This window comes from Miscanthus floridulus, chromosome 10 (assembly GCF_019320115.1).
Source record: "Miscanthus floridulus cultivar M001 chromosome 10, ASM1932011v1, whole genome shotgun sequence".
Taxonomy (NCBI): domain Eukaryota; kingdom Viridiplantae; phylum Streptophyta; class Magnoliopsida; order Poales; family Poaceae; genus Miscanthus; species Miscanthus floridulus.
In genome coordinates this window covers 57444443-57516531 of record NC_089589.1, presented here as the reverse complement: position 1 = coordinate 57516531, position 72089 = coordinate 57444443, and the positions used below count along the sequence as shown (strand labels likewise).

At 43.9% G+C, this 72089-nt stretch overlaps 1 protein-coding gene, 1 non-coding gene and 1 pseudogene across 3 annotated transcripts; 2 read left to right on the top strand and 1 right to left on the bottom strand.

The window, feature by feature from the left end:
- The first annotated feature begins 44829 nt into the window (after positions 1 to 44829).
- Positions 44830 to 47855, top strand: LOC136484711 (glutathione S-transferase zeta class-like). Of its 2 annotated transcripts, XM_066481651.1 has the most exons (10): positions 44831 to 45063; positions 45160 to 45286; positions 45384 to 45440; positions 45563 to 45648; positions 45776 to 45847; positions 46049 to 46102; positions 46228 to 46303; positions 46521 to 46582; positions 46912 to 46971; positions 47316 to 47848. In XM_066481651.1, the coding sequence occupies exons 1-10, from the start codon at positions 45028 to 45030 to the stop codon at positions 47415 to 47417; spliced, it is 732 nt and encodes a 243-aa protein (XP_066337748.1). In that variant the 5' UTR covers positions 44831 to 45027; the 3' UTR covers positions 47418 to 47848. The 2 variants fall into 2 exon arrangements, with proteins under 2 accessions (XP_066337749.1, XP_066337748.1); XM_066481652.1 differs by lacking the exon at positions 46912 to 46971 and having other exon boundaries at positions 44830 to 45063; positions 47316 to 47855.
- Positions 47856 to 49042: 1187 nt separating this feature from the next.
- On the bottom strand, positions 49043 to 57661 carry LOC136484709 (probable apyrase 3; annotated as a pseudogene).
- LOC136490468 (small nucleolar RNA Z247) lies at positions 52792 to 52930 on the top strand. Its single transcript, XR_010767747.1, has one exon. It is a non-coding gene; the product is annotated as a small nucleolar RNA Z247 (small nucleolar RNA).
- Positions 57662 to 72089: the final 14428 nt, after the last annotated feature.

Below are 72089 nucleotides of genomic sequence, written 5' to 3'. Positions count from 1 at the left end.
AGGGAGGACACCTCGGCGTTGAGGGTCTTCAGCGCAGCGAGCAAGTCGGCAAGGGTGGGTTCGGCCATGGCTGTGGTGGAGCGTGGCGGTGATGGCGGCGGCGGCGGGTGTGGGGCTGCGGTGGACAAGTGATCGGGGCGCGTGGACGAGGATCGACGAGACCGTGATACCAGGTTGTCAAGGGCCTCGTACCCCTGACTGGCCGGACCTCGGCTACGTAGCTCGTAGCCGCCGTCCGTCACGCCGGCGAGGTTATGCCCCTCAGCCGTCGGCTTGTAGAGAGATAGGGAGATTAGGGATAACTTTCTGCTTAATCTCAATTGGTTCCCCCGTACAGAATATATGGCCCTTGGCCTAACAGATGGAGAAGGCTCTCCTTAATTCTAGGATTAGCCTAACAAGGAAACAACTAACTATCTTTCCTCCTAGCCACTCGCCTGCCCCTCCTGGGTCCTGACCGCGCGCTCGGCGTCCCTGCGGACGTCGCGGGCCCTCCTGCGCCGGCCGTATGTGCGCCCGCACATGACATACTATTATAGCCAGTTGTCCTGGTGATAGTTATCTCTAAAACAAATAATTATTCAACCACATTATTAGATTGAAGAGTATAGTTATATTGTAGATCTTACAATGTATTATGTCTTTTATTATCGAACCTTCGCGGGGCCGTTGAGCTCGGCAACGATGACCTGCTGCAGCCTACTGCTTCGGGCCCGTTGGTCTGACATCTTATGATGGGTTGTCGGTGTTTTGCCATGGGAAGTCAGAGCTGCGAGCTGCTTTGCAACTATGCTCGGCAACGATGACTCATGGTAGTGTGTACTCTGTCGCGTTGCGTGGGTGGGTAACCTTTCGTGGTGTTTGGCGCCACGCTTGGCTACCTTTTGCTTGTATATAAACTTCATTCGTCTTAATTGAAAGGCAGAGCTCTTGCCATTATTTCAAAAAAAAAATTATCGAAGTTGAGTTGAAAGCAGGATACTACATAACCTTTTTTTAAAGATGGAGCACATGAGGGAATGTATCTTCGGAGTTATAGTGGAAGGTATAGAAATTCAGTAGATGCTTATTTCACTTACCTTCAATAGGCCTCCTCTTTGAATGAGAAATTTTTCCTCACAAATCATCAGATATCCACTTCCAATCTTATTATAGCTATAATTTTGAAGGTTGCAAACTGGTACTGCAGTGAAGATATAATTTAGTATTAGTAATTGTGTGCTTGACCTATCATAATAGCTTTGATCAATAGAAATTAAGCACTGAAAATGCTAGCAAGAAGAAAACAAAAAACATCAAATTCAAAATCTGCATATTGATATTGCAATAATATTACCTGTAAAGTGATTGGAAATAAAAGGATAAGAACATGCTGTCTGTTGAACTTTCCTTTGCCTCATTTGGCACCTACTAACAACACAGTAATCATCCAGCCTATCAGAAAATACTTAAACAAATTGGAACAAAGGTCACAGAAATGAAAAGGGAGAGCTGAAAATACTCTATATTGGCCAAATTTAATTCTACCTCTAGCATAGGGAAAAACAAACTCTGCAATAACTCCATTTTCATTTAATGTAAGGAACAGTCCATGTATTATTCTTTCTAACGGATACTCTGTTTACACCAGATCTTACTACACCTTCCCTATGAATTCTTGGTACAAAATCCATAAATTCATTATGCCTTTGGACAAGCCTCATCCCCTTTCCCGCCTTTAATATGTCGACAGTGAGCTATCTCCATCAGCATAAACCTGTGTAAACAAAATATTTTAATGCCTGAAACCAGGCCACCTGTATAGAGAAACAAATATAAGAGGTCCAAAGCCCGAACTCTACACTGCAATTTTACCTTGCATATAAGAATGTGAAAGAGTCCTAAATAACTGGGAAGAGCATAACTGCCCCTGGCTCATTCATGACCTTTCTCTTTGTGCTTATGCCAGCTATATGCCTTATGCAACAAGTATATGTGCTAATGAATTATATAAACCATTTAGAGCTTCTCCCACTGCGCTTGATTAGAGACCAACTACATGAACAACAGGCTGTATAATAATCAAACTGAAGTTGCTACACAACATTGACTTGTTAGTTGCCCATCAGACTGCAAGAAGAAATCAATTTTTGTCTGAAAACATTCTGATAACAAAAATGGAACGTAGCAAGCAAAAAACAAATTATGATGGATTGCAATGATCAGTCTGAACTTGCTCCTTGGTCAGTTGAAGGCTAGTCAGCAGTCTGCACCCTTGTTGGCTTGAGTCACGGGGACAGAAAAAGGAAATCATTCCTGCCTACCATTGCTGAGTCACGTTTGGACATGAATCCATGATTGATGCACAACATAAATCTCAAGCTCCAATCTGCCATTCTGCCCTTCAAACACAATAAGAAGAATAAATTTGTAAGATGGCTGGACGCACAGGAAACATAAATTGGATAAGAATCAAAATTTTCTATCAAGATGCAACAAATCAAAGAGGAAGATGTTAGATTAATCCCACCAGTTGGCCCAATGACCAATTGGGCCTTGATCCGCGTCTTGATCGGGGGCGCCCAACCCTAACTATGGTTGGTGGGCCCTCGTCGCACAACGCCACAAAAAGGGAGGTGGGGGCCGGGGCACAAGGCACGAGGTTCACCTGAGCCGCCAGACACCCCACCTACATCCCAAACCCTAACCGATCTAGAGAGGGGCGCCGCCAGCAACGGGAAGCACCGCCACCGGCTTCACCCCGCCTTTGCACCACCGCCCTGCGACTGCGCCTTCACTGAGTCACCACCGCACCTCCACCGCGCACCAGCGATGGCCAGCTTGTCTTCGTCGAAGGCAGCCGATGGTTTGCATCTCCGCACTCCTCTCTCTCTGTTTTCCTATTACTGGTATATGTTCTAGGGTTAACTATTTATCCCAAATGTCAGTTAGACCCGGCTGATCTACACCTAGCCGATCCTATGTAACTAACAATGGTATCAGTCGCCTGGTCTAGATGTAGATCTAGTCCTTTGGGTAGAAATCACAAAGAAATTCAGAAGGAGGGGACTCGATCTGTCAATCGGATTGAAACCCCAAACCCAAAACCCTAACCCTAACCCTAGATGGATGGACGGAGAAAGGGGAGGACCTACCCGGTTTCTCACCACCGTCGCCACCGTTGCGCGTAGGAATATGCACCCGCCGTCGCCTCGCCGGCACGCGGGGAGAAGCCGAGCCGCGCTCATCACCGTGCACGCGAGCTCGGCACCATCATAGGACTGCTCGATGTCGACGCGCTCACCCACTGGGGAGCGCGCGCTCCGACGAGGGGACCCACGGCGGCACTGCACTTCGAGCTAGGGTTTAGGGCAACACCAATGCAGCGCATGTGGGGACGCAAAGAGCACCACCACGGTGCCGCTCGACGGTGCCACACATGGCTCCAAGCACACGCGTGCACCGGCGAAGGGTGCCACGGCGGCGCCACCACCACTCTTCTCTTCGGGCGTGTTTCGGGGTGAGAAAGGGGAAAGAAAACTGGCGCCGCGGCGAAGAGAGAGAAAAGGAAGGGGAAAATGGAATTAGGGTTCGGGTGAAGATGGCCGCGGCGTCATTTTATTCGAGCGACACGCGCGGACGACCGTTCGATCAAGATGAACGACCGATGATTGCTGGACCGAAAATAGCCCATGCGGGCAAGCGAATTCCTGGCCCAGGCCCAGGTTGCGGCCTAGGCACGGGGGAGCGGGCATGCGTGCTGTGTTGGGCCGCCGTTGGGCCGCGCGCGCGGACGCGACATAGACTGGGCCGCGTACTGTTCCACCAGGCCGGGCTGAATGAATAGTCAACACTGAGTTTTTTTTTGTTTTATTATTTTTAGAAGCAAATTTTGATGATTTTTTGTCCAGTTTCAATCTCCGTCAAAATTTTAACCAACGGGAAAATTTTTCAGAGAGTAGATTAGTACGGTAAAATGCTTCTGAAAAGTAGATAAATTATTTTTTCATGTGTCCGCTGCAATGTTAAAGCTTATTATCTTCTAATTAAATTTGAACTAATGGAAGAATTTAATTTGAAGAGCAGTCATTTTTTGTCAGTAAATTATAATATTGCTATTTTTCTGACCAACGTTGATAATAGCAATATTATAATGTTTATTCATAAGTTTTTTTATGCATTAATTCTATTTTGCCCAACGGTGATGTAGAATTAGTGTATAAGAATGTTGTATGTTTTAATTTTGACCAACGTTAAATTAAGGCATGCAATTATTATGTCAACTTTTCTTACTATCTCTGACGGTGTTTTTCAGGACTCAACTCAATGGCTTTTATCTCGCACATACCGCCTCTTGAAGGGGCAACTATAGGGTATGGCGAGAGAAGTATGAACTAGCACTTACGCTGTCTGAAAATGACCTAGCGCTTACCTCCCCGTGTCCTACTGAGCCAGTGGACCCAGTGAGGGAAGAAAATAAGTCTGATGCTGATTTCACTGCTCGACAGCGAGATCATACAGAAGTGCGGATGAAACATGATCTCGAACACAAGAAATGGGGCATTTCAAACCGCAAGTGCTTGATGGTGGCTAAGTCCACTATTTTAGATGCGATAAGGGGGTCTATCCTAGATTGTGACACCGCCACAGAATACCTCAAGAAAGTGGAGAGTCAGTTTACTGGCTCTTCAAAGGCTTGTGCCAGTACTTTGATCAAGAAAATTTTCAATGAGAAATATACTAGTGGCGGGATAAGAGAACACATACTGAAGATGGGCAACACGACTTCTAAGAAGAAATCAATGGATTTGGGGCTCAAGGATGAGTTCCTGATTCATTTGGTTTTTGCTTCCTTGCCTAAGGAATATGAAACCTTTGTTGTTAATTACAACATGCAGTCTGATAAGTGAAATATAGAGAAGCTCATCGCAATGTGTGTTCAAGAAGAGGAAAGGCTGAAAAGCTCACAAGGTGATTCTACTAACCTTGTGAAGGATAACAAAAAGAATTTTAACAAGAATGTCAAACCTCAAGGGAAAGCCCTTCAGAATGATCACCATCCGAAGAACAACAATGCTCAAGTTAAGAATGATCAGTGTAAATGGTGCAAGAAGCATGGACACCAGAGGCACTGTCCAGACTTCATGAAGAGCCTTCTGAAGAGGTGAGGATTTCATTACATTCATAGATGAATCCTTATTTTTAAGTTATGCAAAATCTACTTGGTGGATTGATTCAGGTGCAACTGTTCATATTGCACATTTATTACAAGAATTCCATATGAGGAGGACCCTGTAAAGAGGAGAAATAAGAATTAAAGTAGCAAATGGAGTTGAAGCTGAAGTTGAGGCCATTGGAGATCTCTCTCTAGAATTAGACGATGGTTTTATACTTCAGCTTTCAAATATCATTTATGTACCCTCTTTGCGTAGAAACTTGATAAGTGTCTCACGACTTGACAATGATGGTTATGATTGCCATTTTGGTAATGGTAAATGTCGGATTGTGTATAATAATAAGTGTGTTGGTCTTGCCTTCTGATAAGATAAGCTTTATTTATTATCACTTTCTAAGAATGTGAATACTATGAGCACTGAGAATGAGAATTCTTCCTCATCTATGAATGCAAGTAATAAGCGGAAGAGAGTTCATGATACATCTTTGAAATTATGGCACTATCATTTAGGCCATATGAAAGGTCCTAATATGGCTAGAGGGGGGTGAATAGCCTATTTAAAAATCTACAAATCAACTAGAGCAATTTGATTAGTATGACAAATAGCGAAATGCAAACTTGCTCTAGCTCTACAAGGGTTGTAAGCCACCTATCCAACAATTGTAGTTGCAATGATTACTAGGCACACAACTTGCAAAGTTACTACTCACTAAGAGCTCTCAATCTTGCTACTCTAAAGAGCTCCACTAGATGAACTTAAAATAACAAAGCAAGCTCTCAATTCTAATTACACTAAAGAGCTTGCCACAACTAGTTTGCAAGAATATAAATGAGTGAGTAGGGTGATTATACTGCCGTGTAGAGGAGTGAACCAATTACAAGATGAATACTAAATCAATCACCGGGAGAATACCAAAGGGCAAGAGACAACCAATTTTTCTTTCGAGGTTCACGTGCTTGCCGGCACGCTAGTCCCCGTTGTGTTGACCAACACTTGGTGGTTCGGTGGCTAAGAGGTGTTGCACGAACCTCGTCCACACAATTGGACACCGCAAGAACCTACCCACAAGTGAGGTAACTCAATGACACGAGCAATCCACTAGAGTTACCTTTCGGCTCTCCGCACGGGAAAGGCACAAGACCCCTCACAATCACCACGATTGGAGCCGGAGATAATCACCAACCTCCGCTCAGCGATCCTTGCTGCTCCAAGCCATCTAGGTGGCGGCAACCACCAAGAGTAACAAGTGAATCCCGCAGTGAAACACGAATGCTAAGTGCCACTAGATGCAATCACTCAAGCAATGCGCTTGGATTCTCTCCCAATCTCACAATGATGATGAAACAATGATGGAGATGAGTGGGAGGGCTTTGTCTAAGCTCACAAGGTTGCTATGTCAATGCAAATGGCCAAGAGAGTGAGCTTGAGCCGGCCATGGGGTTTAAATAGAAGCCCCCACGAAATAGAGCCGTTATACCCCTTCACTGGGCACAACACAGGGTGACCGAACACTCCGGTCAGTTCGATCGGACGTAGGACCCCAGCGTCCGGTCGCCCGATGCTTTCCATGTGTCATTGGCTTCAAACGCCGATCGCCCGATCTCAGCGGTCAAGTGATGACCAGACGCGTCAGTTAGGAAGTGATCGGACGTAGGACCCCAGCATCCGGTCATTTCCAGTAAGGTTCCAAACACGAAATTTCATGACCGGACACGTCTGGTCATGCTCGACCGGACTCACCTGGTGTCTGGTCACTCAACGTTTCCTCTGTGTGCCTCACGTCAGTGTACGTTAGCACTGACCGGACGCACCCTGCCAGTGTCCGGTCACTCTTCGCGCCAGCATCCGGTCACAAGACCGAGACGCGTGCTCACAGCTACTACTGATCAGACTCAGGACCCAGTGTCCGGTCACTGCGCTACCAGCGTCCGGTCACTCTGTGAACCTCTGTCTTTTTTGTATAGGGCATCGGTGGCACCATCGGACTGTCCACACTCTATGGGCGGACACTCCGCTGGTGAAGTTTCTAACCCTTGCTCAAATATGCCAACCACCAAGTGTATCACCTTGTGTACATGTGTTAGCATATTGTCACAAACATTTTTAAGGGTGTTAGCACTCCACTAGATCCTAAATGCATATGCAATGAGTTAAAGCATCTAGTGGCACTTTGATAACCGCATTTCAATATGAGTTTCACCCCTCTTAATAGTACGACTATTTAACCTAAATGTGATCACACTCGCTAAGTGTCTTGATCACCGAAACAAAATGGTTCCTACTATTTATACCTTTGCCTTGAGCCTTTTGTTTTTCTCTTCTTTTCAAGTTTAAGCATTTGATCATCACCATGCCATCACCATCGTCATGACCTTCGCCATTGCTTCATCACTTGGAGTAGTGCTACCTATCTCATAATCACTTTGATAAACTAGGTTAGCACTTAGGGTTTCATCAATTAACCAAAACCAAACTAGAGCTTTCACCATATTTTGAGGGGGAGAATAGAGCGATTGATTAAGAAATCAATTCTTCCGCCTTTAGAATTTTTAGATTTAGAACAATGCATTGATTGCATAAAAGGAAAGTACGTTAAGAAAATAAAGAAAGATATCAAACGAAGCGCATGGATTTTAGAAATAGTTCACACAGACATCTGTGGTCCTTTTCCTGTGAAGAGTGTGGATGGTTATGATTCATTTATAACATTCACAGATGATTATTGTCGTTTTAGCTTTATTTATTCAATTAAGGAAAGATCGAAAGCATTGGATAAATTTAAGATATTTAAGGCTGAAGTAGAAAATCAGCATAACTTAAAGATTAAGGTAGTAAGATTCGACCATGGGAGAGAGTACTACAGTCGACACACCCCATATGGCCAAGTTCCTGGACCTTTTGCAAGGTTCTTACAGGAAAATGACATAGTAGCCCAGTATTCTACACTAGGCGAGCCTCAACAGAATGGAGTAGCTAAAAGATGCAACCATACCTTAATGGATATGGTGAGAAGCATGATAAGTTAGTCTTCTTTACCAATAAGTTTATGGATGGAGGCGTTAAAAACCATCATTCATATTCTTAATCGAGTGTTAAGTAAGTCGATGCCCAAAACACCGTATGAGTTGTGGACAGGAAAGGAACCCTCACTGAACTATTTTCATGTGTGGGGTTGTCCAGCTAAGGCTAAAGTCTTTAACCCAAACATATGGAAGCTATACCCAAGACAGTCAGTTGTCATTTCATTGTCTATCCAGAAAAGTCAAAAGGTTATCTCTTCTATTGTCCTGATAGACAAACGAAGTTTCTAGAAATAAGACATGATGTGTTCTTGTAGGATGATATGATAAGGGGGAGCATGGTAGTACGAGAAATTAATTTTGAAGAGAAGTGGGTATACGTGCCCACTTCGATGGTTCAGGAACTATTCTTCACGCTATCTGTTGTTGCTATACCAACAGTGCAAGACACTGTAGTAACATCACCTGTTGTTAGTTCTCATGTGGCAACAATGAATGAACATGAGAAACCTGTCTTTTAGGATCCCTTAGAACCCATTATCACACATGAGGAAGAGCAACAACAGCCTCATATAGAACAAGCATCGTCTAACGAGGCCCCTAGAAGGTCTCAAAGAGTTAGGAGATCAACCATTCCTGATGACTATGGAGTTTATGAATATGAGGAATTTCAAATGGAGGGTGATCCCACCTCATTTGAAGAAGCCATGAGAAGTGCTCACTCATCAAAGTGGCTTGAAGCCATGGAAGATGAAATGAAATCAATAAAAACCAATGGTGATTGGGACTTAGAAACAATTCCTAAAGGAGCCAAGACGGTAGACTGTAAATGGGTCTACAAAACTAAACATGACTCCAAAGGGAATATAGAAAGGTTTAAAGCACGACTTGTGGCGAAAGGTTTCATGCAAAGAGAAGGCATAGATTATGTAGTACCCGGTTTTAAGAATAAAACTAGATACACACCATATATGAGCCCAGGAAGTCAAATCTCACATATAGCTACAAATAAGGGTAATACCGAAAGACAATGCTTAATATATAACATATTAGTATAAAGAATACAACCTTAGTTAGTAGACAGTGGAAAGACAACTCCAATCTTTGGGTGAAGACTCCAATCCCATAGGGACAACTGACTGGTTGATCACAAGCCTAATTCCTTCAAACTCTAGCAATCTGGTACCCATTCGGGATTTTTATCTAAATATTTGAAAAGTAAAACAAGCATAAGTACATGTCGTACTCAACAATATAACATGGGGTTCATGAGGCTCAAAAGGCTTGACATAGGTTTAACAGCATTCAGCTTTTAGTTGTCACAATTTTAGCATAAGAGTAGCATCAAGTTGTTTCAATCCCAAAGTAAAACACATGATCAATGTAAACGTGAATAATGAATAGCATAAATAGTAATCATTAGTGAGCATCTTTATCATCAGTATCATCAGTGTTCATCATCTATTTTATAAGGGTCCAAGGCCGCTCATGACCATGAGCATGGCTGATATACCAGTTTTACACTCTACAAAGATGGTACACTTTCACTATGAGTCATGATTTACCCTTTTACCCGAGGTGATCAGCCTCTTGACCCACTACCTAGGAAGGTCGGCAGGGTTCACTATAAAGCCTTTCAAAGGTTCATCTAACAAGTTAGGGCCATTAGATTCACTCGGCAAACAGATGTAGAGCCCCCCTTCCCGATGGCACAATAACGCGCAGCCTATACATAAGGGGACAGAGGCCGCACTATACCCGATTCGGCAAGCCATTCTTATGCTAATAAAGGTAACCTCTAACAAGCTAGAAAAGGTCCTCATACAGAGCCAAAGCCAGAGCCATGTAGCCCTCACAGCTGTATTGTAAGTCCCAGATGTTCGCTTACAGATAAGTCCTTAGGGAGAGGAATCTAGAGCACCATAAAAATAGCCCAATGCTCTAGCCCTCTTGTTCCATGTTGCTAAAAAGCATCTTTTAGTGTTTATTGCTTATTACATTAGTCAAGTTACAAGATCATGGTTGTAGTTGAGCACTAGCAAAGCAACCCAATGCAATAACCCAAAGGTATCAAGGCACAAGATACAAAGTACTAGGAAATCCTTAGTGGTAGTCAAGGTAGACACATGTAGTATGAATTAAATGATATTAAGGTGTATAGGACAACAAGGAAGATCCCATGCTATACTTGCCTTACAACACTGATCCTTCGGTAAGCTTTGATCTTCAATGTTCTTCTTCTTCTTCTTGATCACCACATATATCTCACCAACTGGACGTAATCGTAGAACACACAAACATCCATACGCATACATGCATAGCATACAATTACATCTACATTAGAACAATACATCAATCATAGAAAAATAAGTAAAAGAGTTTAAAACACGATTCTACACATTGCTACGAACACATAGTCGCGAGAGGCACGCTAACCAGAGCTATGGTTGAAAAGATACAACTATCAAAAAATCTACTCATAAGAGAAAATATAAAACTATAAAAGCTTATATAGATTGAATTAAGTCAAATTTAGATTTGAATTATAAAACTAAAGTAAAACCAATCATATTTTATTTATAAAATCCAGTTGCATAATTATTATTTAAATTAGAGTTTAAACCATGAAATTTTCAGAAATAGTGACACGATAAACATTGTTACTAACGCGTAGATCTCATTGTAATGAATCTAGCACAACTTGAACAGGTCAAATCAGAGCTAAAATATACAAGATATGAATTTAACAAGATTTCCTTTAATAAAATAATAGATTAAATATGACCCTAAATTTTAAAAGTTGAAAACATATCCAACAGTAGTATGAATATGTAGATTATGAAATTATGAACCTAACGCAAGTTGAACGGATCAAATCGGAGTTAAAACGGAGAAAATATGGCCTACAGAAGGTAGTGGTAATTCTGTAAATAGATGAAACTTAATTTTTGAATTAAAATAAATAAAATCTGGTTTTTAAATCTGGCCGAGGACTGCGGATCTTATTTTGAAGAAAGACAGGGGCCCTTTTGAAAGAAACCAGGGATGATAGGTTTATACTTAAAATCTTACGGGGGCTCATCTACAAATTTGCCAGCGAAGAGGTATCTTCTAATCTGGATCGTTGATCATGGATCGGATGGCTATGGTGGCTTCGCACGGTTGACCGAATGGAACAGAAGGAGAAGACGGCGGCGCCATGGCCGAGATTGCGCGAGCTCGCCTGTGATCTTGAAGAAGAGCCTACGGCTTACGATAGCACGAAGCAAGGGCACCGGAAGATAGCGGGGAAGACAACAACCTCACTTATGGTAATCTCGATGGCAGAGGAGGCACGGAGACGACGCGCGGCTTGGCGAGCGGATGACGTTGAGCTCGGTGAGATCCCATTCGGCAGAAGGTGCGGAGCTAGGGCTAAGAGCGGCCTAGAGACAATACCAGGACGTGGCAGGGCCCTCAGGCTTTACAGGGGTGGAAGCAGCATGGCGCACACGGCAAGGAATGAGGCGGGGGCAGCGTGGAGTTAGACGGAGGCGGTGTCGGGTACAACCGGAGGTGAGGGATGGAACTGATAGGGATGGCCCACCTATTGGCGAGACGTGGAAGCGGGCCTAGGCGTCAGCCAGAGAGGGAAAGACAGCAGCACAACATGTGCGATGTCGACGCGGAGTTGGGCCGACGCGCTGGGCCGAGGGAATGGAGGAGAGCGGCAATGCGGCGCTAGGCCTGCGGAGCTAGCTAGGCCACGGGGGGTCAAGGGGAGGGGAGCTGGGCCATCGGATCAGAAGAGGAGGGGAAAAGATTTTCCATTTTCAAATCCTTTCTATTTCCTATTTCAAAACCAATTTCAATTAGGAATCAAATCAAGTTCAAATATTATTTCCAATATACTTTTCAATTCAAAGAAGAATGAGAAATTTTGGTAAGTTTTCAAAAATAAATTTTCACAACTATTTAAATACTCTTATTTTCTGATTTTCTTTTCTCTTATTTCAGAGCCATTTTGAAATTTATTTTCAAAAGCAATTCAACCCATTTTGAAACTTGATTCAAACCACACAATCAATAAATCAATTGCATCGGCATGTATGCACAAACATGTTGCTACCTTATGATAACTTTTAAATTAATGAAAATTTTTATTTTCCTATGTTTTCATGAGCACATAAATTCCAAATTAAATCATTTCAGCTCTATTTCAAAAAAATCAAATTTTAGGGTGTTACAGATTACAATGAGACATTTTCTCCAGTCTCATGTAAGGATTCTTTTAGAATCATAATGGCGCCTGTAGCACATTACGACTTGGAATTACATCAGATGGATGTAAAGACGGTGTTCCTAAACGAGATCTGGAGGAAAATGTTTACATGGCATAACCGAAAGGTTTTGTTGTGGAAGGAAAAGAACGTATGGGATGCCGCCTGAAGAAATCCATTTATGGATTAAAACAAGCTTCAAGATTGTGGTATTTGAAGTTTGATAGTACAATAAGAAAGTTTGGGTTTCAAGAAAATGTAAAGACAATTGTGTTTATGCAAAGTTTAAAAAATGGGAAATACATTTTCCAAGTATTGTATGTGGATGACATCTTGCTCGCTAGCAGTGATGTTAATCTACTACTAGAAACAAAGAAGTTCTTGTCCTTGAAGTTTGATATGAAGGATTTTGGTGAAGCTTCGTTCCTCCTAGGAATAGAGATTCACCGAGATAGAGAAAATGGGGTTTTAGGATTATCACAAAAGGCATACTTAGAAAAAGTTCTAAAGAAATACAGTATGCAAAATTATAAGTCTTCACCTGCTCCCATAGTCAAGGGCGATAGATATGGGGAAATTTAATGTCCCAAAAACCAATATGAGATCGATCAAATGAAAGCGGTTTCATATAGTTTAGCTGTCGGAAGTTTGCAATATGCTCAAGTATGTACTCGCCCTAACTTAGCATTTGTTACCGGGTTACTTGGCAGATATCAGAGTAATCTAGGAATAGAACACTAGAAAGTAGTAAAGAAGGTTTTGCATTACCTACAAGGTACAAAGGGTCTCATGCTAACGTGCAAAAGATCTGATTCCCTGTACATAGAGGGGTATACAGATTCTGATTATGCGGGAGATGACAGAAAGTCCACGTTAGGATACATATTCACTCTCGCAGGAGGAGCTATATCGTGGAAAAGCTCAAAGTAAACCGTCACTACATCGTCCACAATGTATGCCATAGGACAGGGGAATTGGCTAAAGAAATTCATGCCTGGGTTGAAAGTGGTTGACGACATACATAAGCCACTCAAGTTATACTGCGATAATAATCCAGGAGTATGTTATGCTCACAACAATAAGTCAAGTGGTGCTGCCAAGCACATTGACATAAAGTATCATGTTGTGAAAGATAAAGTCCGGGATCATATAATTAGTCTTGAGCATATAAGAATAGAAAAGATGCTTGCGGATCCAGTTACAAAAGGCTTACCACCCAGCATGTTCAGAGAACACTTAGCTGGCATGGGTTTAAGGGAAAGCATATGATTCCTGGACAATAAGGGCCTAGTTAAGAATTTGTTTTAAAACAGAGAGGTGCATTGTAGCTGTTAAATCTAATGGCAACTGATCGTGACGATGAGGCATGCTCTATGCACTGATCTGTGACGGAATGGGAATAAGATAAAGTAAGTAAGTTAAGTTTCAGTTATAAGGTGAGATCAAGGGGGAGAATGTTAAATTGATCCCACCAGTTGGCCCAACGGCCAATTGGGCCTTGATCCGCGCCCTAATCGAGGGCATCCAACCCTAACTATGGTTGGTGGGCCCCTGTCGCACAGCGCCATAAAAAGGGAGGTGGGGGCTGGGGGACAAGTCATGAGGTTCACCTGAGCCGCCAGACACCCCACCTACATCCTAAACCCTAATCGATCTAGAGAGGGGGCGCTGCCAGCGACGGAAAGCACCGCCACCGGCTTCAACCCTCCTCTGCACCGCCGCCCTACGACTGCGCCTTCACCGAGTCACCACCGCACCTCCACCGCGCACGAACGATGGCCAGCTCGTCTTTGTCGAAGGCGGCCGATGGTTTGCATCTCCGCACCCCTCTCTCTCTCTCTCTGTTTTCCCATTACTGGTATATGTTCTAGGGTTCACTATTTATCCCAAATGTTAGTTAGACCCGGCTAATCTACACCTAGCCGATCCTATATAACTATCATAAGATGCCCACATTTGTTCCTAGACTAATTGTGGTACTCAGCTTAGGTCATTGTGTCCCCAATGAAGAACTGTCACTGGAGCAATCGAATCAATGGGTTGAAGAGCAGAGTAGGCACCTGGTGGAAGCATGGGGTGCCAGAGAGCGTGGGCCCATCAAAGAGAAAAGGTAGAAGCACGAGGATGCCGTGCTACCTTCGCGGTATGCCTTAAGGAAAGAGTCGTCCTACGATTCTGTGGCTGCGGCCATGGCTTCGCCGGATGCATCGTCGTAGAAGAGCCCAGCAGACATCGGCGAGGACATGACCAAACGAGAGGAGGAGGGATCCCGGATCGGGATTGCCGGAGGAGCGGGAACGGATGGCCGGTGCGGATTGATAGGGGGCGGCGCAAACAAGGAAAGAGCGGCGGGTAGGGTGCGGAGAGGGAACGCGCGAAAATCTCTGGCGGTTGTAGGCTGTGGATACTACTGCGGCGGTGTTTGGAGATGGGGAAGGAAGCATGGAAACCACCATGGTACACGTGGCCGGGCAAGGAATCGCTCCGTGAAAAAAGAAATATGACGGGAGTGCGCCGCAAGGGACAAACATGCTGTCAATGTAAATAGTTTCTTACCAGTTTCGGACTGGACCGTTCGTCAAATCAGGGTGAAAGATTTAGACATGTTGGATCGGAGTTTAAAGTCTATCTAAGAGATAAGAATTAAGGCGGGTACAAAATATTTAGGTGAGAGGATATTTCTAATTCCTTCGCTCCTTTATAGTAAAAATAGATAGATATAGTATAGATAGATTACTGAAGAAGGGAGGAACTGATGAACTTAAAAATCATCATATTCAGCTGTTGACTCTAAGGAACCATTTTTTCACCTTGCAGTCAGTTTACCCGGTCCTGGCGAGGCTCCATGAAGCGTACCTGGAACATCCTGCCTTCTTGGCTGCATTGCCGGAGAAGCAACCAGATGCACCTTCCCTCTGAACACATCTCTCAGACGTATTTTGACCGGTCTCTTCCACACTCCGTGCCATGAAAAACTTGCAGAAATTACTTCCTGTAAAATTTAGTTGACTTGTGACACGTTATTATACATTTATGTTTTAGAAATAATAGAAACTACACAAATAAATCGTACATAAAAATAACGGCTTGGCTAGCGCCTGGACGGGCGTCCGCGTCCGCCTGCTCACCCTGCCGCCTGCTAGCATCACCCGCCTGGCTGCTGCTCACATCTGCTCGGCCGCTGCCTTGCCTGCTCGCCCGCCTGGCCGGTCTGCTCACTCGCCGCTGCTCGTGTCTGCTCGCCCAGCCGACTGCTTGTCTCTACTGGTCTGCCTGGCTGGTCTGCTCGCCCGGCCGCCAAGCCACGTCTGCTTGCCTGCTGCCCTGTCTGCTCACCTGTCTAGAACAGCTGAAACTTATTTAACGCCAGATCTATTTTTTTGTAACATCAAAATGAAACACTTGCAACATATATCTAAAGCAGCTAAAACACCTGCAACGTACGTCTAAAAACACTTGAAAACAGTGGCGGAGCGTGACTCAACATCAAGGGGGGCTAAATTAATTCAGTGCTAAATATTATCCCAATTTCCTATGGTAAGCACCACGGCATGTGAATTTATGGAGGATAAACGGTGACAGCCTCATATAGAACAAGCATCGTCTAACGAGGCCCCTAGAAGGTCTCAAAGAGTTAGGAGATCAACCATTCCTGATGACTATGGAGTTTATGAATATGAGGAATTTCAAATGGAGGGTGATCCCACCTCATTTGAAGAAGCCATGAGAAGTGCTCACTCATCAAAGTGGCTTGAAGCCATGGAAGATGAAATGAAATCAATAAAAACCAATGGTGATTGGGACTTAGAAACAATTCCTAAAGGAGCCAAGACGGTAGACTGTAAATGGGTCTACAAAACTAAACATGACTCCAAAGGGAATATAGAAAGGTTTAAAGCACGACTTGTGGCGAAAGGTTTCATGCAAAGAGAAGGCATAGATTATGTAGTACCCGGTTTTAAGAATAAAACTAGATACACACCATATATGAGCCCAGGAAGTCAAATCTCACATATAGCTACAAATAAGGGTAATACCGAAAGACAATGCTTAATATATAACATATTAGTATAAAGAATACAACCTTAGTTAGTAGACAGTGGAAAGACAACTCCAATCTTTGGGTGAAGACTCCAATCCCATAGGGACAACTGACTGGTTGATCACAAGCCTAATTCCTTCAAACTCTAGCAATCTGGTACCCATTCGGGATTTTTATCTAAATATTTGAAAAGTAAAACAAGCATAAGTACATGTCGTACTCAACAATATAACATGGGGTTCATGAGGCTCAAAAGGCTTGACATAGGTTTAACAGCATTCAGCTTTTAGTTGTCACAATTTTAGCATAAGAGTAGCATCAAGTTGTTTCAATCCCAAAGTAAAACACATGATCAATGTAAACGTGAATAATGAATAGCATAAATAGTAATCATTAGTGAGCATCTTTATCATCAGTATCATCAGTGTTCATCATCTATTTTATAAGGGTCCAAGGCCGCTCATGACCATGAGCATGGCTGATATACCAGTTTTACACTCTACAAAGATGGTACACTTTCACTATGAGTCATGATTTACCCTTTTACCCGAGGTGATCAGCCTCTTGACCCACTACCTAGGAAGGTCGGCAGGGTTCACTATAAAGCCTTTCAAAGGTTCATCTAACAAGTTAGGGCCATTAGATTCACTCGGCAAACAGATGTAGAGCCCCCCTTCCCGATGGCACAATAACGCGCAGCCTATACATAAGGGGACAGAGGCCGCACTATACCCGATTCGGCAAGCCATTCTTATGCTAATAAAGGTAACCTCTAACAAGCTAGAAAAGGTCCTCATACAGAGCCAAAGCCAGAGCCATGTAGCCCTCACAGCTGTATTGTAAGTCCCAGATGTTCGCTTACAGATAAGTCCTTAGGGAGAGGAATCTAGAGCACCATAAAAATAGCCCAATGCTCTAGCCCTCTTGTTCCATGTTGCTAAAAAGCATCTTTTAGTGTTTATTGCTTATTACATTAGTCAAGTTACAAGATCATGGTTGTAGTTGAGCACTAGCAAAGCAACCCAATGCAATAACCCAAAGGTATCAAGGCACAAGATACAAAGTACTAGGAAATCCTTAGTGGTAGTCAAGGTAGACACATGTAGTATGAATTAAATGATATTAAGGTGTATAGGACAACAAGGAAGATCCCATGCTATACTTGCCTTACAACACTGATCCTTCGGTAAGCTTTGATCTTCAATGTTCTTCTTCTTCTTCTTGATCACCACATATATCTCACCAACTGGACGTAATCGTAGAACACACAAACATCCATACGCATACATGCATAGCATACAATTACATCTACATTAGAACAATACATCAATCATAGAAAAATAAGTAAAAGAGTTTAAAACACGATTCTACACATTGCTACGAACACATAGTCGCGAGAGGCACGCTAACCAGAGCTATGGTTGAAAAGATACAACTATCAAAAAATCTACTCATAAGAGAAAATATAAAACTATAAAAGCTTATATAGATTGAATTAAGTCAAATTTAGATTTGAATTATAAAACTAAAGTAAAACCAATCATATTTTATTTATAAAATCCAGTTGCATAATTATTATTTAAATTAGAGTTTAAACCATGAAATTTTCAGAAATAGTGACACGATAAACATTGTTACTAACGCGTAGATCTCATTGTAATGAATCTAGCACAACTTGAACAGGTCAAATCAGAGCTAAAATATACAAGATATGAATTTAACAAGATTTCCTTTAATAAAATAATAGATTAAATATGACCCTAAATTTTAAAAGTTGAAAACATATCCAACAGTAGTATGAATATGTAGATTATGAAATTATGAACCTAACGCAAGTTGAACGGATCAAATCGGAGTTAAAACGGAGAAAATATGGCCTACAGAAGGTAGTGGTAATTCTGTAAATAGATGAAACTTAATTTTTGAATTAAAATAAATAAAATCTGGTTTTTAAATCTGGCCGAGGACTGCGGATCTTATTTTGAAGAAAGACAGGGGCCCTTTTGAAAGAAACCAGGGATGATAGGTTTATACTTAAAATCTTACGGGGGCTCATCTACAAATTTGCCAGCGAAGAGGTATCTTCTAATCTGGATCGTTGATCATGGATCGGATGGCTATGGTGGCTTCGCACGGTTGACCGAATGGAACAGAAGGAGAAGACGGCGGCGCCATGGCCGAGATTGCGCGAGCTCGCCTGTGATCTTGAAGAAGAGCCTACGGCTTACGATAGCACGAAGCAAGGGCACCGGAAGATAGCGGGGAAGACAACAACCTCACTTATGGTAATCTCGATGGCAGAGGAGGCACGGAGACGACGCGCGGCTTGGCGAGCGGATGACGTTGAGCTCGGTGAGATCCCATTCGGCAGAAGGTGCGGAGCTAGGGCTAAGAGCGGCCTAGAGACAATACCAGGACGTGGCAGGGCCCTCAGGCTTTACAGGGGTGGAAGCAGCATGGCGCACACGGCAAGGAATGAGGCGGGGGCAGCGTGGAGTTAGACGGAGGCGGTGTCGGGTACAACCGGAGGTGAGGGATGGAACTGATAGGGATGGCCCACCTATTGGCGAGACGTGGAAGCGGGCCTAGGCGTCAGCCAGAGAGGGAAAGACAGCAGCACAACATGTGCGATGTCGACGCGGAGTTGGGCCGACGCGCTGGGCCGAGGGAATGGAGGAGAGCGGCAATGCGGCGCTAGGCCTGCGGAGCTAGCTAGGCCACGGGGGGTCAAGGGGAGGGGAGCTGGGCCATCGGATCAGAAGAGGAGGGGAAAAGATTTTCCATTTTCAAATCCTTTCTATTTCCTATTTCAAAACCAATTTCAATTAGGAATCAAATCAAGTTCAAATATTATTTCCAATATACTTTTCAATTCAAAGAAGAATGAGAAATTTTGGTAAGTTTTCAAAAATAAATTTTCACAACTATTTAAATACTCTTATTTTCTGATTTTCTTTTCTCTTATTTCAGAGCCATTTTGAAATTTATTTTCAAAAGCAATTCAACCCATTTTGAAACTTGATTCAAACCACACAATCAATAAATCAATTGCATCGGCATGTATGCACAAACATGTTGCTACCTTATGATAACTTTTAAATTAATGAAAATTTTTATTTTCCTATGTTTTCATGAGCACATAAATTCCAAATTAAATCATTTCAGCTCTATTTCAAAAAAATCAAATTTTAGGGTGTTACAGATTACAATGAGACATTTTCTCCAGTCTCATGTAAGGATTCTTTTAGAATCATAATGGCGCCTGTAGCACATTACGACTTGGAATTACATCAGATGGATGTAAAGACGGTGTTCCTAAACGAGATCTGGAGGAAAATGTTTACATGGCATAACCGAAAGGTTTTGTTGTGGAAGGAAAAGAACGTATGGGATGCCGCCTGAAGAAATCCATTTATGGATTAAAACAAGCTTCAAGATTGTGGTATTTGAAGTTTGATAGTACAATAAGAAAGTTTGGGTTTCAAGAAAATGTAAAGACAATTGTGTTTATGCAAAGTTTAAAAAATGGGAAATACATTTTCCAAGTATTGTATGTGGATGACATCTTGCTCGCTAGCAGTGATGTTAATCTACTACTAGAAACAAAGAAGTTCTTGTCCTTGAAGTTTGATATGAAGGATTTTGGTGAAGCTTCGTTCCTCCTAGGAATAGAGATTCACCGAGATAGAGAAAATGGGGTTTTAGGATTATCACAAAAGGCATACTTAGAAAAAGTTCTAAAGAAATACAGTATGCAAAATTATAAGTCTTCACCTGCTCCCATAGTCAAGGGCGATAGATATGGGGAAATTTAATGTCCCAAAAACCAATATGAGATCGATCAAATGAAAGCGGTTTCATATAGTTTAGCTGTCGGAAGTTTGCAATATGCTCAAGTATGTACTCGCCCTAACTTAGCATTTGTTACCGGGTTACTTGGCAGATATCAGAGTAATCTAGGAATAGAACACTAGAAAGTAGTAAAGAAGGTTTTGCATTACCTACAAGGTACAAAGGGTCTCATGCTAACGTGCAAAAGATCTGATTCCCTGTACATAGAGGGGTATACAGATTCTGATTATGCGGGAGATGACAGAAAGTCCACGTTAGGATACATATTCACTCTCGCAGGAGGAGCTATATCGTGGAAAAGCTCAAAGTAAACCGTCACTACATCGTCCACAATGTATGCCATAGGACAGGGGAATTGGCTAAAGAAATTCATGCCTGGGTTGAAAGTGGTTGACGACATACATAAGCCACTCAAGTTATACTGCGATAATAATCCAGGAGTATGTTATGCTCACAACAATAAGTCAAGTGGTGCTGCCAAGCACATTGACATAAAGTATCATGTTGTGAAAGATAAAGTCCGGGATCATATAATTAGTCTTGAGCATATAAGAATAGAAAAGATGCTTGCGGATCCAGTTACAAAAGGCTTACCACCCAGCATGTTCAGAGAACACTTAGCTGGCATGGGTTTAAGGGAAAGCATATGATTCCTGGACAATAAGGGCCTAGTTAAGAATTTGTTTTAAAACAGAGAGGTGCATTGTAGCTGTTAAATCTAATGGCAACTGATCGTGACGATGAGGCATGCTCTATGCACTGATCTGTGACGGAATGGGAATAAGATAAAGTAAGTAAGTTAAGTTTCAGTTATAAGGTGAGATCAAGGGGGAGAATGTTAAATTGATCCCACCAGTTGGCCCAACGGCCAATTGGGCCTTGATCCGCGCCCTAATCGAGGGCATCCAACCCTAACTATGGTTGGTGGGCCCCTGTCGCACAGCGCCATAAAAAGGGAGGTGGGGGCTGGGGGACAAGTCATGAGGTTCACCTGAGCCGCCAGACACCCCACCTACATCCTAAACCCTAATCGATCTAGAGAGGGGGCGCTGCCAGCGACGGAAAGCACCGCCACCGGCTTCAACCCTCCTCTGCACCGCCGCCCTACGACTGCGCCTTCACCGAGTCACCACCGCACCTCCACCGCGCACGAACGATGGCCAGCTCGTCTTTGTCGAAGGCGGCCGATGGTTTGCATCTCCGCACCCCTCTCTCTCTCTCTCTGTTTTCCCATTACTGGTATATGTTCTAGGGTTCACTATTTATCCCAAATGTTAGTTAGACCCGGCTAATCTACACCTAGCCGATCCTATATAACTATCATAAGATGCCCACATTTGTTCCTAGACTAATTGTGGTACTCAGCTTAGGTCATTGTGTCCCCAATGAAGAACTGTCACTGGAGCAATCGAATCAATGGGTTGAAGAGCAGAGTAGGCACCTGGTGGAAGCATGGGGTGCCAGAGAGCGTGGGCCCATCAAAGAGAAAAGGTAGAAGCACGAGGATGCCGTGCTACCTTCGCGGTATGCCTTAAGGAAAGAGTCGTCCTACGATTCTGTGGCTGCGGCCATGGCTTCGCCGGATGCATCGTCGTAGAAGAGCCCAGCAGACATCGGCGAGGACATGACCAAACGAGAGGAGGAGGGATCCCGGATCGGGATTGCCGGAGGAGCGGGAACGGATGGCCGGTGCGGATTGATAGGGGGCGGCGCAAACAAGGAAAGAGCGGCGGGTAGGGTGCGGAGAGGGAACGCGCGAAAATCTCTGGCGGTTGTAGGCTGTGGATACTACTGCGGCGGTGTTTGGAGATGGGGAAGGAAGCATGGAAACCACCATGGTACACGTGGCCGGGCAAGGAATCGCTCCGTGAAAAAAGAAATATGACGGGAGTGCGCCGCAAGGGACAAACATGCTGTCAATGTAAATAGTTTCTTACCAGTTTCGGACTGGACCGTTCGTCAAATCAGGGTGAAAGATTTAGACATGTTGGATCGGAGTTTAAAGTCTATCTAAGAGATAAGAATTAAGGCGGGTACAAAATATTTAGGTGAGAGGATATTTCTAATTCCTTCGCTCCTTTATAGTAAAAATAGATAGATATAGTATAGATAGATTACTGAAGAAGGGAGGAACTGATGAACTTAAAAATCATCATATTCAGCTGTTGACTCTAAGGAACCATTTTTTCACCTTGCAGTCAGTTTACCCGGTCCTGGCGAGGCTCCATGAAGCGTACCTGGAACATCCTGCCTTCTTGGCTGCATTGCCGGAGAAGCAACCAGATGCACCTTCCCTCTGAACACATCTCTCAGACGTATTTTGACCGGTCTCTTCCACACTCCGTGCCATGAAAAACTTGCAGAAATTACTTCCTGTAAAATTTAGTTGACTTGTGACACGTTATTATACATTTATGTTTTAGAAATAATAGAAACTACACAAATAAATCGTACATAAAAATAACGGCTTGGCTAGCGCCTGGACGGGCGTCCGCGTCCGCCTGCTCACCCTGCCGCCTGCTAGCATCACCCGCCTGGCTGCTGCTCACATCTGCTCGGCCGCTGCCTTGCCTGCTCGCCCGCCTGGCCGGTCTGCTCACTCGCCGCTGCTCGTGTCTGCTCGCCCAGCCGACTGCTTGTCTCTACTGGTCTGCCTGGCTGGTCTGCTCGCCCGGCCGCCAAGCCACGTCTGCTTGCCTGCTGCCCTGTCTGCTCACCTGTCTAGAACAGCTGAAACTTATTTAACGCCAGATCTATTTTTTTGTAACATCAAAATGAAACACTTGCAACATATATCTAAAGCAGCTAAAACACCTGCAACGTACGTCTAAAAACACTTGAAAACAGTGGCGGAGCGTGACTCAACATCAAGGGGGGCTAAATTAATTCAGTGCTAAATATTATCCCAATTTCCTATGGTAAGCACCACGGCATGTGAATTTATGGAGGATAAACGGTGATTAAGAACTACTTCTAGCACCAGTATACGTAGGTCTCAACCTAGTATTGTAGGAGTAGCAACCAGTATACGTAGGTCTCAGCCTAGAACTAAATGCAATAGCTAGCAAGTCATCGTGACAAAATTGTAACGTCCCGCCTCTATGAGGCTGGGCCCGCTTACATCTGGCTGCCTTTCTAGGACATAAACTGCCCTCATAGACCCACACAAGTCTTTTCTGCGCACTTTGTCCTCACTCGTGCGCACCCGGGAAATATTTCCCGATCGGTCACCCATCTTAAAATTGCTCTAGGTCAAGCACGCTTAACCTCGGAGTTCTTTAGAGATGGGCTTCCGGAAAAGAAGTTGCAACTTATTGGTATGAGTATCCTATTAATCCTATTAAGCCTTGGGCCGGAATGTTACATCCTCACCCCTTAAGAGACCGACGTCCTCGTCGGTCAATCCCAAGCCAGGAACGTCCCCTCTTGGCCACATCCGTGTGTCCAGTGCCAGCGCATGTGCCATGCTGTGTGACCACTCTAGGACCACTCCAGCCATGCGCACCATGCCTGCACAACTATGACACAAGCGCCTGTGAAACCGCGAGAGTCGGCTCTGATACCATTCTGTAACGTCCCGCCTCTACGAGACCGGACTCGTTTACATCTGGCTGCTTTTCTAGGACATAGACTGCCCTCACAGACCCACAGAAGTCTTTTCTGCGCACTTTGTCCTCACTCGTGCACACCCGGGAAAGATTTCCTGATCGGTCAACCATCTTGAAATTGCTCTAGGCCAAGCACGCTTAACCTCAGAGTTCTTTAGAGATGGGCTTCCGGAAAAGAAATTGCAACTTGTTGGTATGAGTATCCTATTAATCCTGTTAAGCCCTGGGCCGGGATGTTACAAAAATGGGCAGGTATTATGGGCGTGATTGGTTGCGCCGAGGTCGGTGGTCTGGGATGCTGGCCCTATCCAGGCTCTTCCCAGCCGGCATAAAAGCATTCACCCACATTTGTTTGGTTTGGTTTAGCTTAGCTATCCTGGATGACATTGATTCTATTTGGTTGCCCCCGTTGATCGTTTTGTTGTATGAAGTGGTGGTAGCGTTTGTGTTTGGATGGACGCATGGCCTGGGGTGCGAGCACCCATGTACCGTTTTGGCATGGTTACCACCAGCTATTGCAGAATGGAGAACAATAGAAGGAAACAGAGATAACTTTGCCTCAGTTCAGCAAGCTTGGCATTGACAATGACCTTGGAGCTTCTAATGACATAAGTAAACCTGACAATAGTACTCCCAGCTAATCATGAACAACAAAAGTCACAGTTCCTCACAAGGTCATTGTCTTTACATGTGTTCATGGCATTTTTAAACCATCACAGGCAATATGAAACACCTAAAACAATGCTTAGCAATGAAAAAGACAAGCACCATCAAAACAAACGACTGAACCAAAGCAACAGCCAGTAACCAAGGTATTTTAGGGCTTGATTGGTTGCCCGAAGCACTGCAAGGAGGTTTCACAAACACTTTTGCATCCATGGCATCATCTTCACAACCCCTGTATTCCAGATATGATGCTACTGCCTCTTCTTTGGTTGCAAAACTCTTGTAGCAGCAGTTTGCAAAACTAGATACCTGGGCATGGCATGTAGCCTAGGTTGCATAGACCCTAGGCTCCTTTCCCTGATAGACAACATACCAAGCCATGTGCCCCTTAAAAAACACATAAAACCAAGTATAAGATGTTGATAAGATGAGGGATAATTCAATCGATTTGCCTCATATTTAATTGCCTTTTCATTTGACCTTGAACTTGGAGCTTAAGAAACATAGACAACAACAAACCTCAAACAGATAGTAGAAGATAGAAGAAACAATGCTCCAGTACCTCACAAGTCCAAATAACCCATTACTCAAAATGGCACCGTTATCATCATAGGCATGCAAAGAATCTCACAATTGTATCAACCTCAGTCAAGCTAGAATTTAGAAACATACCATGAGTACGACATTGAAGATCTCCAGTTTGGATGGAACCAAATCGTTGATCCTCCATGCCTCACCGATGAGGTGCTTCAAAATGACAGTAAAGTAAAATGGTTGACATCATAGACACATAAAAATGCAGGCCTAAGCTAACTTCAAACTAACTTCAGATCATATGGAATCATCCCAGGTGGCAAATAAGAACACAAAGTGGTGAGGCAAGTTCATGGCTGCCATGGAAGCGTGGAAAGACGTTCATCCCAGCCAAATGGTGCTCCTCTAGAGCCTAATCTGCCATATGCAGTAAAATCATCGACCTAGGCACTGAGCTCAGTTTCAACATCGAAATAGGCATCATCATCTATAAGGAAAAAGTCTACATAACCCCACACCTATTGCAACTTGACTACTTCACCCCCAACCTATAAAACCAAGTATTTAACCCCCCTCACCTTTGCAAAAACATTCAAATAACACCCTAGGGTGGTTTTGCATAATGGTTTTGCCACGCTGGCACGCTCAGGTGGACTTTGAAGCTGATGTGGATTATTGACAAGTGGGCCTTGATTGTAAGTGTTACCCCTTCTCTCACTGATAGGTGGTCCCCACATGTCATCCCCTACCTCTAGCTCCTACCTCTAGCTCCTTTCCATCCATGGTAGCCACTAGCCTCCTCACCTCACCCCACTGGTCGTTGAACATGTGAGTGACCCCTCCCCACCATTTCTACAGCACATCCATAGCTCACAAGGTCAGCCACTTGAGCACGCTAGTCCAACTTCTCCAAGAGTCGTCGGTGGTGGCACGGCCTACAAGGGTGGCATCAAGGGCTACTGGAAGCGCCACAGCTACGACTAGCTCGACGCGATCGTGGCGCAGCGCCGCCCACGCTTCCCGACTGTGGAGCTCGGTGGCTGCGAGGCGTAGCCTCAGCCGCAGGCAGTGGGATGGCACTGTGGGTGGCGCGTTCACTGGCACACAAGCATCCCCGGTGGCCCGGTGCCTCCTACACATGCTCTCGCCGCTGCAGTTGCTGCCGTGACTCCATAGGCATGAACGCCATGCTCCAACTCGCGTCCTCCGCCGCCGTGGCCACATCCCCATGGCTGAGGTTGCCGCCGCTAGTTCGATCTCCTCACTGGAGCCGTCCCCAGCCTTGATTCCACCTCCATTTGCTTCGTAGTGACACAAAGAGCTCGTCTAGCCACTCCTTAGCACCAATCTATGCCCGCAGCCTCTCCTCCCATCCTCGCTAGATCTCACACCATCCAGTAGGCCTAGCTTGCTCCTGAGCTCGTCCCTGAAGCCACAGTGAGGGATGCGGCGATGGTGCTGGTGGTCCCTGCCGCCGTCGAGCTTGCAGGAGGAGCACGTGGTGGGCTTGGCCGGCGTGGAGTGGTCAACGAGGCCGGCCATGAGCCCCCAGGTAGAAAAAGCTAGAGGTAGGGGATGTCGGGTGGGGACCACTTATCAGTGAGAGAAGGGGCACCACTTACAAGCGGGCCCACTTGTCAGTTGTCCACCTCAGCATGCCAGCATGGCAAAACCGCTATGCAAAACCTCCCTAGGGGTTATTTGAACGGTTTTGTAAAGGTGAAGGGGTGAAATAGCTGGTTTTCAGTTTGGGGATGAAGTAGTCAAGTTGCAATAGGTGAGGGGGTTATGTAGACTTTTTTCTCATCCATAACATCTTAAGCAGACAGCAAAAAAACACGATAGATCCACATCATCACATACAAAAGGCACAGATCTAAGTACGAAACAAGTACAAACAGGTAGATCTGCATAAAAAATGCATGGATCTAGGTGGGTACCAACAAGAACCCTAATACCAGTGCACGGCGCAAACAAAATCATGATACGAATCAGAGGAACAGGAGGTGGGGGAAGGCAAGACATACTGTCCGAAGCACCGGAGGACCAACAAGGGTCCGTCGGAGGTGGTTGACGATGGCGAAGAACCGAGGGCGAGAGGGAGGTAGAAGAGAGGTTGCACTAGAGAAATGGAGGTAGGAGAGGCGAGAAATGGGGCGGTAACCCTAACGCCCACCTGCGTGCGCGCTTTTATTGGTGGGACGGTGCCATCTCCCGCATAGTGTCCCAAGGGTTCCCGCCAAGCATCACTCGGTCCTGGCTCATGAGGGAAGGTCGAGGCAAGAAGATGGAGTCGTTCGGGATGGTGGAGGGGAGGGGAATGAGTGGAGACAGGCAAACCATGCGGGGGGGGGGGGTGGCAACCAAACAAGGCCCAACTGCACCAACTTGTGCTGGATGGGCCTTAGGACCACCTGAAAGCTCTAGTTTGGTTTTGGTTAATTGATGAAACCCTCAGTGCTAACCTAGTTTATCAAAGTAATTATGAGATAGGTAGCACTACTCGAAGTGATGAAGCAATGGCAAAGATCATGACGATGGTGATGGCATGGTGATGATCAAATACTTGAACTTGGAAAAGAAGAAAGAGAAAAACAAAAGGCTCAAGGCAAAGGTATAAATAGTAGAAGCCATTTTTTCGGTGATCAAGACACTTAGCGAGTGTGATCACATTTAGGTTAGATAGCCATACTATTAAGAGGGGTGAAACTCGTATTGAAATGCGGTTATCAAAGTGCCACTAGATGCTCTAACTCATTGCATATGCATTTAGGATCTAGTGGAGAGCTAACACCCTTGAAAGTATTTGTAAAAATATGCTAACACATGTGCACAAGGTGATACTCTTGGTGGTTGGCACATTTGAGCAAGGGTTAGAAACTTCACCGACGGAGTGTCCGCCCGTAGAGTGCGGACAGTCCGATGGTGCCACTGGCGCCCTATACAGAAAAGACAGGGGTTCATAGAGTGATCGAACACTGGTGGCGCAGTGATCAGACACTGGGGTCCTACGTCCGGTCAGTAGCAGCAATGAGCACGCGTCTTGGTCTTGTGACCAGATGCTGGCGTGAAGAGTGACCGGACGCTGGCAAGGTGCGTCTGATCAATGCTAACGTACGCTGACGTGTGGTGCACAGTGGAGACATTCAGTGACCGGACGCTGGGTAAGTCCGGTCGAGCATGACTGGACGCGTTCGGTCGTGATTTTGCGCGAATAGAACCTTACTAGAAACGACCGGACGCTGAGGTCCAGCGTCCGGTCACTTCGTAGCAGCGCATTCAATCATCACTTGACCATTGGGATCGGGCTCTCTATATTTGAAGAGAGGGGACACGTGGCGTGTATCGCGTGACCGGACGCTGGGGTCCAGCGTCCGATCGGCCCGTGTTCAGTGCAGTGAGTAGCCCAACGGCTCTATTTCGTGGGGGCTTCTATTTAAGCCCCATGGCCGGCTTAAGCTCACTCTCTTGGCCATTTGTATTGACATAGCAACCTTGTGAGCTTAGCCAAAGCCCTCCCACTCATCTCCATCATTGTTTCATCATCATTGTGAGATTGGGAGAGAATCCAAGTGCATTGCTTGAGTGATTGCATCTAGAGGCACTTGGCATTCGTGTTTCACTGTGAGATTCACTTGTTACTCTTGGTGGTTGCTGCCACCTAGATGGCTTGGAGCAGCGAGGATCGTTGAGCAGAGGTTGGTGATTGTCTCTGGCTCCAATCGTGGTGATTGTGAGGGGTCTTGTGCCTTCCCCGGCGGAGAGCCGAAAGGTAACTCTAGTGGATTGCTCGTGTCATTGAGTTACCTCACTAGTGGGTAGGTTCTTGCGGTGTCGAATTGTGTGGACGAGGTTCGTGCAACACCTCTTAGCCACCAAACCACCAAGTGTTGGTCGACACAATGAGGACTAGCTTGCTGGCAAGCACGTGAACCTCGGAAGAAAAATTGGTTATCTCTTGCCCTTTGGTATTCTCCTGGTGTTTCATCTAGTATTCATCTTGTGATTGGTTCACTCCTCTACACAGCGGTATAATCACCCTACTCACTCATTTATATTCTTACAAACTAGTTGTGGCAAGCTCTTTAGTGTAATTAGAATTGAGAGCTTGCTTTGTTATTTTAAGTTCATCTAGTGGAGCTCTTTAGAATAGCAAGATCAAGAGCTCTTAGTGAGTAGTAACATTGCAAGTTGTGTGCCTAGTAATCATTGCAACTAGAATTGTTGGATAGGTGGCTTGCAACCTTTGTAGAGCTACAACAAGTTTGCATTTCGCTATTTGTCATACTAATCAAATTGCTCTAGTTGATTTGTAGATTTTTAAATAGGCTATTCACCCCCCTCTAGCCATATTAGGACCTTTCAAGTGGTATTAGAGCCATGATCACCATTTGATTGAAGGCTTAACAACCTCGGTGTCAAATTATGGCTCAAGTTGTGTTCAACCATGTGGGGGGCAAACCACCGTTCTTTGATGGCACGTGCTATGATTATTGGAAGAGAAAGATGAGGATGTATCTTGGTTCAATCAATGATCAAATATGGGAGGTGATCGAGAATGACTATGCTATCATTGATCCTGATGACCCCACCAACCAAGACAAGACCAACAAGCAATGCAATACAATGGCTCTCAACACCATATACAATGCCATTAATTCCAAGGTGTTTGAGAAAATCAAGGATTGTGAAAGAGGAAATGAGGTGTGGAGGAGATTGGAGGAAACATATGAGGGCACACCGGCGGTGAAGAGTGCTAAGTTGTACATTCTCAAGGATAAGTTGACAAGCTTCAAGATGAAGGAAGATGAGAGCATTCCGAAAATGTTCCATCGGTTGCAAGTGATTGTAAATGACTTGAAGGCCTTGGGAGAGAAGATCAAGGATGATGATGTCTCTCATCGGTTCTTGATGTGCTTACCTCCAAGATTTGAGATGTTGAGATTACTTATCATAAGTGGATGATTGAAAGAGATTACCCCTAACCAAGTACTAGGTGATGTCATGACCCAAGAGACATACCGTGTGGAAAGGGAGGGGGATGACAAGGATGACAAGAAGGAAGAAGAAGAAAAGAAGAAGAAGAAGAGTATAGCATTCAAGGCTAGCTCATCATCATCCAAGAACAAGGGTAAGTCCAAGAAAGAATCTAGTGATGATGATGATCTTAGTGATATTGATGATGAAGCTATGGCCCTCTTTGTACGCAAGATGGGAAAATTCATGAAGAAGAAGGGCTATGGTGCAAGAAAGAGAAGAGATCACACTAAAAGCAAAGAATATGTGAGAAGATGTTACAATTGCAAGAGTCTCGATCACGTTGTAGCAAATTGTCCCTACAATAGTGACAATGATGAGGATGAGAAGAAGAAGCACAAGAAGGAAAAGAAAGAAAAGAAGGAGAAGAGAATGACCTTCCAAAAGAAGAAGAAGGGTGGAGGCTATGTGGTCACTTGGGATAGTGATGGCTCTTCGGATAGTGATGACTCTAGTGATGATGGCAAGAAATCTATCAAGAAAGCACTAGCAAGCATTGCCATCAACAACAAGCCCTCCATCTTCGACACTCCTTCGACATGCCTCATGGCAAAACCTACCAAGGTAAAATATGATGTGAGTGATGATGATGAATGTGAAAGTGATGCTTTTAGGAGTGATGATGATGATGAGTTGTACTCCAAGGAGGAGCTCATGGACATGTGTGAGCAAGTGCATACTTGCTTTGAGATGAAGAGAAAGGAGTGCAAGTAATTGAACAAGAAAGTCAAATTTCTTGAGCAATCCCTTGATGAGGTCAATGCCACTCATGAGAGGCTAATGGAAGCCCATGAGAAGCTTGGCAAAGCTCACTCTAAGCTTGAGAAAGCTCACTCCTCTCTCATCGAGCAAGTCAAAGAGGAAGCCAAGAAGGAGCAAGTGATTGTATCATGTGATGTGGGACTAACATGTGATCTTATTGATGAATCTTTTTATAAGTCCATTATAGTTGCTCTCACTAACACTTCTTGTAGCACTACTACTTCTACTTCACCTTTGAGTGATGGTCTCACTTGTGAGGCCTCATTAATGGTGGAAAATGAGACCCTCAAGAAGGAGGTGAATAAGCTCACTCGTGCTTTAGGCAATGGCTATGGTGGAGATGCCCGCTTGCTAAAGTGCTTGGGTAGCCAAAGGTTTTCTCTCAACAAAGAGGGATTAGGCTATACCCCCAAGAAAGGCAAGGTGGCCTTTGTCACTCCCAAAGTTAACTTTGCAAAGGGCAATGGTCGGTTTTGCAATAGATGCAAGCAAGTTGGGCATGTAGAGCAATATTGCAAGATTAACAAGAACAAGCTACCTATTGTATCCTCAATTAAATTTGATTCTTGTTACATGCTTGTTAAGGGTGCCAATGGTGTGAAGGCTAAGTTCATTGGTACATCAATTGTGGGCCCAAAGAAGAAGGCCATTTGGGTATCAAAGATCTTGGTAACTAACCTTCAAGGACCCAAGCAAGTTTGGGTACCTAAAAAGAATTAATCTTCTTTTGTAGGTCAGTTATAAAACCGGAGGAAGGCATTGGGTGCTTGATAGTGGGTGCACACAACACATGACCGGTGATCCAAGAATGTTCAATTCAATCAATGAAAACAAGAGCAATGGGATTGATAGTATCACATTTGGTGATAATGGCAAAGGCAAGATCAAAGGGCTTGGTAAGATTGCAATATCCAATGACTTGAGCATTTCCAATGTGCTACTAGTAGAGAGCTTGAACTTCAACCTTTTGTCGGTAGCTCAATTATGTGATCTTGGCTTCAAGTGCATATTTGGTGTGGATGATGTAGAGATTATAAGTGTAGATGGCTCTAACTTGATATTCAAAGGATTTAGATATGAAAATCTATACTTGGTTGATTTCAATGCTAGAGAAGCTCAAGTGACAACATGTTTGATCACTAAGTTTAGCATGGGTTGGTTATGGCATAGAAGGCTTGGTCATGTTGGAATGAAACAATTGAACAAGTTGATTAAGCATGACTTAGTTAGAGGCTTGAAAGATACCACATTTGAGAAAGATAAGCTATGTAGTGCATGTCAAGCCAGAAAACAAGTTGGTAACACACATCCTAAGAAGAGCATGATGAGCACATCTAAGGCATTTGAGTTGATGCACATGGACTTCTTTGGACCAACCACATACACAAGCATTGGTGGAAACTGATATGGATTTGAGATTGTGGATGATTTCACTAGATACACATGGGTATTCTTTCTTGTTGACAAGAGTGATGTATTTGCAACATTCAAATCATTTGTCAAGAGCATTCACAATGAGTTTGAAACAACTATCAAGAAAGTTAGAAGTGACAATGGTAGTGAATTCAAGAACACTAGAATTGATGAGTTGTGTGATAAATTTGGAATTAGACATCAATTCTCGCCCAAGTACACTCCACAATCAAATGGCCTAGTTGAAAGAAAGAATAGAACTTTGATTGACATGGCAAGATTAATGTTGAGTGAGTACAATGTGAGTCATTCATTTTGGGCTGAAGCAATAAACATGGCTTGCTATTATAGCAACCGACTCTATTGTCACCCCACGATGGAGAAGACACCATATGAGCTATTGAATGGAAGAAAGCCCAACATAGCATACTTTTGGTTTTTTGGTTGTAAATGCTACATATTGAAGAAAGGCACTAGATTGAGCAAGTTTGAAAAGAAATGTGATGAAGGTTTCTTGCTTGGTTACTCCACTACTAGCAAGGCATATAGAGTTTGGAATTTAGCTAGTGGTACTCTTGAGGAGGTTCAAGATGTGGAGTTTGATGAAACAAATGGTTCCCAAGAGGAAGACGAGAATCTAGATGATGTAAGAGGCACTCAATTGGTCAATGCAATGAAGAACATGAACAGTGGTGATATAAGGCCTAAAGAGGTGATTGATGTTGAAGATGGTAAGAGTCAAGTGCTCTCTAACTCAAATGTGCAAGCTAGTGGTTCTCATGATCAAGTTCAAGCAAGAACTAGTAATGACAAAGCGCAAGATCAACAACAAGTGGCTAGTTCATCATCTCAACCAAGTGATCTATCAAATGCAAGCAATCAAATGCAAGTGCTTCAACCAACCAATGTTGCAAGAGATCATCCCTTGGACACTATCATTGGTGATATTTCAAGAGGTGTGCAAACTAGATCAAGATTGGCTTTATTTTGTGAGCATTTCTCATTTGTGTCATCCATTGAACCTAAGAGGATAGATGAAGCTTTGAAGGATGTTGATTGGGTCAATGCTATGCATGAAGAGCTAAACAACTTTACAAGAAACCAAGTATGGGAGTTAGTTGAGAGGCCTAAGGATCATAATGTGATTGGAACCAAGTGGGTCTTTCGGAACAAGCAAGATCAAGATGGGATAGTAATAAGGAACAAAGCAAGATTAGTGGCTCAAGGTTACACTCAAGTTGAAGGTCTTGACTTTGGAGAAACATATGCCCCGGTTGCAAGATTGGAAGCAATTAGGATCTTGTTAGCCTATGCTTGTGCCCACAACATCAAGTTGTACTAAATGGATGTGAAGAGTGCATTTCTCAATGGGTACATCAATGAACTTGTGTATGTTGAGCAACCTCCTAGTTTTGAAGATGAGAAGAAACCCAATCATGTTTACAAGTTGAGAAAGGCTTTGTATGGATTAAAACAAGCACCTAGAGCATGGTATGAGAGATTGAGAGATTTTCTACTCTCTAAGGGATTCAAGATGGGAAAGGTTGACACCACTCTCTTCACTAAGAAGCTTGGAAATGACTTGTTTGTAATGCAAATCTATGTTGATGATATCATTTTTGGGTCAACAAATTAAGATTTTTGTGAGGAGTTTGGCAAGATGATGGCAAGTGAGTTTGAGATATCTATGATTGGAGAGATTAGTTACTTCCTTGGTCTTCAAATCAAGCAAATGAAGAATGTCACATTTGTGAGTCAAGGCAAGTATATCAAGGACATGCTCAAGAAGTTTAGAATGGATGATAGTAAAGCTATTAGTACACCAATGGGGACAAGTGGAAGCTTGGATAGTGATGCTAGTGGCAACATGGTAAATCAAATGATGTATCGGTCTATGATTGGAAGCCTACTCTATGTGACCGCATCAAGATCGGATGTGATGTTTAGTGTATGCATGTGTGCTAGATTTCAAGCCTCACCAAGAGAAAGTCATTTGAAAGCAACAAAGAGAGTATTGAGGTACTTGAAGCATACACAACATGTTGGATTGTGGTATCCCAAAGGAGCAAGATTTGAGTTGATTGGATATTCGGACTTCGATTATGCGGGATGCAAAGTTGAGAGAAAGAGCACATCGGGCACATGTCAACTATTGGGAAGATCACTTGTGTTTTGGTCATCAAAGAAGCAAAATAGTGTGGCACTTTCAACCGCCGAAGCGGAGTACCTTTCGGCCGGTAGTTGTTGTGCTCAATTACTTTGGAGGAAGGCTACCTTGAGTGATTTTGGAATCAAATTCAAGCAAGTGCCATTGCTATGTGACAATGAGAGTGCCGTAAAGCTCACCAATAACCCGGTTCAATATTCAAGAACAAAGCATATTGATGTCCGCCATCATTTTATAAGAGATCACCAACAAAAAGGAGACATTTGCATTGAGAGTGTGGGCACCGAAGATCAACTTGCTGATATCTTCACCAAGCCAATTGATGAAAAGAGGTTTTGCAAGCTAAGGAATGAATTGAACATACTTTACTTCTCCAATATGTGTTGATGCACCCCTAATTTATATGACATGCCTCTCCTTCGAGCAATTCAAGGTAAAAGTTGATTGGCATGGCGTACATCCTTGCTAAGGACATGTTTAGTGCATCTAGACATATTTCACATTTGAATAGGCTCATTCATGAAAACAAATGAATTTGATGCTTGTATGGTACCACTATTGCTTGTACGCTTGAAATGATCTAGTGGTAGCATATGACATGTTTGTGGACTTGTAAACCTAGTGTTTGATCTAGAAAATAAGCTACAAGTGTTTAACTCAACATGGTACAAGATAACCCTTATTTGGAGGTGTGAAGAAGCTTGTCCTTGGATCAAACCGAGTTAAATATCTTTTGCAAGTGATCTAGATTGAACCAAATTGGGAAAATGATCGTCATTTCACATGGTTTCACCTCAACCTATCTATAATTTGAGCTCACCTTTTGTGCTAATTGTTGACAAAGGGGGAGAGAAATTCACAAAGATAGGAGAAGCAAACAAATGAAATAACATTGTAAAAAAAATAAAAAAATGCACACAAGTAGGGGGAGCAAGCTCATAAACTTGTATGTTGCATTTAAATGTGCACTTCAAATATTTGCTTGCATGGCACAAGTTCTAAATTTCAATATCTATGCTTGTGTGGTGTATGCTAGTTATATGCTTGAATGGTGAAATGAAAAACTAGCATGCATAGGGTAAAGTAACTAGACTTATGTTCATTTTATGGAAACTAGACCCTTGCTTGTAATGTTGATCTCATGGGGCATTCTAGTTTTTTTGTGTATGTATAGTTACTAATGGTGCTAAGGATGGTATATTGGTGCACTCCGATTGGTATCATGCTTCAAAGGTCCATCTCTTATACCTTAGCATCATACGATAGAAATTGTCTCCTATATTCCCTATCTAAGCATATGTGCAAGCTACAATCCAAACTCTTAGCACATATGTAGGGGGAGCAATTGCTACCATTTGGGATTCATGAAACTTGTCCATATCCTTTACACATGGTAAATATGCTTGGACAAGCAACATGGATTCAATTAAATTTCAACTCATATCTTTGTGAAAGGGTTGTCATCAATTACCAAAAAGGAGGAGATTAAAAGCTCTAGTTTGGTTTTGGTTAATTGATGAAACCCTCAGTGCTAACCTAGTTTATCAAAGTAATTATGAGATAGGTAGCACTACTCCAAGTGATGAAGCAAATGGTGAAGATCATGACGATGGTGATGGCATGGTGATGATCAAATGCTTGAACTTGGAAAAGAAGAAAGAGAAAAACAAAAGGCTCAAGGCAAAGGTATAAATAGTAGGAGCCATTTTTTCGGTGATCAAGACACTTAGCGAGTGTGATCACATTTAGGTTAGATAGCCGTACTATTAAGAGGGGTGAAACTCGTATTGAAATGCGGTTATCAAAGTGCCACTAGATGCTCTAACTCATTGCATATGCATTTAGGATCTAGTGGAGAGCTAACACCCTTGAAAGTATTTGTGAAAATATGCTAACACATGTGCACAAGGTGATACACTTGATGGTTGGCACATTTAAGCAAGGGTTGGAAACTTCACCGGTGGAGTGTCCGACCGTAGAGCGCGGACAGTCTGACGGTGCCACCGGCACCCTATATAGAAAAGATAGGGGTTCACAGAGTGACCGGACGCTGGTGGCGCAGTGACCGGACGCTGGGGTCCTGCGTCCGGTCAGCAGCAGTAGTGAGCATGCGTTTTGGTCTTGTGACCGGATGCTGGCGTGAAGAGTGACCGGACGCTGGCAGGGTGCGTCCGATCAATGCTGACGTACGCTGACGTGTGGTGCACAGTGGAGACATTGAGTGACCGGACGCTGGGTAAGTCCGGTCGAGCATGACCAGACACGTCCGGTCGTGATTTTGCACGAATGGAACCTTACTAGAAATGATCGGACACTGAGGTCCAGCGTCCGGTCACTTCGCAGCAACACGTGCGGTCATCACTTGACCGTTGGGATCGGGCACTCAGTATTTGAAGAGAGGGGACACGTGGCGTGTATCGCGTGACCGGACACTGGGGTCCAGCATCCGGTCAATCTGATCGGAGCGTCCGGTCAGCCGTGTTCAGTGCAGTGAGTAGCCCAACGGCTCTATTTCATGGGGGCTTCTATTTAAGCCCCATGGCCGACTCAAGCTCACTCTCTTGGCCATTTGTATTGACATAGCAACCTTGTGAGCTTAGCCAAAGCCCTCCCACTCATCTTCATCATTGTTTCATCATCATTGTGAGATTGTGAGAGAATTCAAGTGCATTGCTTGAGTGATTGCATCTAGAGGCACTTGGCATTCGTGTTTCGCTGCGGGATTCACTTGTTAGTCTTGGTGGTTGCCGCCACCTAGACGGCTTGGAGCAGTGAGGATCGTTGAGCGGAGGTTGGTGATTGTCTCCGGCTCCGATCGTGGTGATTGTGAGGGGTCTTGTGCCTTCTCCGGCGAAGAGCCAAAAGGTAACTCTAGTGGATTGCTCGTGTCATTGAGTTACCTCACTAGTGGGTAGGTTCTTGCAGTGTCCAATTGTTTGGACGAGGTTCGTGCAACACCTCTTAGCCGCCGAACCACCAAGTGTTGGTCGACACAACGGGGACTAGCGTGCCGGCAAGCATGTGAACCTCAGAAGAAAAATTGGTTGTCTCTTGCCCTTTGGTATTCTCCTGGTGTTTGATCTAGTATTCATCTTGTGATTGGTTCACTCCTCTACACGGCGGTATAATCACCCTACTCACTCATTTATATTCTTGCAAACTAGTTGTGGTAAGCTATTTAGTGTAATTAGAATTAAGAGCTTGCTTTGTTATTTTGAGTTCATCTAGTGGAGCTCTTTAGAATAGCAAGATTGAGTGCTCTTAGTGAGTAGTAATATTACAAGTTGTGTGCCTAGTAATCATTGCAACTAGAATTGTTGGATAGGTGGCTTGCAACCTTTGTAGAGCTAGAGCAAGTTTGCATTTCGCTATTTGTCATACTAATCAAATTGCTCTAGTTGATTTATAGATTTTTAAATAGGCTATTCATCCCCCCTCTAGCCATATTAGGACCTTTCACCACCCCGTCGGGGCAACCAATCAGCCCCTATGAGTCACAGCTTAGTACTCCTATGTCTCTGGCTCTTTGCTGCCACCCTTTCCTAGTAATAGGCCTAGTACTCTCTATCACAGTATCATCTGACATGCTGCTGCCTGTCCTTCGTAACTTTGTTGTAGGCAAGTAGGGGCCAGAGCCCAGTTTCACCTCCACTGAGCTTCGCCCTTGCTTGAAAAGCCATCACAAGCATATGCAACATACAAATAAAACACTTGCAATATCTGTGTGAAACATATGCAATATCCAAAATAAACACAATTGCAACATGCTTCTGAAAAAAGATGAAACATTTGAAACACACCATTGCAACATGCGTGTATAGCCATTACAATATATGCAACATCCTGATCTACTATTGCAACATCGATGTGAAACACTTGCAACACACCTCTGAAATATTTGAACACTTGAAATATATGCTTGCAACATACGCTTTCAGCGCAATATCAACTTGCTGCTTGGACGAATGGAGCCTCGTCATTTCGGAGCTCGACGCCGATACAGAGGTCGGCAATGGCGCATGGAGCTCACCGGTGCCCTAGCTAAGGTAGTGTCATCGGTGCCCTAGCAGAGGTGCTGTGCTGGGCGAGCACCTGCGCGAGGAGCACCTGGCGAGCACGGTGGCTTGCTCGGCGAGCACCCCCTGCAACACCCCTGGCGAGCGGGCAGCAGCTGGCGAGCACCCCCTGCCTGGCGAGCACAAGCAGGCCAGCGGCTAGCGAGCACCCCTAGCTGGCGAGCATGAGCACCACTGCTGTGCCAGTAGCTGGTGAGCACCCCCTGGCTGGCAAGTACGAGCACACCTGTGAGCACCCATGGATATGGGTAGAGATATTTTTTTTAAAGGGGCGCGGATGGGAGCGAGCGGTCAGAGCGGTAGTGAGTGAAAAGTGCGTCCGTCCGTCCGGATGTCCTCACAGGAGCATTACCGTAAAAATTATAGTTTTCACAAATAAATCATGCATATATAGTGTATTTGTCAAAGAGAAAGTGTGCTACAACTATAGATGGCCAAATGGACAACATAACCCCATATGACCAGTGGCAGGAGCCAGGGATTTGCAGCTCGGTATTCCACATAAAAAAATCCCAATACAAATATGCAATATATTTGATTGCAGGGATTCACTCTAGATTTCATCAATCAACATTATTTTTTTAATAAATTAGAGAAGAAAATGAAATACTATGTACGAAGCATGCTGGAGTCTAGACTACAGAGTTCGGGGGAGCGGCGCCAAGAGGGGTCCTGCCGTATTGGCTGATGCAGACTGCAGTGACCGCCAACAAGTTCGACACAATCCGCTCTGCCGCTGGACATTGGTGTCGACTATAAGAGTGAGGGGGCGAGTTGAGCAGACAACGAAGCTGGGAGGGGGCTGAGGTGCTGAGGAGGGGTGCTGGCTGTGCCATGACTGATGACAGCCACCACCGCTTCTAACTTCTGAGTCAATGCGCCGCAACTCACTTGCTGAGACGTTGTGCCACGGACGGGAGAGTGGAGACGAGATGCAATTTAGGGCAAGTACATTGGTGTTGTCTTGTAGAAGGTCTTATGTAGTATCACGTATTTTTAAGACGACTCAATAGCATGCATAATGGTTGTCTTTTAAGTTGTCTCGTAGTAAGTCACAATTCCTTAATTTATGCATAGAAGAAAAATAAAGTTGTGAGTTGCTTGACAACAATAACTTATACATTGGTACAATAGTTATCTTATAGTCCAAAGTTTAACTCATGAACTGGTTTGTTTCACGAAACAACCTCTTGCTCCCTCCCTTCTCTTTTTGATCCACATCAACAAAAATCCTATGTCTCGCTATATAAGACGGAGTATGAGACTGCTGACATGAGGCAATGTACTTGCTCTTATAGTGACTTTGTGGACTGGTAGTAAGCCTATTATGCTTATGGACCAATTTACAGCATGTTGTACAATTATACATATGTCCATATATACCTATATACATATATTTATTTTTATTGCAAAAAAACATGGGTATTCCATAGAATAGAGTGGCACACGCACACCCCTGGCTCTGCCTATGACGGCTGTGCCCATTGAGGTATGGCCTATCAGTTCATTTTGTCATGCCATGCCAATCCACGGGCTGTGCCTACAGCCTAGCATGGCCCAACAAGAGTGTTCATGGGCTTGAATTGCTTTGCAACGCTACTTGACCATCCATCAAGTAACTTGCTAGAGAGGGTGCTACATTAGCAGCATTCTTATCCTCCTCCATCTTGCGGAGTTCCTCTAGGAGTTGATCAATAGTTGAAGGATGGACGATATTCTTCTCATTGGATGTGTCGGTGAGATCACCCTTTCCGTTATTGTCATGATCTTGAGGCACCTTAAACTCAAATTGATTTTCTTTCCTAGTGGAATTGCCAAAAAGTGTGTTGACGTTAAATTGTATCTCGGAGCGCCCATCAGCAAGAGCTAGAATGCTCGAGTTCACACATGACCTATCAAACGCAGCAAAGAACTTCAAGATTAGCGAGACCGATCGAGTGATCCGTTATGCCGATTTGGAGCCCATCCTTTGCCGGTAGAACTTGAGAACACCTCCCAGGAACACTCATCGAGGAGATACATGCCAAGGTCATCCTAGGGTCGGCAAGGCCACTTAGAACGTTGCTGGATCTCATGGAGAGATGCAACAAACATCAAGAGATTGGAAAAGTAGGGCAAAACGGGTAATAGATGTAAAAAAAGTCGATTGGATATTGGATCCCTTAATCGGCCGTGATCCTCCGATATATATAGAGAGAGTGGTCTTATCCCAATACAAAATATATCTGTTTTGTATGTTTCCCACATCAAAACACGAGGCGGAACTGAGCTGGACTCTGACAGGACTCGGAATAGGCAGGAAAACGTCGGTCTCTCGGGCAGGCCGACCCGGTGCATCAAAGAGAAACTGGCTAGGCCAATTTTGCTAGGCTAGGCACAAAACCGTCTTCTTGTCTTCCGGACTTCCGAAAGTGACGATTAATTGTCCGTTGATTGTTTTAACACCAGAAACGTCGTCATGAAGTTTTCATTATGTCTTGGAGTATAATGTTTTACTCTCAAATCATTTCATAGTAAACCTAGTTGGAGACATAAACGTTAATAATATTTGGTATAAACTTGATCAAAATTAAACTAGTTGTCTTGTACAAATTAAATTTCATAGTTGCTGACATGCCCTGGTGGCAGTGCGGTGAGCCGGTGACCGATGACCGTGGGTGAGACTGAGAGACGGAGAGAGAAGCCATACGATGCTTCTTCCAGAACTGATCTGATGGGCCGTGGAAAGTTGGGCCAAGCATAGAACTCTTCATGGACCAACTGGATCATTTCCTCAACCAAGAATTTTTTTTGGCCATCCCAAATAAATTAGGCCATCATTTGATTGAAGAACAAATATTGGCTAGGCCAAGAAAAATTTGGCATGCCCAGCTATTCTCTTTACCAACTTAAAAAGCATCTCTATGGATTACTTGTCTCAACTCTAATACAAACAATATACAATATACGGAATTGTGATTGCTTCAACAGACTACTCATTCTATCCCCAATATCTAAAAGAATTAAGTAACTACTTAAAATCCAGCCTCCTCTATCTCTCAAATGGGTGATCCAGTCATGCTCCTCTATCCACTTTAAAAGTATTTATAATCTGTTGAAAAGACAAAGAAAAGACTACACTACTAATAATAAGAGATCACATATATAGATTTTTAGGAGATGTAGCATAAATAATTTGTTGGAGATGCTTTTATGTCATTTTTGGGTGCTCAAATTGCTGAAGCGAGCTGTCTAGGCGTCCGAAATGCATGCCAACCTAACGGAGCAGAAGGAGATTGGTGTTGTCACTAGCATTCATTGTTTGGTTTCCAAACATCAATTGATTATACCAGTTAAACAACATTTCCAATGTATAAAGTATTTCTTGAAATCAACATATTAGGATCCATATTACCTATCATTTGTTATTAAATATTGTTTACACATGGGATCCACATGTCATACTTATACTGTTATACACAATAGGATTTTTAGCATTTTGGCATGGTTCTAATCCAAACATGTGTATATATGATCAAGTTTTGGCCATGCCCTACATTGGCTATTGCAATTTTTTGGCTTGGTACAGTGGGGGTAGAAACCAAATATGCACTTGAACCACCTTTAAATACAAGTATATGTGTTTGATTTGATGGTTAAAGTAGGTTGAGATAGGTTGAATCCAAAATTTATATTGTTCATTTGAGATCCAAGTAGGTTTGATCCCAGGAGAGAACATTCTCTTAGATGTAGGTTCATTTGATCCATAAAAAAAACGTATACACTAGCAAGGGTCTAGTGATTTTGGTGGTTGAATGACCATAAGCATTAGGGCTAACAATGTTTGCTAGTATACAAGAAACTTGGTTTTATCGATGCAAGAGATGAACTTGAGTTGGGCTCAAGTAAAGACCAAGCAATCAACATTTCAAATAAAGAAATATCAAAGAGAAGCATGAAAGATCCTAGAAGAGAAGCAAGAATCTCAAGACATCATACATGCGAAGCTTAGACAAATGAAGGCGAAGAAACGTACTCAGAGACAAGCACTAATGAGGTGCACCGGTGGCGGGAACATCCATGTCCAATTAGCCATGGTGTACTTTGTTGTAAATCAAATGACTTGAAGTTTGACAAAAACTATATAAAAGAACACTAACATTTATGATAAAAAAAATACTATTAAATTAATTATAAATATAATTTTGTATTAAACCTTTTTTGATAATGGAAACAAATGTTCTAGCTTCAGCTTCTAAAGAAGCGTCAGACCAAGCTTATTATGAACGCACCCTAAATAAAACTCACATAGGTGTAAACTAGTTCTCAAGACGATAACTAAAGTTCCAACCATTTGTAGCAAAAATAAATATGGCTTTTAACTCTAAATTTCTACAAGCATCTTGGATAAGTACTAGTTGAGACGTGTTAATACTATTTTACTATAAATTTGATTAAAGTTAAACTAGTGTGACTTGCATAAGTTATACACTCCCTCCGTCCACAATAGAATGCAATTCTCGCTTCTCGAGAAGTCAAACAATTTGAACTTTGATTAAATTTATATTAAAAAGTACTAACATTCATGATACAAAATAAGTACCATTAGATTAGTTATAAAATATATTTTCATAATAATTTTTTTTGAGACATAAATAATAATACTATTTAAGATAAACTTGGTCAAACATGAGCTAGTTTGACCGGCATGATTCTCATAATTGCATTCTTTTACGGACGGAGGGAGTAGTTACATTCGACGGAGAGAGTATGAGTATGTTTGGTTTCCTGGATAACTTCTAGCCTGGCTAGAATCCTAGCCTGTGCAGCCTTAGTCTGCTCCCACCAAGCCAACTCTTAGTTGTTTGGTTGTCTGTACTATATTAGCCTGTCTAGCTCCAATGTGTGTTTGATTGTCTGGTTTATTTTGATAGAATCACCTCTTCTCCCAATGGTTAAGGTTACTCCATTTCATCGAACCAGTGATGGGCATCCTCGGTGAGGTCGTTCCTTTCATATAACCATTCAAAACAATATGAAGCTTACAGAGCACTCAGCAAACACAACGAGAACAGTAGAAATATCTAGAGCTTTAGAACATTTTGCAGGATTACTTGTAGCACAAATACATGGAACAGACCAAAGTAACATGGGATTATAAAACACAATCATATCGAGTCTATGCAGACATTCAGACAACTAAAATTTCAATTTGTATCCAATTCTCGTGCACTACAACAGAATTAGTTCATGTAGACAAGAGTGAAATCACACAAACAAATGGAAATCAGCTTGAGTGGTATCGAAATCGAACTCTATAGCCGTCCCAGCAAGTAAAATTCCTGCCAGCGGGAAACTGCACACTCAACTTCTGAAACCGAACAGCAAGGAGCAGCTAAGCAAACACGAGAACAGAAAATGTACACTTCCACGCAGCTTCCAACCACCAAATCAACACGAAGTAGCATTCTCCGTATCGTAAGGAGAGCTGGGCGGAGATTCAGAAACAGCATAAGCACAAGCACGGGGATTCAGAAACAGCACAAGCAAAAGCACGCCGTCTTGGTGAGCCGCTTCGCAGGCCGACGATATCGCGGTCGAGCTCGGCCGACCATGCCGTCGGGCACGAAGGTGCGGTGGTCCCGGTCGACCTCGCCTGGCTCCAAAAGGCGTGACATCGGAGCCCCCTTCTTCTGCCCATGCCGCATCAGCACCACCCGCCTCGCCTCCCGCAGCGGCGGCAGCGACACGCCCAGGCGCGGGCTCGGGGACCTCTCCAGCTCGTGCACGCTCGAGCAGCAGATGGAGGTGGAGGGTCGGGGCCTACGCCGGGCAGCGGCCGATTCCGGGGTTGCCGTCTTGGCGCAGCGAGCCTCGTGCTGGCCGGTGGAGAGGGAGGGGAGTGGGGGCTCGCCGGGGTCTGGTGGTGGTGGTGGTCGGAGCCGCCTGTGCTGGTGCCGGCGGCGCGCGCCGCACCGGCCTTCCCTCCGCCGCTGCCTCGCTTGAACTTCACGGGTGGTGAGACGACCGGACAACAGCGCTAGCCGGAGCCTGGCTCGAGAAAAACGACGGCTCCCACGTTCTTTCCTAGCCAGGCTAAGGGTGTAAGCCAGGACGCAGCCCATCTGTAGTCAACTAAACAAGCTCATCTTAGCTCTAGAAAACCAGGCTAAGATTTAGAGACCCAACCAAACACAAACTACAACCAAACACACCCTATATAATCTATGTGGTTGATGAGCTAGTACAGCCACCAAGCTACTTAGCCATACCAGCACAAGTGCACAACAGGTGGCTTTCACCACTATGGATCCCTTTTGTACAAGGGCTTAGTATTCCCCCACCCCGCTCGAGGGGCACTTTGTCCTACTCTACTCGCTCCACGGCAGCTAGCTCCAAACCATCCAAACCAAGAACAGAAGCCGCTGACCCCCAACACACACCATCGATCGCGTCATGGCGTCCGATGATTCATCCAACGTGCCACTACAGGTATATGCAGTTTGGTCGCCGTTTCATCACCTGTAGGCTATAGCAGAGCAACTGATCACGGCCGCCTCTTCTTTGATTTGGTTCTATTCCACTCAGGAGCTCACCGGAGCGGCAGCCGCGACGGCGGCAGTGGTGCCGCCGGTGAAGAGCCCCAAGCTGAAGCTCTACTCGTTCTGGCGAAGCTCATGCTCGCAGCGCGTCCGCATAGCCCTTAATCTCAAAGGTAATCCTCATGGCTCTGTCAGATCTGTGCCGCAAGGGCAATTGCTTCAGAGGTGTTAACTGAACATGAACGTTCTGAAATAATCTGTGGGCTCAAGGACTGGAGTACGAGTATAAGCCGGTGAATCTCCTCGCAAACGAGCAGTCAGATCCAGGTGCTTACATACAAATGGTTTTCAGCATCGACATGTCATGTCTACCAGTGTTCTCCTTCACAAAATCCAGGTGCAGAAGTATTGGTCTGAAAACTGCTTAATTTGCCCCTTTTTGGCTACAGAGTTTGAGAGGCTGAACCCAATCAAGTATGTTCCAGCATTGGTCGATGGCGAAACGATTGTCGCAGATTCGTTTGCAATCTTGCTGGTAAGGCATGCATGGGGTACATATACTGATGATGTACAGTAATACAGGTTGTACAATTTGAGATTTTTGAGTATTTTTTGCATCCTGAATGGCCATCATGAAGTTCATGTTTCTTATGGTGGACTAGTACCTAGAGGACAAGTACCCCCAGTATCCTCTGCTACCACAGGACCCCAAAAAGAGAGCACTGAATATCCAGGTTAGTCTCTATTTCTGTGCCACCAAAATCATTTCAAGTAGTTTCAGAAAAAAAGGAACACTACCGAAATATTTTTTATCCTGAAGACACTTAACGTTCATGATAAACAGAACAGAAACGAAAACACGTCCTAATTTACTTTGCCAACTCCTCCAAATCCTTGCATCTCAATGAAATGGTCATATTTTCTTTGAGTTGCAGATTGCAAGCATCGTGGGTTCAAGCATCCAGCCACTACAAAACTATCCTGTCTGGGTGAGTTCGTTCGCAGGAGCTCCCTGCTGACCATGAATCCGTGGTCGCATATCAATAACTGTATCGATTGTTTCTTTGTTTTTTTGACGTAGATGTGGCAAACTTGTTCTTCGCCTTAACTGCAGAATTTCATCGAGGAGAAGTTAGACTCCAACGAAGCAATTAAGTGGACACAGCATCACATCAATAGGGGCTTCACAGGTTCTGTACCCTATCATCATTTTGGTCAATTATGTGAAGATTAGATGAAAAAGATTTTTTTTTTTGCGAAGAGATGAAAAAGAAATCTACAACCACACCAATCAAACGACTATCATGATTTAAAAGTTCTCTGTCCACTTCCGTTGTTTTATAGTTTGTGATATCCTAATTTATGCTGCCCTAGCATCTCAATGTCTATTTCTCCATGGATGTTCAGCTCTTGAGAAGTTGTTGAAAGGATGCAGCACCAAATATGCCACAGGAAACGAAATCCAGCTGGTTTGCTCTTCAAACCTCATTTCCTTATTTGTGGGCATTTTTATTTAGATAGGTAGCTGCAATGCTATGCGACCATGGATTCATGGTTATTAAAAATTCTGTTACCCTCGTACAAAAATCTCTATGCACATAAGCAACTCAAAAGTACCAAATAAAAATCTTACACCAGTACACGCTGAAACTACTATTGTGATGAGCCCTTTGGGGAGCAAAATTGTCCGTTCAAAAAGAGGGTACTGTAAGTTTTAGGCTAAAACTTTTAGCTTATAACCTCGTAGTCCTACTCTATTATCTAAGGATGGTGATATTTGCTTGCTGACACTGTATAGGCAGATGTATTTCTGGAACCACAGATATACGGTGGAATTAAGCGCTTTGGAATTGATATGGTAGGTACCACTACCATCGCGAATTACGGCTTATTCTTTATTAATTTATAATCTCATGAGGGGATAGAATAGTATTGCAGGCTTGGTGCTTGCAGCTTGCTCAGTGTTAAAGTATAAGCACAAGACCTTGTTTGTTCTGTTTTCTTGAACCAAGATACACAATTCCTCATGCGAATGCTCGATATTTTGTTGTTCTCTGAGATGCTGAATAAGGAAACGGAGTAGGTTTCATAACACCTTCAACTACAGTTTGCCTATTACTGAAAAAGGGAGCGAACTGATGAACTTAGAACATCATCATATTTAGCTGTTGGCTCTAAGGAAACCATTTTTTCACCTTGCAGTCAGTTTACCCAGTCCTGGCGAGGCTCCATGAAGCGTACCTGGAACATCCTGTCTTCTTGGCTGCATTGCCAGAGAAGCAACCAGACGCACCTTCCCTCTGAACACATCTCTCAGACGTATTCTGACCGGTCTCTTCCACACTCCGTGCCATGAAAAACTTGCAGCAATTACTTCATGTAAATTTTAGTTGATTTGTAACGAGTGTTATATATTTATGTTTGAGAAACAATAGAAAACTACACAAATAAATCATACATAAAAAAATATATTTTCCACAAATAAATCATGCATATATATTGTATTCGTCAAAGAGAGTGTGCTACAGCTATAGATGGCCAAATGGACAACACGACCGATACGGTCAGGCCCGTTGAGATTGACCCTATCAGTTCATCGTGTCACGCCGTGCCAGCCCACGGGCTGTGTCTACAGCCCATGGACCTAGGGTCAAGCCATGCCGGGCTGGGCCATGCTCGTGCCGGCCCAGGCCTTACTGTCTTACAAGTCCTTCCTCAGTTTTTCAAAACCAACTCTAATATTTAACTATTAAAGACAACAGATTCAGTCCAAACATGCAAACAAGACTCAATAAAGGCTTAGTACAGGACTCAATTCAGACAACCAACTCATCCATCTCTCTCAAGTTTCAGTCAGTAACAGACCCAGCGTAGTCTCACAGTTCACAAACTCACAGGCCACATACAAGAAAAGGCACAACATTAATGGTTCAAACTTGATTCATAAAGATAACTTGGAGCTGTTTAGTGCAATGGCTGCCTTGTTGAGAACCTTTCTAGGTAGAAACTCACACCTCATGAGAAACCCTATAAAGGAAAAATTGTATAGCCCACATATCAAATGTTCATAATTATTATAGTCTTATAGATATGGTAATCTAGATTACACATTTTCATCAAGATACATATTTTCAAAGACTCTTGAAGGTCCAAATTCTCCGTGCTATGCAAAGTTTTTTCATCCCCTTGCTCCCAATCTTTCATTAATGACAGCATCTCCACCATGTCAGGACTTAGCGATGCCGCCGCTCCTTGATGATCCTACGGTTAGACTAAATGCAGATTCTAAAGATATAGTAGAAACAAACATAGTTAAAACGTCCCTAACTAAGATGGAAAGAATAGGATAGATGACTTTGCATTGTGGTCATGCGTTTAAGACGTTGAAGTTATCGTCGTACTGGCCGATACTGTCATTATCCAGGCATGCATACAACTCAGAAGCACTCAGATTAGCACCAGAAGATGGTTCTTGCAACAAAGCACTAGTAGATGTTAACCTAGATAACGGAGAGGGCGAGGAAGCACAAAGATCAGCATGAGGACCAAAACTAGCACCAGCTGTGTACAGCACCAAGACTAGCACCAGCATTTGGTCCAGCACCAAGTCCAGCAGCAATACCAAAAATTTCCACCCAAGTAGTCTTTTTCTTACAAGAAGAAGGCCCTGTGTAATCTCACAGCACCAAACTTGCTATTAGACTCATCTTTTAAGCAACAACGACATTTCTATGGTTCCTATCATTCTCATAAGTGTTGAGATGTCAAGCTATCTCAAGAATGTGATAGATAATTAGTGGAGTTATTGGACAATATAAACACAAGACAAAACAGTAGTGTTTGCTTACACAACCATTTAGCCCATTTACACGCCCTATAAGCGCTACACAGTGGCTTGCCATGTCCGTTTAATGAGCCATTTATCCCGTTTAATCACTGTTTAGTCTCGGTGACATGGCCTTAATAGCAGTACCCAGAGGCCAGGCGGCTTCCACGTAGTATTCGCCATGCTTCACCTTGGATACAAATGTGATCTTTTTCGTTGGCTGCAGACCTGCGACAATGCATCCGATCAGATATATATATATATAAATCGAACTATGCCGTCTGAATTCTGATTGTCAAGAACACTAGTAATACTTCAATCAAAGCAACAAAAATTTCATTGAATTTGAGAACTGATGCAACTTACCGAAGCCGTCAACGAGCAATGTGTATGTGTAAGTAAGATCCATGCACAAGTATGGCACATCACTGTCAGAAATATTTGGGTAGGCAATTTTTGCTTTCTTGACATCCAATTGGCAAGCCTTCTTAGCAGCAGCGCTGAATGCGGCAGGAGCGGCCTTCGCGCTGGGAGCTTTGCTATCTATGAACCCAACCTTGCCAATTAAGCGAGGAGATTCAGTTCCTGTCACTTGCAAACATCCAAACTAAATGTACCTATAATCCTATATATAGGCTAAACATATTATTTGTTCCTACATGCACTACGCCAGATTCTCACAGTAGAAACGGAAGCATTTTTACTGTAGGGGCGGCTGGGGTTGGGGGCGCCCCTACAATGGGCGTCCTCGGGCCCCAGCAGCCCTACAGATGGCACTGTAGGGGCGGCTGGTAACTTGAGCCGCCCCTACAGTTGGGGCTGATCTGTAGGGACGACTCAATCACCAGCCACCCCTGCAGTGCCCATTTGTAGAGGCGGCGGCCACCGGCCGCCCCTGCTGTTCCACTGTAGGGGCAGCTGAATCACCAGCCGCCCCTACTAATGGCGCATGAATAAATAGCAGCCACCCCCTTCTTCCACCCCGGGACACACTCTTCTACACAAAAAAAGGTTGGGAGGCCTTAGGCTCCTCCTAAAAATTGCTCTACTAAGGGGGAGGTTTTGATCTCAAATCCTTTGGTGGAGAGGCTCTAAAAGGTAAGGAAATGCTTCTCCAACTCTTTATTTGAAGTTTAATTCGTTGGTTAGTGAGTAATTTGATTTTTGGTTTTCTCCCTCTTCCATGGAGCTTGAGCTAGTTATGAGTGAAATTAGACCCTAATTTTCACTATACTAGGGTAAATTAGGTAGGGAAGTAAGATTGCACCCTTTGTTAATATATCTTTGTTGATTTTAGTGTAGTATTAGTGAAGTTTGGTGCATGTGTCATGAAACCCTATATCTAGATGTAGATCTAGGATTTTGTTTTTTTTTCTTTTTCAATTTTTTCTTTATGTGACTAGGGTTTGCATGTAGGTGAATGTGTAAGATTTTAATTGTTGCTAATGTGTAAAATATCCTCTACCATGGCTACTAATTATCATTTAATATTTATTTTGATTCCTTTCTATAATGTGTGTTTTTAATTAGTTATGGATAAATATGCCATTAATTAATTATCCTCTACCATTAAATTGGAATGGAGTTTGCATGAAAGGTAGTGGATGAAATATTAAATGTTGCTAATTGTTTTCTTTGAAATTATTTATTTGAACCAATTAATTTATATTTTAAAATATTTATGCATTAATAGTCAATTAATTAACTATCCTCTACCACCTTGGTGCATGTCTCAGGTATATATAATTATTCTCGAGTAATATTCTTTCTTTGGTTATTTTGTTTCTATAAGATGGACTACAGGAACTCTCGGATGTATGGTTCGTTAAGACACGACGCTCTTTTCCGTGATGAGGTGGACAAATTCATCAAAGCCGCAGAGAAGCATGCAGCGACGTTGAAAGAGAATAGTGACACAATTATTTGTCCCTGCAAAGATTGCAAGAACCTTATTGCATTTCGAGATGTGAGTACCATTAAGGAACATATGATTAGAAGAGGATTTGTTTCGGACTATGCAGTGTGGATTCATCATGGTGAAATAGTGGTTGTTGATGACAGCGACGATGATCTAGCTGATGAAGCTGAAACCCAAGTATACTTGTCCCGATTCACATATGTGAGGCAAGGTAGTAGAAGCCTGATGCGACGTAGATATTGTTTTGGCCAGCTCCACCTCCCCCATTCCACACACCACCGAAGGTGCAGTTCTTTGTCTTGCATGGTGCCTTCAGATTCATTCATTGCCTTGGCAATCTCTTCCCTACATTTTTCATATAATGCTCCTTCTGGTCTAGCAGTTGTATCGTATTGCTGTCCATTATAGGTGTATTTACCTTCAACGAAGGACATTGTATATAGAGATATGCTGGACAACGTTCTTTCAAAAATTAGCAAATTAAGCATAAATTCCCGTGGCAGAGTCATTAAAATACCATTAAATCCATGCGGCATGCAGAAGCTGAATGGTCCGTTCTTGGACTTCAAAATCTCCGCTCGTGATGCAAAGGAACCATATAGCGCAAGTAGCTGCAAGCAGAAGGTCTTGAGTGATCAGTCCAACTGATTACACCTGTCTGTCTCACAAATTAATGGAGTATGATTGATTCAAACCTGTGAACATATACACTGTACTCTTTTCCTTTACAATACTCTTTGGTAATATAGGGATCCTCGCCATCAGCCACTGTGGGTGCTCTCGCGGCAGCATATGGAGAGACAGCATAGGCCATTTGCACGGATCCACCGCCCATATCAATCACGCCTACCGTCTGGCAATAGTCCCCTCCCAGTTTATCCAGCAAATAATTCAGAGCAATCTACATCTCAGGGCATGCACGCTAAGGTTTTGGAGTAACATTACAGAGTGCATGTAAATATGTGGTGATGTAAAGATAAACTAAGCATGAGTATAGATGAATTTGTTGTTGTGTCACTGCTAACTCATACCCATAGGTAGGATCCTTCCTGAGATCCCTCAAGAACATTGTGTTGGAAATAGTATATTTTGGATATGTATGCATGCTTGTAATCTCAACCACCTGGTGTACACGGCCAAGGGAATAGATCTATGCATGTACTGTACATGGTCAGGGAATAATTCTTCACTGCTAAGAATAGGAGATAATCACGTAGGAGATAATCACGTAACACTTTCCTTGACCGGTATTCCAGGTGGTCCTTTGCTATATGTAGTGCCACGATCGGGGCTTTTCCGATCTCATCTAACATGCAACACGCTGAGCCCAAGATAGGGTCAGCGCTTCCTCCTACTGCGCCTCTGATTTTAACATGGTAATCAGAGCCAATTCAAAGATTGAATCTCAGTAGATCAATCTTCAATTTCCAGCCATCAATCTTCCACTTTCATCCTCCATGGCGAGCTCTTCTTCGGTGGGAAATCTTCTCGCTGGTCACACCATTGCTGAAAAGCTCACCAAGTCCAACCACGCCTTATGGAAGGCGCAAGTCAAGGCAGCCGTACGCGGCGCTCGGCTTCAGGGTCATCTCACTGGTGATTCTGTGGCACCAGAAACCCATCTGATCACTAAGACGGATGGCAAAGATGTGAAGACGCCGAATCCGGCATATGAAGAATGGGAGGCAGCAGATCAACAAGTTCTCAGCTTTCTCCTCACATCACTGTCCAAGGAGGTGATGATACAAGTATCTTCCTGCGAGACTGCGGCAGCAGCATGGAAGATCATCGAAGAGGCGTTCGCCTCGCAGACTCGAGCGCGCATCGTGAATGTGCGTATTGCGCTCGCCACAACCAAGAAGGGCAATTCAAGTGCTGCTGAATACTTCGCCAAGATGAAGTCGCTGGGAGATGAGATGGCGGCCGCGGGACGACGTCTCGACGATGAAGAACTGGTGGAGTACATCATCACCGGGCTCGGTGAGGACTTCACATCATTGGTAACTGCTCTCACAGCGAGGGTAGAACCAATCTCTGTTGGGGAGCTGTACTCGCAGCTGCTCAATTTTGAGACCCGTATGGATCTCACATACGGGAACTCCAGTGGCGGATCGGCAAATGCGGCCAGCCGTGGACGCAATGGTAACCGAGGCGGACCGCGTGGCCAAGGTGGGCAACAACGCGATGGCGGTCGCGGCCGTGGATCTCAGCGCGGTCGCGGCAACGGTGGACAACCAAGAGGAGGTGCTCGCGGCTTCAACAACAACAATAGTCGCGCAGCTCCTCGGAACACACAAGATGATCGGCCCCTATGTCAGGTATGTTACAAGAAAGGGCATACAGCAGAAATCTGTTGGCACAGGTTTGAAGAAGACTATGTGCCAGATCCAAAGCTAGTTGCAGCCGCCACCAGCTCATACACTGTCGACACCAACTGGTACACCGACATGGGCGCCACAGATCACATCACAGGAGAACTGGCGAAGCTGACAGTCAAGGATAAGTACCATGGTGGTGATCAAATTCACACTGCCAACGGCGTAGGTATGGACATTAGTCATATTGGTCATACTACTGTTCATGCCCCTAATCAAGATATTCATCTAAAAAATGTCTTATATGTTCCACAAGCCAAAAAGAGCCTTGTTTCCGTTCATAAACTAGCTTCTGATAATTCTGCTTATCTAGAATTTCATCCCAATTTTTTTTTTGATCAAGGATCAGGCGACGAAGAGTACCATCCTTAGAGGAAGATGTGAGAGAGGACTGTACCCTCTTCCCGTGCAGTCAATAAAGCAAGCCTACAGTGCCACTAAAGCCTCCTTGTCAAGGTGGCACAACCGTTTAGGTCATCCTGCCTCAGCTGTTGTTAAACAAGTTATTAGCAACAATAATCTTCCTGTTTTAGATCAGTCAATCAGTGAGTCTGTGTGTGATGCTTGCCAGCAAGCTAAGAGTCATCAATTACCTTATTCAAGGTCATCTAGTGTTTCTAAATTTCCCTTGGAACTTGTATTCTCTGATGTCTGGGGTCCTGCACCAGAATCAATCGGTCGGAATAAATATTATGTGAGTTTCATTGATAATTATAGCAAATTTACCTGGATCTATCTACTAAAATATAAATCTGAAGTTTTTCATAAGTTCCAAGAATTTCAAACTCTTGTTGAAAAATTATTCAACAGGAAAATCCTTGCTATGCAAACAGACTGGGGAGGGGAGTATCAGAAGCTTAATTCCTTCTTCAATAAAACTGGGATAGCTCATCATGTCTCATGTCCCTATGCTCATCAACAAAATGGTTCCGCGGAAAGAAAACATCGTCATATTGTAGAAGTTGGTCTATCTCTTTTATCGCATGCATCTATGCCCTTAAAATTCTGGGATGAAGCTTTTCTTACAGCTACCTATTTAATCAACAGAGTTCCTAGTCGAACCATACAGAACACCATCACCTGGATCCTCTGTGGTTGCGGCGAATGGTGATCCGAGTGGTGCACCAGTGGACAGACCTCGCACACGTCTGCAGCATGGGATTAGAAAAGAAAAGGTATATACTGATGGCACAGTTAGATACGGTTTCCTAACCTCCACTGGTGAGCCCTGCAGTGTTGATGAAGCTCTTGAAGATAAGAATTGGAGCGCAGCCATGAATACTGAGTACGATGCATTGATGAAAAACAGAACATGACATTTAGTTCCACCACAAAAAGGGAGAAATGTGATAGGATGTAAATGGGTGTACAAGATTAAAAGAAAATCAGATGGAAGCTTAGACAGATATAAAGCTCGCTTGGTGGCTAAAGGATTCAAACAAAGGTATGGTCTAGATTATGAGGATACATTCAGTCCTGTCGTTAAATCTGCCACTATTCGTGTTATCTTGTCTATTGCTGTCTCCCGTGGATGGAGCCTTCGACAACTTGATGTGCAGAATGCATTTCTTCATGGATTCCTGGAAGAGGAGGTCTACATGCAGCAACCTCCAGGATTTGAAGATTCGTCCAAACCAAACTATGTCTGTAAGTTGGACAAGGCGTTGTACGGGCTGAAACAAGCACCGAGGGCATGGCACTCTCGGCTGAGTGCTAAATTGATTTCTCTTGGATTCCAGACATCGAAGGCGGACACCTCTCTGTTCTTCTATAGCAAGGGAGGCATTACTATATTTGTGTTAGTTTATGTTGATGACATTATAGTCGCAAGTTCCTCAGAGAAAGGGACAACGGCACTACTTCAAGATCTTCAGAGTGAGTTTGCACTGAAGGATTTAGGAGAACTCCATTATTTTCTTGGCATTGAAGTAACAAAGGTACGTGATGGGATTATACTAACACAGGATAAGTATGCCTCTGATTTATTAAAAAGAGTTAGCATGTCAGACTGCAAACCAGTTACAACCCCATTAAGCACTAGTGAGAAATTATCTATACATGAGGGTACACCTCTCGGTCCTAATGATGCAACACAGTACAGGAGTATAGTAGGTGCTTTACAGTATCTAACTCTCACTAGACCAGACATTGCAAACTCAGTGAACAAGGTTTGTCAATTTCTTCATGCACCAACCACTGTCCATTGGGCAACGGTGAAACGAATTTTAAGATATCTGAAACAGTGTACCAAGTTGGGACTTAAGATACATAGATCAACCTCTACTCTGGTTAGTGCTTTTTCAGATGCAGACTGGGCAGGAAGCACAGATGACAGGAGATCAACTGGAGGCTTTGCTGTGTTTTTGGGGTCCAATCTTGTGTCATGGAGTGCCCAAAAGCAAGGTACAGTATCACGGTCTAGTACGGAGTCTGAGTACAAGGCTCTGGCCAATGCTACTGCAGAGGTGATGTGGATACAGACTCTTCTTCAAGAATTAAATATCAGTAGTCCACGGGCTGCTAAGTTATGGTGTGATAATTTGGGTGCTAAATACTTGACAGCTAATCCTGTGTTCCATGCTAGAACAAAACATATAGAGGTCGACTATCATTTTGTCAGGGAGAGAGTGTCTCGGAAATTACTGGAAGTTGATTTTGTTTCTTCAGGTGATCAAGTTGCTGATGGGTTTACAAAACCACTCTCAGTTCGGCTCTTGGAGAATTTCAAGTACAATCTTAACCTAGTACGGTTATGATTGAGGGGGGCTGTTGGAAATAGTATATTTTGGATATGTATGCATGCTTGTAATCTCAACCACCTGGTGTACACGGCCAAGGGAATAGATCTATGCATGTACTGTACATGGTCAGGGAATAATTCTTCACTGCTAAGAATAGGAGATAATCACGTAGGAGATAATCACGTAACACTTTCCTTGACCGGTATTCCAGGTGGTCCTTTGCTATATGTAGTGCCACGATCGGGGCTTTTCCGATCTCATCTAACATGCAACACGCTGAGCCCAAGATAGGGTCAGCGCTTCCTCCTACTGCGCCTCTGATTTTAACACATTGATCCAGTTGGTCTTGTACTGAAATTTACTCTTTTTGTGGACAAGATCTCTGACCTGTATTAAAGATCAAAGTAACAAAATTCATGGATGATGATACATATTTATCATGTGCCAGCACAAGACTGGAGAGTAAGAAAATGAATCTACCGCATCAAGAATTTGGTCTGCTCGTTGATTTCCGATAAGGCGTTATTCAGCAGTCGCCTGCAAGTTTATTGTTGACATGAAAAGACAAGGAAAAATACTGAGAAACAATAATAGTGTATAACATTTTAATGGTAGCAAGAGGAAGTAGTGTTTCACACACATTTCTATAACTTTTAAGGGTCATTTGCTATGATTTGCGCAAATTATGAAACCTTTGGACCAAAACAACTACTAACACGGTTATATATAAACTGCTTTTACTGGATGCTGCAATTAGTGACTAGAGAAGAAGGTCAATTCTCAAAATTATTTGAAAGTGATGAGAACATAATAGTAAATTGTTCACATACGTACTCCAAGCTTAAGAGGGGTTCTTTTCATAAGCCATGAAGGGACAATGCTCTTGGCCTTGTCAAGAAGAGGCAGAATGGACTTTGCGGCCTCTTGGGGTCGTCCAGCATACGAGCTCAGGCCTGGTTTCACCTGCATGGACAATCGAAATGTTCTAATTAACACGACATGCATATAACAGAACATCCTGTTGTTAAAAAAGCAACAACCGCGAAACCTGCTGGATCGGCCGGGCCGCCCGGGGTCAATAATGGAGTACTTTTCAGAACGAAGCTTTTAATAACGGCAGTAGATGTAGATGGCCGCCACACTTTTGCTATTGTTAATGACTTCTTACTACAGGACCATATTCCTTTTTAGGGGGTCAAGGTCAAGGGGGAAGATGAGCGTCGTTACCTGGAACTTGCCACTGACGCCAGTTGGATTAGTAATGGAGGTTGGAGCGAGGGTGCAGAGCACTCAGCAATGAAAAAGAAAAAAACAACAGCCACACTACACGTTTTCAAGCAACCTAGACATCACCTAAGTTTTCGTATAATCTAACTAGACTAGATAGCCTTTAATTTGTATTGTCGTCTTACCTTGGCAAAGAATTCGATCTCGTCGCCCATGCGGAGAAGGTCCATCTGCCTGTCGAACCTGAAGACGTACACCCGGCTCCCGGTGCTGCCGGCGTCGAAGATGACGGCGTACCTCCCCGGCCCAATCGGCGCGTCGTTCTACACAGGAGGCTCGTCGACGACGACGCCGGCCTTGCGGCCAAGCACGCCAGCAGCATCGCCGTGGGCCGCGACGGTGTACGAGGAGGCTAGCTGTAGGAGGAGCACCAGCACCACTATGGCGGCGACACGAGCCATGGCTAGCTAGCCCTACGTACTGCCTGATGCGGCGAGCTTCAGTGCTCGCCGGCTGGCCAGCACTGGGTGCGCAGGCACTATATATAGCTAGAGTTCGTGACTTGGTTCTGTCCACGGGCTCTACTCGACAAGCAAGGCATCTTTTTTATAGAGCTGAAAGGGAGGGAAATTTCACAGAATACCTCAACAGGCATGGTGAGCGTGGAGTACAGTTGAAGCGAGTCCCCTGAATGTATAAAGGCTCCAAACTCTTTTCTTTTGTCTTCACATTTCTTTCTGGTAAAAAAGCTAGTTGTCTTGACATGTGCACGTCATGATAATATGCAACAAATAATGATATACACCTTTTAAAAAACGGCACAAGGGACTTCTTATTCCATTTCATTGAACAAAGCAGGCAAAAAAGTACAAGTCGATAGCTACAGAAGGTATAATACAGGGAAAAATAAACGCAAAAGAGAATTGTAGCAGCACTGCCGAGTGCAGACAGCACTAAAATACTTCTTCACATTTGCGTGAGGACTTCAGAATTGTCATGGCACCACCCCCACGCAGATAAGGGGGCCACACTTGCGTTCCCGGCAGCCATGTCGTTCAAAGAAATTCGATGACTTGATCATGGTCCCACAAAGATTTAAGGACAAAGATTATGTCTGGATTGCAATCTAATAAGGATTTCCTTATATGTTGCAGTATAAAGTATCTTTAGTACCGAAAATTAGAGTGTTTGGCAATCTTGATTATTATTATAAAAATTCTGAGTGTAAAAGGACCATTATACCCTTTTTCTTCTCATTCTTTATATCACCATTTGTTGCCCATCCTCTAAGCGCTCTTTGGAGCCAAGTCTAGGTGCGGAGTAGTCTTGGTAGGACGGGGACGACAACAGTTACACATGGGAGGTCCGAGCGTGGACGAGAGGGGCACTGAAAGAGCCAGTTTAGTTTTTAGTAATTGAGTGACCATATTTTTTAAGGAAAATTGAGTGCCAACATTAGTGGACTAACTTGTTTCATATATATGAAATGAAAGTGCAGGTTTAGTCCGCAAATGATGTTGAGCAACATGAAGACCACAAAGATGATGTTGATGATCATGTGGTGCAAAGTTCAACATGAAGGAGATGGATGGAGATGAAAGCAAAGAACAAGAAAAAGGTATATGCTAGGAATTTGCTTTCACTAGCCAAAGGTGTGTAGAGAAGTAAATCGCCGGGTTTAGAATAGATAGCCGTATTATAAAGAGTGGAATTCTTTGAATAACGCGGTTATCTAGTACCACTAGGTGAGATCGAACAATGCAAATGTATTCGATTGAGTGGTGCAATGAAGAAGCAAGTGAAAACCTTTGAAAAATATTTTGGAAATGCTACCTCACTGCTAAAGGTGTTGGTCATCTCGAGGGAGACCCTTTGGAGTTAGCCATTAGAAAAAGGTTTCAGAGAGGAGCAAGGTGCTTTGTTTATAGAGGCACCAAAGCTCTTCGGTGGGCACCAGAGTGATGCCACCTGAGAGTAGGAACAATGCTTAGAAACTAAAACAGTCCAATCGTCATGAACTCATCGGAGCTCGTTGATGCACCGGAGGTGTCGACCAGAGAGTGAGTCCAGTGAGCAACCATGAGGCGCTAAGGGGTCACCGGAGGTGTCCACCAGAGTTTAGAAATGTCGTTGTTGTTAGCCAGTTTTTCTATGTTGTCACCTTATCTTCTAGTGCCAACGGAGAGGTGAGCACCAGAGATTAGGAAAGGTGACAACTGGCACACGTACAGGAGAGTTCAAATGAGGGCATCGAAACTCTATGGTGGTGCCCAGAGAGTGACTCTAGAGATGATCTTTTTTGTGAAGTTTGAGGCCAAGCAAGAACCAGAACTCTTCGGTGGTACACCAAAGAAGTCACCGGAGCTTTTAAGAGTGCAAAGGCTAGTTTGAAAGAGCCATTGATGTAGCCATTGGATAACTCTAGTGTGAGCACTCGAGTGATCACCGTAGTTCTCTGGTGCATACGAAAATGTAACAATCAGCTTAAATGGCTAGTTTTATGTGTGGGTGTATAAATAGAGGGTGTGGCCGGGCATAACATAACTGTTGGACCCTATTGTTGACACACACACACACAGTAGAGCTCAAGTTAAGCCTCCACACTCATTTTCTTGCTAGTGATTTCATTTCTGGATTGATTGGAGAGATCCAATGCATTTGCTTTAAGAGTTAGCATCTAGTGGCACCAAAAGATCGTCTTTGCTATGAATTCTTATCTAGTGGCATTAGAGGATCGTCTTGGCTATGATTCTTCTTACTCTTGTGATTGCCTCCACCTAGACGACTAGGAGGCAGCCAAATCCATTGAAGCACTCAATTGGATATTATTCTAGAGGTGATTGTGTGGGGTTGTTGTGCTCATTCCCCGCCAGAGAGGTGAAGAACAACTATAGTTGATACGGAGATGTTGGAGTACCTTATGATCTTGCTAGCTCATATAGAAGAACTCATGTAGGAGTCTACCTTGATGGGTAGTTGAGCATGTAGAGAAGCGGTGATCCTTGGACTCGCCTCAACATGGACCTAGGTGACTGGCAAGTCACCAAACCATGGGGATATATATCTTTGTGTCACCCTCTACTTGTGGTTTGGTTTCTCCATACTTTCCTCTACTTTGTGTTATTCATTCGCTTAATTATGTAGTTCCTTAGTACTAGTGTTTGCTTTACTCTTCACCACTACAAAAAAAGATTTCTAACAACGCCTCCAAATCATGGTACAGGATATGTGATGTAGTAAGCTATGGTAGTGAAATACACATTCACAAAATATTGCCGAACTGGTAAAATATTTTACCCGCACCATCGGGTACAATATTTATGGATTGAGTTGCTATCTGAACAAATAGAATCCTTTGTATATAATTAAGCCCTAATGGGTAAAGCAACATTCCCATTGTAGAAACTAATAAACTGATTTCCCACCTTTCCATTCATTGAACAAGAGTTTATATAGGGATTACATGACTCTTCATATGCATTCTAGACTCTACGTATTCTAATACCCTCCTGCAGTATCAACCGGGAGAGGAGCGAATGTTCACTACTAGAAATTATCCACTTCTTTGATGAATAACTTTCATCACTGAAGAAGCCAAATTCATCATAATTTTAGTTTTATGATGAATTTATGACAAAAAAACGATTCGTCACAGAATCACGTCGTACTTGAACTTTTATGACGATTTTCGTAAATTGACATAGAATTGGCTTGATCTGTGACAAAAACAGAATGTCATAGAACTGTTTTGACATACGTGGTAAGGGGGCTGCCACACTGGTGGGTGTTTCCATTAGAGATGCTTTCCACGTGTACATGCTATAGCCGATTGCATTGGAGATGGTTTGGGTACGTGTCACCTTCTTATTGCACAACATGGCCATCTCTGCCTCTTACACGTTTCAGGTTCTTACTAGACCACGTGTCGGTTCCTTATTGTTCCACATGTTAGTTTTCTACTGGCACATGTGTCGTGTTGCCGTTGGATCACATGCCACTTCTTCATTGGACCACGTGTCATATTTTTATTGGTCCACGTGTCTATTTCTTATTTGAGCACGTGTCATAGTGATGTCCGTCCACGTGTCGTATTTTTATATGTCCATGTGGCTTGATGATTTCCTTCCACATGTTGGATTTTTAATAGCCCACGTGTTGTGCCTTGGCCAATTCATGTGTCATGCACCGATTGGTCCACGTGTCGCATTTTTATTTGATCACGTGGCCTATCCTGGTTCTACCGTGTGTAGAACTAATTACATCAGAAAAGTAATTTGAGATCATCACTACTGCATAGATTGACAACATAATTATTCAAGCTGTCAATCAAATACCAACAATTAACATTTCACACGTCAGCAGAAAGACACTGATAGAGTTTCACCACTACAAACCATCACATGAGTCCACACAATAGACCATAAATGTTCACCGCATTAAGCCACGGGAGTTGAAGACTGAGAGTTAATTACCAGGAGAGCTTAAGCGCATGACTTGCTCACAGAGCCTATTGTACTCCCTTTTAGACTCTTCTGTCTTCCTCTTTAGTTCATCCACTGGTTCGATGAGGGCAGCGGTACTTTCCTATTCAGCAGTAAGCTGCTCCCAAAGTGTCATTTCTGCCGATGTCTCTGCTTTGGTGGAGCTTCTCAGGATACCAGCATTCTTCAAAATAAGTTTTTTCCTGCTTGCTTGGGAGGGGGGCTTGCCCTGGTAGAGGCAGAGGACCTTAGAAACAATATCAGCACTAGTCATTGGTTGCTGCCCCATCAACAACAGGTTCTGCTTGCATAGCTTCCTACGAAATACAATCAATAAAACATTAGTTACATATAGTGGAATATGATTTCAATTGAAAAGCCAAGAGATTATTTCATAACAAGTAATGCATGTGACTTTCTCAGCCTACTGCTGATAGAGATTATATAAGCATAATGCATAGGTCTTTTGTAGCCTACTACCGATAGAGATTACATAAGCACAATGTTCAGGTACCATATTGATTGGTGTAAAATTGCAACTACAAAATTAAATGATGTTGCCACATTAGGCTCCTGCTGCGTTTCCTTCTTTTATGGCAATGGGTTCAGTAGATTTCAAGTAAAGCAAATGAGGGTACTTACAACTGTTGCTCTTACAACATCACTCAGGCCCTTTTTGTACTGATTTGGAAGTCCTTGGAGACTTCCACATCATTAACATCTTCATCAGGTCGACCATGTTGTTCAAGTCCTAGATCATCATGTTGTTCATCAAGTCCTTGATCGTGTTCTGTGGTCTTCCTCTTGTTCTCCTTCTGTTCATATTGCACTTGAGTTTCTGTTTATATTTATACAAAGGCAAGAGTAAAAATAAAACACAACCATCACTTACAAATGTTTGCAGCTGGGCAACATAGAAGCGAGATCCTGTAGACTAGTGGTACTTCACTTTTGCACGGTTTTGCTTGTTCATCTCAGATGTTTCGTATAGCTTCATTTGTGTTAGATTGTAGCACAAGTAGACCATCACAAGACTAGACAGGAAATCGATGGGTTCACACACACCTTGTTCTTAGCACTAGACCAAGTCTCGATAAGTTTACACCACTATGCATTGGTCACAGATGGGATAGGAGAGGTTGTAGGGATCTGATCAGCAGGGATGCCATTGAAGTAGGTGTGCTTCAACCTATAGCATGCCTACCATACCCTAGACTGTAATACATTCCAGCAAGCTTCTTGTGTTGGTGGGTGAGCCTTATCAATGTCTAGCCTTGACTGCACACAGTAGTGTGAATGAAAAGTAAATCCGTTAAAGTTGCTCAAAGCAGAGTTGAATGTGAAAAGAGGATACCCATACATACAATTAGACTATCCACAAAATTCCTATAATGGACGACACCGAAGGGCTTCTTGTAATATTTCCAATGCATCAAAATTGGTATTTGATGCCTGACTACTACATCTGCCTTATAGACAAACTTTGTAGCTTGCACTAGATCATTTGGCCTTCTGTTCCCCTCGACAACAGAGATGGGCATCCTCAATCCTCCCATTGGTTTGCTCATTTTGTCAAGAAAAATTCCACGAGTTCGAGGCCTTGGCTTCCTCGCACTTCTCGGCAATGGTAATACAAAGTTTTCATACAATCAGATTGTTAGAAAAGTAACATGGATATCAAATAGCTAGTGCGAATTGATTGATACACATCTGTATGGTAATACCAACCTAGGCAACTTTCATTGCTCTATGGGTGGGTGGGGACGGAAGTTTGCTTAGAGGGCTCCTCTTCGGCATGGCTATCATCATCTAGCCATGGGTAGTCTTTCACAAGGCTAGGTAGCTCAGAGGGCTCCTCTTCAGCATGGCTATCATCATTTGGCCATGGGCAGTCTCTCATAGGGCTAGAAATCTCAAAGGGCTCCTCTTCAGCATGGCTATCATCATCTGGCCATGGGTAGTCTCTCACAGGGCTAGGTAGGGTCTGTCCCGACAAATGTCTCTAGTCAATTCATGAAGTTTGAATTGATCCCTGCGTATAGGTGTCTGTGGTGATGGAGAATTATGTTCACCTACTACTGATACCTCCAACCTTTTTCTAGCGGCAGCCCTATGAGTACGAACTCCATGAGCAAACTCTCCTGGTCATGTTGAATTCAACTGCTTGGAGTGCCTTCGCCCAGGACTCATGGCAGCACTGCCTTTTGTCCTACTAGTAGAGCCTCCTCTATGGCTCCTTCAACCCGTACACTGAAATTGGAGATACAAACTTAAACAACAAGCATGTACAAATTGCATTGCTATCCAAACAGTAAAGCAACGCATTGCTACCTACACCCCTCCAAACTAAATACAAGATAGAATAAACACCTCAATTGCTAGGGGTACTGGCTCATCTTCTAAATCTAAATATGTTTCATCTATAACATCAAATCCCTCAACTACCTCCCCTAGTTTAGGGATATATTCAAAATCTTCACCGTGTCTACCCTTTGTGCTTGACTTTATTGCCTTTGGAGAAATAGGTTTTGGGCCTACACGTATTCCAAGTTCTTCTATCTTTCTAGATTACAAAGGCATTTATTAACTAATGCTTGCACAAAATGTCAACACAATAGAGCAAGAGTATGCAAATAAGCACCTAACTAGCAACTACAGCTTATACGGAAGTCATTAATCCAATAAAGCACATGTTAGCTACATTCAACTATAGGAAATATGTAACCCCATCGCTATCTACAAATCCTTAGTTCAGCCTCTACAGTAGAGCACACATCATAAAAGGAATTTGGGTACCTCTTCCTCCATGCCCGTGTTCAAATCTGGTCTTGTCATCGTGGTCGTGGAGCTGGTATGGCCAGCGTTGATGAAGGGGTAACAGATTTGGCTCTGGCTAGGGTTTAGACCCGATCGGTCGTGGTAGGTGCCGAGGTAGGAGATCCAGATCTGGCTTGTACCATCATCGAGGCTAGGGTTTAGAAATGTATAAGAGAGGGTGCGACTAGATAGTGGAGAGGGAGTCGAGCTGCTGTGCTGATGGTGCCTAGGGTCCAGAGCGGGGTGGCAAAGGGGGCGGCTGGAGAGTGGAGAGGGAGGCCATGGGACAAGGATTTGGAACTTGAGGAGAGACGGTGCAGCTGAAGAATGAAGATGGAGGCGGAGACAGTGACTTTTTGCACTTTTATGTGGCCATCACATTACCACAAATGCTCTTGTCTGAAATCGATGGCGTGGTAAACCTATTTTCCGCACGGAGGGCAAAAGAGAGACATCTAATTTTCAGTACGTGTTGGCGAGACTGCTCGGCGCGCGGGCATGATGCTCAGCAGAGATCGGAATTTATTTCGTGTTTTAATAGGAAATGAGTACGCCAAAATGTTACTTACCTAATATCCGTCTTTTCATTTTTTTCTCTTGTGCACCTGTTTATATATCCGATGAGTTAGTTGTTGCCTTTTTGGTTTTTTCATAATAATATAAATAAACATAAAGCTAAAAGAGGATGATAATAAATAAATAATTAAAAGATACATGAATTTGACACCTAAAAATTACCAAAAAAATAAAAAATAGACCTACTCGCTGTAGCTTGTTGTGCTGCATCTACCGATTTTTTTTGTGTGTGACTGTATCTGTGGCTATTTGAACTAAGGCCTATAATTTGGAAGCAAGGGAAAGGCAGGCCCAGGGATGGAAAACCCTTCATAAATAACTAATTGGGTTATTGATATCCCCATGGATTTCCCAACCTAGAAAAAGTATTGGATTCTAAGGGGATTTTATTTTCCAGAGAAAGAGAAAGAAAGCATCCTCCTCGCTAGTGCTCTGGTGATTCGCCGACTTGCCAGACTCATTGCTGGGCGAGTCGCAGTACTCTGGATCATCCTCCTCCTCGCTAGAGTCACAGTCGGTGCTGTACATGCCATCGCTTGAGTACGTTCCCATTGCTCATTGCCGTTACTACTCGAATCGCCAGTGTAGTAGTCAAGGGGTTGACACGTTTCCTGCTCTAATAACGAGAAAGTCCACAACTCTATGTATTTAACGCGCCGGACTTTCTCGTAATCAGAGTAGGAAAACGCGCCAACCCCTCGACTACTACTCTGACTACTCGTATTCTGAATCTATTTTATTAGTAATTAGTAACGCTATGGGAACTCACATCTTCTAACGTTTGTTAGCGTCTGCATCAAGTATAAATATCCTTCCTAGGCTCTTTTATTTTTCACTTGCAAGTTGCTAGCCAAGGAAAGGAGGCAATGTTACAACTTCCTTAGCGGCTGTTGCCCATAGAACAACAGTGATCGTCCTTGTTAAGGTGGGTTTTTGTTTGTTTGTCATTTTATTCTAGTCAGTATCTCAATCGAGGCTAAGATATGGCCTAGGCAATATTCTGTTGCTTTGTGCTAGTTCTTGCTTGTTCAAGGTGTAGTGTTTCATATGTGTTTTTCTCTAATGATTTTTTTCTTGTGTTTTTTTGTTCTGTATGTATACAGAGAGATGTCGTCATACCACCACATCCATGTTTACTCCATCCGCAGGCTTGCGCTTTGGCAGCTAGGAGTGTCGCCAGGTATCGTACAAGGGGTGCTTATTGCTTGGGGACATCATGTTCATCAACAGCCCCGACGGATCGTTGTTGAAGCTATAGTTTGTTTTATGCTTGGTAAAGATTGCTTTGTTGCAGTTTGCTATATGCCAGGTGGCGAGATTTTTGTCCGTGTTAGGAATTTCGAGCAAATGAAAAGACTTGGTAGTATTACTATGTTTGTGGGAGGAGACTCTATCATCTTCACTCATGTTGATCGACTGAATGCAATTTGTCAACCGTCTGACATGAGTCCCCTTGGGGAGATGGGTTCTTTTAGACATTAGAGATTAGAGAAATACTACGTAATGTACTTTTGTATATAATGGAATGAAGTTTTTATGTTGGTCCAACTATATTTATCTTCCTTTATTTTTTTCATGCTTCATATACTTCGGTTGATTCTTATTACATTGAGTTTTTTTTATTTTGTCAAATTTGACAATTCTGACTCGTCAATTTGGGATGGAGGGAGTCGTTGAATTCAGATTTGGGCTGATCGCAACCGTCAAAGGACGGATGCATAGCTATTGAAATGTTTCTGCACCCTATAGATAGAACGATCCTTTAAAATTTTCACTAGACGGACACTAGTGAAGAGATAAGGTTTATCATAAAAGGGTTGGTAGTTTGAAATCGTGACTACCCGGATAGTATTGATAAATGACATGCAGCGTCCATTTTTGTCTTGTAGCCTCCTGAATTCATGCGTTGGCGCGCGCACGTGGGTGGCGTCAGCAGGCAGTTCTAGCAAGGACGTCGCCTCATGGCCCTTTGCATTAATGTGACGAGGCAAAGCCAAACCGCTCACCCACACAAACATGTCAGTGGTTGTGGGGCATGGGGTGGTTCCATGGCCCCCAAACTATATAAGACACAATGGCGCGAGCGGGAAAGTTAGCTGCTGCCTTCTGTGATACCAAAGCTTTTGCCTCGTCAGATCTCCTCCTTCCATACCAAAGCTTTTGCCCTCCATCCTACTGCCCCCTTTGCGCTATCGATGCCTCTTGCGAGGACCATGAACACGTAGTGGATGAAGTCGTCCATCGACCGCAAGGCGTTTGACGAGCTGCAACTGAAGGCGGTGATCCCGGAGGCCACCGATGTGATCGGGTGGAGAGTCCCGTTGAGAACCGAAGTGGAGCTGAGGCTGGAGGAGAATGAGGTCGTCTCTTTCGCCTATTTCCACTCTTTTGGGTTTGGGGTGCCGGCGCACCCCTTACTCCGGTGGTTGCTGTAGTACTACGGGCTCCGCCTCCATGACTTGACCCCATAGGGGATCCTCCACTCTATCTTCATCATGCTATGTGAGGGCTTCCCAGGAGTCCCTGTCCACTATGAGCTATGGCGGTCTTTATTCTAGGTGGTTCATTCAGTGCCCGGGGGTTCCATCTTCCTTGGATGGGGGCGCCTGTTGGTGGTTCTTAACTCATATTCTCAACTGCCAATCTTTATATAAATTCCAATGAAATAAACACCAAACTTTGTGATAGGGTTTAAAACTAACATCTTACGCAAGGTGGTTTGAAAACCATGGAAAACAAACCCTAAAATGCGCAAAGAGACAAAGTGTAACGCCACCTTACACAAGGCAAAAGACCCTAAGGGGGAGAAGGCCAATGTTAGGGTCCCCTACAAACCAAACCAACCCAACTCTACGCAACACCACCATGGGCCAAGTCCAGAAGATAACACGAGGTAGCCCAACGAAGATGGGCTGATTCGGAGCAGGGCCCCCACTGGCCCTGTTTGGCCTAGAATTCGGTTGGTTGCTTCTTACCGCCTTGCCCAACGTCGGTATACTGGTGTCGCCTAGGTTCGATGTACTTGGAGGTCACTTTGGTGCCTTCCATGAGGGGATGAATCACTTTTCACATGACCCCTGATCCCCACTTATAAAGAGAGACTCCCCTCTCCTCCTTCAACAACAACACACATAAGAGAAGAGCTACACCTTTGAGAATAAGTAGGGCATCACTCCAATGGGCTTAGGCCCTAGCTAGCTATCTAGAGCAAGTAGTTGGAGAGATGTGAGGGGAAGATTGGGGAAGTGTTGGACTTGTCGATGTCTCCCTGAGCTTGTACCTCGATGAACACCTACTTTTGTAGTTTGCCGAATACATTCGCTAAGTAAGTGTTCATGGTTTTGGTGGTTATAAAGTCTTTTGATTTGTTAAGCTTTACTCATACTTGTTTGCCGGTTTGTCGTCTATCCCCGTGGCAGATACTCTAGTAGAGGGCTCTTCATAAAGACAGATCACGCTGTACAACGCTAGAGTAGTAGTCGATAGCGTAGACGTGGTGTCTAGGCTAGAGGCTACCTTCGTTTGTCTCATATCCTATGGTTGAGGGGTAGGCGGCAGGTGGTGACAACCCTGTCCATCCCTTGTAATCCCCCACATCCGGGTATGGCATAGAGCTATAGGCCAGAGGTACCTGGCAGACCAGGTATAAGCCGGTGCCCGAAGTAAGCAAGTATAAGTAGGGTTTATCTAACCTTACACTCTAAACCATAGGAATCCATCTCAACCTCTACCAACTCTACCCTTGTGTTGTCCTTGGACGAACTAGCTAGAAGAGTACCTCCGTTTCGTATGGAAAATTCGATACCCTGAATACTTCCGTGTGAAATGTTACAACAGTAATTTCATGCACTTGCGGATTATTTCTATTTGCGTTAAGAAATACCAACAACTCCTTGATCCAACTTTGTCCCATAATGGAGGACAAGTACCTGAGCCTTGACCGCTACCCTTCCACGGACTTGGGGTGGCAAAAGTGGTGGCTCTACTTCTCTACCGCTGCCGTCTTATTCTCCTAACCAGCTGCGTGGTGACCTCTTGGAGTCATGGGAGGAACTACCACCCTAGGAGGACATGCAGGATGTGCCCTACTTGTTGGATGCGATCATGGACCTGAAGGGCTGGGGCCTAACGGGGACAAGGGTGATCCATACCTTCATCGGTCGTCGAGTCCTCCCCTTGAAGATGAGGTACCACCCCAAGTGGGAGTTCTGAGGCCCAACGGACCCTACAATTGAGTTGAGGGTCACCATCCATGAGGATGACCTAGGCCAATGGGTGATGAAGGTTATGGGAGAGTACATGCTGGATCGTGGTAGGGGGGAGTCCCCGGAGGCCTTCAGCACTAACCATCCTCCACTGATAGATGGACCACTTGTTGGCATGGTCTCACACCCGCCCCCAGTTCCTACTGATGATGTGATTTTTTTTGTGTACCATTGTTCTTGTTGTTTCTCTTCATTAAATTAACTAGAGTATGCAAGCAATGCTTATGCTAGTATTTGTGTTCATGCTGCTTATTTTAACTAGTATTTGGAAATTACCTACTCTCTCAACAAGTGGTCGTGGGTGTGACGGCATCCCGAGGATCATTGGCCTTGGACCCAGGTTCTTCGTCCGCAGTCACGCTCAAAAAGTGGCCTCAGGAACCATCGCTCGGTGGGGGCAGCCACCAGCGATGATTCTGTCCCTTGCTGAACCGGATAGTCTCGTGAGTCATTTGCCTTCTCAATCAGATCGCTCTGCCCCTTATCTTGTTGGCTTGAACTTGGCTTGCATTGTGTAGAGAGACGTCCCGTCGCCACATGTCATCGTCGATCCCGTCTGACCCCAGATAGTCTTCTGGTGCTGAATTGTCAAACAATGAAGAATACTATAAGTTAAAGGAGGCTTACCACAAGGCCATAGAATTATACTCAGGGGCCAGTCTAGACATCGATAAGCTACGCGATGAGCTAAAGGCCACATGCGCCGCACTTGGCATCGCCCAAGAAGAAGCCACCTAGGCATGAGATGAGAAGCCACCTAGGCCACACGCGCCGCACTTGGTGTCGCCCAAGAAGAACCTACATGTCGATGCTATTGCCACCTATGATGCTGCCTTCCCCATGCAGAAAGTGGACGATCTAGCCACTACACCATAGGAGCGCCTTTGAGCCCTGTCGGCCTGCATTAGGGCCGTGGTGTCCAAAGCCATCCGTCAATGGGTTGCCACGGCACTGGTTGCTACCTAGCTTTAGTTTGGTGTAGCGGTGAAAGTCCTGGTGGTGCAGTAGGCTTTTCCACCACCACCGGATGACGAAGATTATATGGATGATCTATTTGAGCAAGTCGAGCCAGCCACCAATGCCATCTTAGCGAAGGTGAACGTGGATGAGATCCTGCACGCCTGCCTCAACCGTTGATTTGTGTGGGACATATTAGTAGTACAAGTCATGACTAGGTTTGGTCTGTGGGACGACTGTATGTGGAGCCTTAATTATTTGCATGCATGTCTATGTTAACTTTTCTTGAACTTTGTATTAGTTTGGTTAAACTTTGTTGAGCGTGGTGTTGCTTAAGTCCTTTGGACATTTGGTAACTAGTTTCTAGCCCCTGTTGGTTGCTTGTGCCTACAGATTTCTTTCTGGTTCTCTTTCTAATCTGTAATATACTAACGGTGTTCACCCTTTCTGATCAGAGGACGTGGGTGTATAGATGTTGAAATTTTCTTTGATAAAATTTGTTGAACCTGAAAGAATCATGCTGCGAGGAGTTCATCTAAACAAGTCTCGCCTCGATCTAATGCAGAACGGATGAGCCATAGCTATTGACTTTTACTGCGAACGTAAGAAAGTATGCCTGCTTTGTATTTGATCTCGTAGGACAGTATAAAGTGTCATAGCAATCAATCTACCCCTCGTATGCTGTGACTGCTTGGATTGGAGTGAAATAAGTATATAGAAAATACCTATCACAATCATACCAGGTATGCAAGTGTCAAGCATGTCATGGTGGTCAAAAGCTCTTTTTCTCGATTCACTTCTTGTGTCTAGCTTTCCTGCTGCATTCGCTTCACTCTCATTAGCTGTGCAAGGTCTATATGAAAGGAGCATCCCCCTTCTCCTCCAGGAGTGCAGACGACCAAACATAGTCAAGGGAGTGCAGATGATTAGAACCTATGAAACCATGTAGCCATCTCTAGCTAGCTACTGCCCCTCGGCTGCTGCAAGCCTACGACAGCTTGGATTGGACTGCACTATGCCACTACATACTTCACCAGATGATAGAAGGTCCAACCCATCTAAAATATTCACTACTCAGAAGCCTGTTGTAGCCCTGGCATCCCTGTGTGTACAAAGACTAGCCTCACTCCCATTGTTTGACTCCCCCCTTGCATTGCGCAGAAGTCCTTGCGAGTTCCCACGCTAGTTCACACAGGGTATTTCATGAACTCCTACTATGGCCCCCGCTAGGCGGCCTCCCCGCCTCATCCTCAATCAACCTACATTGTGCCACTCCGTGTCTCCAGCCCTTTGGCTCACCACCGTCCACACGCCGTAGCTCAATCCATGCCGACAATCATGTCGCTGACGGTGCTCCCTATTGAGGTGCAAATTGTGATCGCTGGCCACCTTGCTGCGACTTCGGAGTGGCCCATGGATGACCTTCATAGCCTATGGGTGACCCCACCATCGATTGGTGTCTGGCACTATTTCGATTCAAATGCAGGAGGACGTGGGATGACCCCGTCGACTATGAAGCCCTCCTTGCTAGCCTGACCCAAGTAGGCAACCTGGAGGTTTGCTTCCTCCCAGGGATACAAACTGTATTCATGGAAAAGCACAGCCCTCGGCCATGCCTTGACGATGTTGCTCACACAATCTGGCGGCATATCTGGTCACCCTATTGCTGTATAGGCACAATGGTGATGCCGACGACGATGACACTGTGAGGCGGTACATAAGATGGGTCGAGGGCGAGGAAGTATCGCGGGTGGTGGCGGTGGACCAATGAGTAGGTGGATAAGCAACAAGGG

What these genes read in the sequence shown, in the direction of transcription:
- LOC136484711 (XM_066481651.1), top strand. Translation starts at nt 45,028, where the DNA reads ATGGCGTCCGATGATTCATCCAACGTGCCACTACAG. An exon ending in CATCCAACGTGCCACTACAG is followed by an intron (nt 45,064 to 45,159) that starts GTATATGCAGTT and finishes TATTCCACTCAG; the next exon opens with GAGCTCACCGGAGCGGCAGC. An exon ending in AGCGCTTTGGAATTGATATG is followed by an intron (nt 46,972 to 47,315) that starts GTAGGTACCACT and finishes TTCACCTTGCAG; the next exon opens with TCAGTTTACCCAGTCCTGGC.